The sequence below is a fragment of the Gigantopelta aegis genome, chromosome 3 (genome assembly GCF_016097555.1).
Source record: "Gigantopelta aegis isolate Gae_Host chromosome 3, Gae_host_genome, whole genome shotgun sequence".
NCBI lineage: Eukaryota > Metazoa > Mollusca > Gastropoda > Neomphalida > Peltospiridae > Gigantopelta > Gigantopelta aegis.
Window position 1 is genome coordinate 93,596,210 of NC_054701.1, and position 72,089 is coordinate 93,668,298.

General features: G+C 37.7%; 2 protein-coding genes across 2 annotated transcripts; both read left to right on the forward strand.

Moving 5' to 3' along the window:
• Positions 1–22,104: 22,104 nt before the first annotated feature.
• On the forward strand, positions 22,105–34,542 carry LOC121366944 (globin-like). Its single transcript, XM_041491172.1, has 4 exons — positions 22,105–22,238; positions 29,487–29,594; positions 32,198–32,411; positions 33,193–34,542. The coding sequence occupies exons 2-4, from the start codon at positions 29,518–29,520 to the stop codon at positions 33,304–33,306; spliced, it is 405 nt and encodes a 134-aa protein (XP_041347106.1). The 5' UTR covers positions 22,105–22,238; positions 29,487–29,517; the 3' UTR covers positions 33,307–34,542.
• A 9,545-nt stretch (positions 34,543–44,087) lies between these two features.
• LOC121369370 (globin-like) lies at positions 44,088–55,832 on the forward strand. Its single transcript, XM_041494426.1, has 4 exons — positions 44,088–44,140; positions 53,221–53,328; positions 54,105–54,318; positions 54,990–55,832. Exons 2-4 carry the CDS (start codon positions 53,252–53,254, stop codon positions 55,101–55,103), a joined length of 405 nt encoding a protein of 134 aa, XP_041350360.1. The 5' UTR covers positions 44,088–44,140; positions 53,221–53,251; the 3' UTR covers positions 55,104–55,832.
• The last annotated feature ends 16,257 nt before the right edge of the window (positions 55,833–72,089 follow it).

Below are 72,089 nucleotides of genomic sequence, written 5' to 3' on the forward strand. Positions count from 1 at the left end.
AATTACGTGTTATTCATGTTTACAGGAAATGTGTTAAATCGTCGCACGGCATACCTCAATTTGGTATATCCGCTATTAAACTGCCCTGAAATTAGTGTACACTACTAATCAACGTCAATTACTCCTTCCATTCGAAACAAACATCACCGCGGACAGTTTAGTCATGATGTATGATATTTGATCAAAAAATAATTTCTATTAAAAAACAGTTAAAATGTACTAGAAATGGTGGGGTGGGTAGGATTTTAAAAATTATTATTATCCTGTTTTTAATCCACAACTTACAGAATACAATTAAATAATTCCATCGGCCTCATAGCAAAATGTCGTATGTGCACCTTTTGGCGCGAAATCTCCCTGGTATGGCTGGAATCCATTTTAGACGTATATTGTGAGAACAGTTGTACTTCATATCCAATCAGAAATGGTATTTTTGGCCATGTTACAAAACGCCACATGACAATCACGTGCAAGTAATAATATTACATTTAAAATATCGCTGATACAGCTACGTACATAGTTTTATATAACTGGTGGAGATGGGGTGGAGGTGGTCGGGGTGTGTGTAAAAGTAATTAGGGCACAGTACGATAGTCTTCTAAAGCTAAAGTAAAATAACATTTTTAAACTTAAAAAAGAGAATATTTTACTGTGATGGGGCAACTATATATATATATATATATATATATATATACACACACATACACCTAAGTTTATGAGTAGTAAAGTTTGCTGAAATTAAGTTGTAATGATAGTATGTGGTTCTGTAATTGTGTTTATTTTATATTGATAGTGACTGTTGTGCATTATGTTGATAGTAACTTGTTCTACATCATATTGATAGTAAGTGGTTGTATATTGTATTGATAGTAACTGGTTTTGTATATAGAGCATAATAAACGAGTTACCAGTTATTATGAAATTTATGTCCCGAGTGAAATAATGTTCAGTTGTCACGAGCTTTAGCGAGTGACAAATGAAAATTATTTCACGAGGGACATAAATTTCATAATAACTGGTACCGAGTTTGCTATTCTATTTATTACCTCAGCTACTTTTTCTCTAGAAGCCTTTATTTTCGACGCACATGCACGAAAGGCCAACCTGTATAGAAACGATGTAAACCACTTTGCGCAATTTTCTGAGAATTGTATAACTTTGTAATTTAATCACGTTCATAAATAATTTAAAAAAAACAAAAGTGTTCTTTATTCTGCTACAAAATCTATACGGAATTGCATTAAAATGACATTTTGTTATAAATTTAACACCAAAAATAGAGAGCGGTAAACGCAAACTCTTTAAACTACATGACGTCATTTTGTGTTTTTGCCAAATCGTGATGACGTCATATTTAGTACCGACAAGGTCATTGGTTTGTAAGCGTCAAATTGTCCAATAGTATTGTTCGTTAGACCAATGCAGAATATTTCTCACTGAGAAAATATGAAAAATATTTTCCCTGTTATGAGTGACCGCTGGGGTAATAATGTGTTAATACTAAATGGTTTTGTGTTAGATTGGTTGTGTATTAAATTGATTGTAACTGGTTCTGATATTAATTAGGTTCGTATATCTAGTATATTATACTGATAGTAATAGATTGTGCTATATTGAAATTAACTGGCTATTAATTATATTGATATTAACTGTTCTGCATTATATTGATTGTAACTAGTTCTGATATTAATTAGTTTCGTATATCTAGTATATTATACTGATAGTAATAGATTGTGTTATATTGAAATTAACTGGCTATTTATTATATTGATTGTAACTGTTCTGCATTATATTGATAATAAGTTGTTTTGTATTATATTGATAGTAAGTTGTTTTGTATTATATTGATAGTAACTGTTCTGTATTATATTGATTGTAACTGGTTCTGGTTTATACTGATATGAATTAGTTTCGTATGTCTGGTATAGTATACTGATAGTAATAGATTGTGTTATATTGAAATTAACTGGCTATTTATAATATTGATAGTAACTGTTCTGCATTATATTGATAGTAAGTTGTTTTGTATTATATTGATAGTAACTGTTCTGTATTATATTGATTGTAACTGGTTCTGGTTTATACTGATATTAATTAGTTTCGTATATCTAGTATATTATACTGATAGTAATAGATTGTGTTATATTGATATTAACTGGCTATTTATTATATTGATTGTAACTGTTCTGCATTATATTGATAGTAAGTGGTTTTGTATTATATTGAGAGTAACTGTTCTGTATTATATTGATAGTAAGTGGTTTTGTATTATCTTGATAGTAATTGTTCTGTATTATATTGATAGTAAGTGGTTTTGTATTATGTTGATAGTAACTGTTCTGTATTATATTGATAGTAAGTTGTTTTGTATTATATTGAGAGTAACTGTTCTGTGTTTTATTGATAGTAAGTGGTTTTGTATTATGTTGATAGCAACTGTTCTGTGTTTTATTGATAGTAAGTGGTTTTGTATTATGTTGATAGCAACTGTTCTGTGTTTTATTGATAGTAAGTGGTTTTGTATTATATTGATAGTAACTGTTCTGTGTTTTATTGATAGTAACAGAATTCTTACAGGTCCTATCTCTATTTCACATTACAAAGTCTTCGAGATTTCCCGCTAAATCAGGATTTTAGTAGAGCTTTCGAGGAAAGCGGATATGTGAAAATTGTGAAAAGAATGACAAGAATCTGTTAATAGATGAGACGAGTAGACTGTAGACCTCGCGTAAGAGAGGAATACTTTCAAGCGGCTCAATATCCAATATCCAGTATCTAGACTCCTGGCGGCTAGTAGGACACACAGGCCAATATAATACTACCGCAGTACGCCACAAAACACGAGAAAAACTACACTGGGGTCTATTAAAGGGACATTCCTGAGTTTGCTGCATTGTAAGATGTTTCCTACTAATAAAATATTTATACGATTAAACTTACATATTAAAAACAAATCTTGTTTAGAATATCAGTGTCTGTATATTCAGTATGTTTCTGGTCGTCTTAATATTTGTAAGAAGCCCAAACTGGATTTTGTCTTCAAATAATTTCGTACGTACGAAAAAATAATATTTTAGGAAATAAAATGAAATTTAACTTAGTATAAATATTAGAACGATCAGAAACACATTCAGTACACAGCCACTAATATTTTATGCAGAAAAATATATTTGATATGTAATTACAATCGTTAAAAAGTCTGTTAGTCGATAACATCTTAAAAACTACAGCAAACTCAGGAAAGTCCCTTTAAAGATGACGTGCAGTTTAAATACATCGGGGAATATACGTTTACATATAGATGCAATTAAAACTGTCACACTTCACTGCATCTGCTATTGGATATTTATTTGTCTTTTATTGCTAATAAAGTTACAGTCTTTACTAATTCATGTGGTATACTATACAACATATTATAGTCTCTAATTTATGAAACAATTTGTATTTAATGACAATGGATAATATTTGTTTTAAACAAAGAGATAAGCTATAGCAGTTATAGCTATCGATTTAATAACTCAGAACATTATTTCCGTTAGACTGTCATGAAACAACCAAACAATACTGTATTAGAGTATCAAATAACATATTTTTAAATATCAGATTATTAGTTATAACATAGTGTATATTAAGTTGCCAGCAGTTCTGGACTTGTCATGAAAGTGGATGAGGATTTAATAATTTCTTCCCGCTAGAGCAGATCCTCCTATCTTTTAACGTCTGTTGCAGTCCACCTCCACATTCCAATCTTTGTCTCTGCAATCGCAACACGCACTTGTCTCGTGTAGCCATCCGTGCCACAAACCTGCATTTAGTGTGATCAATACAAACTGAAAAAAACCCCCAAGTATTTCATAACTGAACAAAATATCAATATTTTACAGAAACTATATTAGTTATTTTCGATAATATATGTTTTAATTTATCAATATTTTACAGAAACTATATTAGTTATTTTCGATAATATATGTTTTAATTTATCCCACAATAATCCGTCCACTACCTAGTTACAACTGTTAAACTTTCCCTACAGGCCAGATAATCGATGCCATGTCATATCAATACAATGAGATCAATCCTCTGACAGTGAAAGACAAACACACCAAACGTGTGTGGCTCTTATGCAAATTAATGACCATTACTTACAGGTATTGCGGAGGAAGGCGGAGTTAGGGGGTCTTTAGCCCTACCCCAATAATTCTGAATTTAAAACAATATATATATTTGCATTTAAATTATATGCCATGATGATGTTTAGTTGTAAAATACAGGAAGTTGCATTTCATGACATTGTTTTAAAAATATTTCAGGGGAGCATGCAGTCTCACCCCTCCCCTCCTCTCTCAAGAGTTATCTCAAACACTACCAAGTGAAGTGAACCAGTTAAATATTTAAAATAAAATCTCCTCCATAGTAATACATTGCAAAATGATATTTTTTTCGTATTATTAATGCTATTGTAAGTGTAACAAATTATTTTGATTGGATCGTCCAGCTGTTCACCGAAAGTAATTATGTGATAAGATCTAGCAATCTGGTACACGACTGTGGTGTTTTATATACGTGAAGGGTCCGAGGGAATAACCTATGATGTCCAGACAGATATTCAATATTATAAAGGCCGTGTATGTCAGTCACAATGACACAATAAAATAAAAAATCTAATTATGGTAGGCCATTAACAGTTACTGCTAAATCATGTTTGCTTAGGTATAAATATTTCACGATATAGAGCTTTAAAATTTAATATTTTTTTTAACCAAAAATGTGACATCACAGGTTAATCCCTTGGACCCTGAGTATGTGCACGTATTCAGTCATGACATGAACCACTTAGAAGTTCGGGCGATGTGTCGCGCCCTAGATCTAAGCCAATCACCCCCCACCCCACCCCCCCCACCCCCACCCGCCAATGTTGATTTGCTTCCGCCGTGCCTGACAAGAAAGAAATGTTTTATTTAATGACGCACTCAACACATTTTATTTACGGTTATATGGCGTCAGACATATGGTTAAGGACCACACAGATTTTGAGAGGAAACCCGCTGTCGCCACTACATGGGCTACTCTTCCGATTAGCAGCAAGGGATCTTTTATTTGCGCTTCCCACAGGCAGGATAGCACAAACCATGGCCTTTGTTGAACCAGTTATGGATCACTGGTCGGTGCAAGTGCTTTACACCTACCCATTGAGCCTTGCGGAGCACTCACTCAGGGTTTGGAGTCGGTATCTGGATTAAAAATCCCATGCCTCGACTGGGATCCGAACCCAGTACCTACCAGGCTGTAGACCGATGGCCTGCCACGACGCCACCGAGGCCAGTGCCTGACAAAAAAGTCAACCAAAATGAATAGCAGCTTCGCTCCACTTGGCACTGATTTCGAGTCAAGACAGTTTAATGTGTAAACGTTTTAATGAACACCTATGATTCAGCCGGTTGGAATAATGGAGGAAAACACGAACACACAACTTGGGTTGTGTGACGACATGGCGGTAACCTCTACGCGGTGTTGGTTTCAGTGGAAAACTACCGATTGTGACCTTGTCTCAACTTACCAGCTAGCGTACGTTTTACATCGGGCCACGTGTGTACCTTGGAATGGGCGCGAAAACGTCGACATATCGATCGTTGTTTTTAGTCGGGAGTTCCACAATTTTTTTTAATGAAACAACACAGTGATTCAACACATTTCCAGGCGCAGAACCGAGCGTAGGATGAGAGGGGGTCTGGACCCTCCCCACTCCCTCCCTTCACCCGCTCACGACGAAAAGTAGCCTTTTCTTGTTTGTCCCCTCCACATCGTTTTAAAGTGCATTGCATTGCTAAAATAAAAGGTGCATTTACAATACCTGCAAGTAGACCCCACTTCAAATCATGCTGGATCCTTGCCTGCATTTTGGATTTTCTCACACCATTGGTGCTAGTGTTAATATTTGCTATTGAAACAGGTGTAACCAAATGCATTAACCCACCTCATCTGCCATGGCCTAGTGGTTAAGTCATCGGACCCGAGGTTGGTTGCCATTGGGTTCGCATCCATATACTGGTTCCCATACGGAGTGAGTTTTATCAGTTCATTGGAGAGAAATCAGGCCACTGCACCGACTTCATTCACTAACCCATTGTTCTAGACCCCCATCCCACCCCATCCCACCCCACCCCACCCCACCCCACCCCTTCGGTATGTTCTGCACACGTGGCTGCCTTAATTGGATACACGCTCAAAAATAAAGTTGAAATGAATAACTCACCGAGACAATACACAGTTTTTATATTTTTATCTTTTATCTATGAAGGGAATACCTTTAATAGTCATTCAAGATAAAACGTGACAGTCAATGCTTTACAACTATAGATAATGTTTATAAATACAGCAGTTGTATTTTACAATTATTCTAATCTGTAAATACTCTATTGTTATAATTGTTTGGATTGGTCCAAATAATATTACTTGACTTAAATAACCGACGGTCATTTAAGATTTGAACTTGATAATTTTTTTTTAATGAAATGATATATTTAGTTTTTCATTACCGTAAGTAATGCAAAACTGATGTTCTAGCAGTTATTGAGTTATTTCTAAGTCACGCATACTGCGTGTATAGCGGTTATGTGCTTCGTATTTTCATGACTGTCAACATTCTCACGTTCAATGTTACAATAATATATTATATAGATAATATGGGTTTTAATGGACTGACGGTGATGGTCTTATCTATTCTGCCTAGGTAGAAATAGGGGGAGGGTTGGGGGTGGGGTGGGGTGGATAAGGAGCGAAGCTGTGCCTGACAAATATGCACATTGGACCTTGATTCACTTGTTCACGCAATCTTAATACTTTGATTCGCTTGTCCACTCAGCCTAAATAGTCTTTGATTCGCTTATTCACTTAGCCTGAATAGACTTTGAATCGCTTGTTCACTCAGTCTAGACTTGTATTTGCTTGTCCACTCAGTCCGAGTCTAAACTTGTATTCGATTGTACACTCAGCCTGAATAGACTTTGATTCGCTTGTTAACTCAATCTGGATATTTTGATTAGCTTGTTCATTCATTCCCACTTTTGATTCGCTTGTTCACTCAGCTAGGATAGACTATTTATCCAGGTGGATGTTTTTGGTGGGATGGAGGAAGTGTGTGCACTTAATATATGGCTTACTTACTGTACCAAAGACACATCATTTGTTGTTTGTAGAATTACATATTACTATGTAAATCACTCAACTCCAACACACAGATTGCAGACTGGTATTATTGTTGATGTTACGCATCTAGATTCATATTTAGTTTTGACGAAACCTGCTAGCCGAGCGGTGTTTATAGTATGTTTACAAAAGTAAATCCCAGGGGAGAGTGTAAGTCGGCGTAACGATTGTTTGATGTAATAACCAGTCTAAGACAGAAAACATCCTACATACAGATCTCGGTGGATCGTTCCGAAAACAGCGCCACCTGCAATATCCGGTATGGTATTCGGTTTAGAAAATAATTCACAGTTTATGATCACAAAAACAAGACATCATAGAACATTCTGCTTACTGTGGGATTTCCAAAACCATTTCTGATTGATTCCGCTGATTTAATACACGCAGGTAAACCAATGAGCGAATATCTTAGAATTATTGAAAATACAGATACAGTATCATTTCTGATTTATAAAGAGTTTATTTCCTATATTTTATCGTGAATTTTTAAGCAATGATTGAATCTTGTTAAAACTACATTCCCTGGAATATTTTTATTATTTAAGCATACAGAACAGAAAATCCAATTACGTTTGGTGCATATATGACGCCGCACTCCGCATTGGTTATCCAGGTCAAAAACAAAGCCAATATTTTGAAAGTGGGACACTTTTGACGGGCTCGTACCGATCTCGGTTTTCATTGGCTTATCACAAGTATAGAATTCCCCAACAAGAGATCACGTGAGATTTCGCAATTTTTGAACACATTTAACTGTCTTGATTGAGGGGTCGTCTCATATCTCCAAAACATTTATATCCATATAGGTATGGTACAACGTCTTTCCAGGGGTCGGTGAGTGGGAGATTTGCCTTGAAATTTTGACAGTGGCCAGCTGTTGGCATTCGCGTTACATGTAAGGGGGTGTTACTAATTACATAACGCTCTAAGGGTAGAGGAAGAGGGTACTGTGTTCGATTTACGTAACATTTTTCAAAACTATATGCTATTTTTATTCATTACTTAGACCTAAAAAGGTGTTTTTTGGAAATGCGCAGTCAGTCTAGGATCGATCCCCATCGGCGGGTATACAAAAAGACCATGGTATGTGATATCCTGTCTGTGGGATGGTACATATAAACGATCCCTTGCTAAAAAAAAATGTAGCGGGTTTCCAAGGCTCATGTGCAGGGATTTCAGCGGGGTTGGGGATATAGACTGTGTTGAGCGAAGTTTATATGGGGCCAAAAATACATTTCAATTTTTTTTAAGCTTGGGCAAGTAAAGGTTTCGACCTCCAATACCCTCCCCTGCACATGCACCCGATTCCTCTCTAAGATTATATGTCAAAATTACCAAATGTTAGACATCCAACAACAGATGGAAGGAAGGATAGGATATGTTTTATTTAACGACGCACTCAACACATTATATTTACGGTTGTATGGGGTCGGATGATTATTAAATCAATATGCTTTATCTTTGATGTCGTTAAACAACCACCCCCCAACTTTACCCTTTCCAAACGAAATAATATTTATTTGAATTTGTCGATTTTAACAAGTAAAATTAAGACGTGAAAACGTTCATTGTCTACTTTAGTATATTTTATTTTAAAAATATATACATGATTAATGTGTTACTAGTATACAAACTAAACTTTGAAAGTTCTACTAACGCTTTGTAAAATAAAACTTCTGAAATAGGAAGGTACGACTGTCGATAATACGTTGTCAAGATCAAACCGGTTTTAACTACAGCGCAATATTTCTCTTTTAATTTTTTGAGACGAACCCTACAATTTGAAATCGGCAAACGCACGTGTTAACTGAAACTGACAACAGGCTGTCGTTTGTGCTTTGCCGAGCTATGGCGGCACAGGCGACGAATCAAGCGTATACGTTTGACTATCTCCGTTCATAGCCAACACACACGAGTTTTTTAAAAGTGCATTTGAGTTTGTATTTCACATTTGTACATGATGTTATAATATGGTAACCAGATAATGTAACTTTAAAGCTAAAAGAAAATCATACACAGTCACCATGTAGCAATAACTACTAAACCACTATATGATATTCTAATAATCATGGATAACATTTCACGTTAGGCTAAACAACAACCAATAACCACTGTGCCACATTATGATGAACAATACCCAGAAATCACATCCTCATTGTCACATTTATAATAATAATTATAAGCAAATACACCTCGTCACGTTACCACATGTTAAATGGAACTCATAATCACGTTATCAATATGCCACGTTACGTTATGGATCAGGCCCATAACCACGTGACAAATCTATGACATTTTATTAGAGAGCAATTTAATCACTCTTTGGTAATAGAGACAGTTCTGACTGTGCAATAAAATAGATTTATTGAACATGTGTGTGATGTAAAATCTCGCACGCTTGGTTCACGTGTCCAATCAAATGACGTCATGTTTCTAGCCTTTCAGCTAACTTTCCAGACGAAGTAGGTAGTGTAATTTAATTAAACTTTTGTGTTAATCAAAATATGCTTGGGTGGTATGTTATAAGTAAAGAACCACACACTAGTTGTTTTTCATGTTATTTATTGATCTTGTTTATAGTATAGCTACGCGGTTTCGTGGTATAATATTCTTGCGCACCACAAACGAGTGCAATAAACATGGGGAACTAACTGGCATGTAGTTATGTGTAGGTGTTAAACGATAGCTTACTCATAACCCAATATGTTACATTATGTACAATAATCACGTGATCAATGTCACTTTAAACAAATCAAACACTCCACGCACACACACACACACACACACACACACACACGCACGCACGCACACAAAACAAACACCCCCCCACCACAAAAACAACATCACAAAAAACACAAAAAAACAACAACCAACAAACACAGATTAAAAACAAAACACCACAGGACAAATTAACCACGTGTCACTATGTTACGTAGTCGATGATTAAACAATCAATGTGCTCTAGTGGTGTCGTTAAAAAAAAAAAAAAAAAAAAAAAAAAAAAAAATATATATATATATATATATATATATATATATATATATATATATATATATATATATATATATATATATACTATGTTACGGATCTTTGACAAAACTAACAACCACACAACCAGTTTGACATTTAATATTGACGATCAATATGACAAAAAAAACTATTGTAACATTATATTCAGAGAACTCCTTATCCATAAGACCAGACCGTGCCACGCCTGTAAAACAATAGTTTTGTTGCCTGGTATTTGAGGCTCGTCTCCATGCAATGTGTTATTTAACACGTACGATCATCAAGAATTAACTGTAGATTACGTAACTCACACGCTGCCGTTAGTCATAATTAATGTGTGTCACGTGGTATTCACTCGTGCAACTGGCACTTAATATTAGTCATAGTTTATGCACTTTTGGACTTTAATGTTTCAATATCCACGACGACACCCTGAAAATAAAACTAATAACATGCAGCCATACACAATATATTTGTTATTTGACAGTGAAAACAATTTTAAAAAATATTAAAAATATCTTTAACAAATTACAAACACAAAAACAAAAGAAAACAACAAAATAAGACATTTTTTACAAAAGTGGCCAAATCCCCCCCCCCCAAATAAATCCTCCGAATTTTTTTTTTAAATCCCAACCCAAAACAACAAAACAAAAACAACAAGCAAACAATCCCCCAACCCCCCAAAAACAAAACAAAAACAAAAACAAACAAAAAACAAACTAAAACAAAAAAGCACAAAAAACAAAAACAATAAACAAAACCAAACAAACATCCCAGCCCCAAGCATATTCAGTATAATACTACTTTATAATATTTAATGTCGACCTCAAAATCAACAACAACAACGTAATGCGTAAACAAGAGCAAGCCCGCCAAAACAAATGTTAAAGGATTAATTGGTTGTCGCCCACATGCCACCTGACAAGAAGGCACACCAACGACTCGATTTGACAAAACGAAAACAACACAACTATTATGGCTTTTCCAAAAAACATGGTGTCAGAGAGTGTGGGGTGCCTTGGGGGTGGGGGTGGGGGTGGGGGTGGGGGGGTAGGGGTGGAGGGTGGGGTGGGGGTGTGGGTGGGGGGGGGGGGGCGTGGACATGGAAGTAGAAGAGGATTTGTAACAGCCAGGAGTACCAAACCGACTTTGTATATAATACAGACATAAAATGAGATATTCAGCTCCTGCCCAAAATATCTTCCACAAACAAATACTAGAAGCTCCGAACTGCAGACACTGAAACATGACATTGTAAACGTTTATCTATAACAAACATCCATACACACATTCAAACAAGCCCAGTGGTAAAATGCATGCCTGATGCGCGGCCGGTCTAGGATCGATTCCCTTCAGTGACTCCATGGTGTATTTCTCATTCCAGTCGGTGCACCACGAATACTATACCGAAAGCCGTGCTAGGTGCTATCCTGTTTGTTGGATACTGCATATATAAAATCGCTTGCCACTAATGGAAAAATGTAGCGGGTTTCCTCTCTAAGATTATATGTCAAAATTACCAAATGTTTGACATTCATTAGCCGATTATTAATAAATCAATGTCGGTAAACAAAACCAATTTTAACTGTAAATTTAAACATTGTGCAAACCCATCATTCCACGTATTGGAAACTGCGTTTGAGAAACCGTGGTGTGGGATCTGAGAAGGGGAACACATTGACGAACACGTTCTCGTCTCTTTATAGAAACGTTCAGGAACACGTTCCCTGCACCGGAACACGAGTTTCGAATACGCGGATCATGAACAAAAGCTATGGTGTTGTCTCCCTTTTCTAAGTAATACTACTAATTGAATATCGAACATGGCTAAGCTCATGCGCCAGATGGCCGATTGAACGTGATTGGTAGAGAACATAATATCATACAACAATTTATGAACACGAAATCTGACCATTTGTGCAACCTCCTTAAACGCATGCACCAAAACAACATGGGGAAAGAACTGGCATGTAGTTCTGTAGATATGTCTTTGCGCAATGAACTCGACACGATATGAAAATTGTTATTTGCTGCTGCGCGGCGTAAACAGTGGATTCCTAGAGAATAAGCCTTGCTGGGTAAAACTAGAAAGCAAACACAAATCTACGTCTCGTAAGCACCAAAACAGTAAGCAATCACGCAACTGCTTTGGTGTCAAAGTTTTAAAGAATTTTGTGTTCAAATCATTAAATTGAATACTTCTATCGTTCTAGAAAATCATATATGCGATCATTGTGACTTCATCATTGCATTTAAAAAAGAAAAAAGAAAAAAAAAAAAAGGTGAATATATATTTGGCAGTATACCACAATGATAGCATCCCTTTTAATAACAATTATATTGATACCCAAAAGACATTAGCAGGAAAGTTCCACTTCGTTTGTAAAATTTTAGCACCGCCCTTTATTGTCCCAAATCTAGTTCAAAAATCTTCAAACAAAGTGCAGCAATTTCACAATTATGCCCTGGTCGAGCTTTCCTTAAACAGTTTGTTTTGGCGACATTCCCGCGAACTGGCCCTGAATTTAACCTTACACTACGTTAGCCACGGAGTGGGCGGAGCGTAGAACAGCATCCCACTTGAGCGCCAAAAGACCTAACCACGTGACCTAACATGTCAATCACAACGAGAGGAAAACTACTACGTGTACGCCAATGACCTGACAACTTGCCAAAAGTGGCCAGTCTGGGAACGTGGCGGTATCAACTCAATGAAACATTTGTTTGACATGAAAACGAGACGACACACGTGACATTGCTTTATGAATGGGTTTAGATTACCTGCGCTTTATTCTTATCCTGTCGTAGTTTGTAAGTTGCCTGGTTTAATAATGTGTGTATCTAAAAACGTGTTCATATAAAAACAATATGACATTGAGAATTCTACTCTGAATTCTAAATTTAAAACCAGCAAAAAAAAAAAAAAAAAAAAAAAAAAAATCCGGGAAATCCTCCAAAAAAATAAGAAAAAATGCAAAGCAAAAATAAATAAATAAAATGAGTAAACAAAATAAAATAAATAAATACGTAAATAAAATAAATAAATAAATAAAAAATATATAAAAGTATTAAAATAAAACTACTAAATTAATAAATTATATAGATAGATAGATAAACAACACACACACACACACACACACACACACACACACACACACACACACACACACACACACACACACACAAAACCAACAAAAAACCCAAGCAAACAAAACGAATCAAACAACCCCGTTTTTCACGTGTCTACATCTCTATATTTTTATTATTATAAGATTCAATCTTAATATTCTTTAAAAAAAATAATGTTTTAATGTCATTAGGAAATACAAACAATACAAACTGTGAAAGTTGGAAAAGTAATACATTATCCAAAACATACTTTCATAAATTATCACAAATTAGCAAATAAAACAAAACAGAAAAAGAAAAGAAAACCACAACAAACAAAAAAATAACACATTAAAGAACATAACTGTTTGTGCTATATATGATTAGGAAACAGTAGGACCCTGTTTCAAAAAGGAGAGTTGATGATGTTTATCACTAGTTCTAATTAAATTGCAGATATTTGCTAGCCAGATGATACAACGTTTTTGACCACAAATACTGTCACATTTATTACCAATAGTAGGTCTGTTAGCATTAAAGGCATACTGTCACGGATTTAAGGACCTAATTTCTCTAAAAATGGATAATAACTAAAAATTACATTAATTACCAAACCTAGCTATTGCATCACCTTAACTGAACCATGATGGAGTGAAATCCATGTCAACCCTCTCGGCAATTTTAGTTTTTGAATTATGGACCATTGTCATAATTCAATTATTTTTACAAAATATCATTAATAAATGGAGTATGGTGGTTATGAAAGATGGTTGAATAAAGTACATTTAGGGTCAAATCAAATTAGTTTTGTTCAGGTAATACTTTACTAGACCATTAAATAGGTCAGTGGTCTGTGACAATATGCCTTTAACTGCGTCTTTCAAAGCTGGGTTCACTTCGAACTTTGACCCAGTGAGATGCTATTTGCTATGTGCTAATTTTGTATGCATGTCTTATTTTTTACTTTTTAAACACACATTTTTTGTGTGCACTGTATACATCTTTTTGTGATCGTGATGGGTTTTTTAAAAATTATTATTTACCATGTAATTTTTGGCATGATGTCATCAGAGAACTGTTCAAGCACGCCTGTCGTGGACACAATCTCCGACATCACCAGTAAGTTCCATCCAAGATTTTTGAATGCATCTTTTTATATGCCGGGTTTATTTTTGAGGGGGGGGGGGGGGGTATTTTATTTTATTTTAAATAATAACTTAATAACTTTTTTTTTTTTTTTTTTGGGGGGGGGGGGGGTTTGGGGGATGGGTTGAACTGAACATGTCCGCTTGACGTAGAAGAACGAGCACTACCCCCAGGCTGACAGTGACGGGGATTTCGTAGCCCAGTCGAGTATTTATGATGTGTTGATCTTGGTTAACCTCTTGACCTCGTAACAGTCGGCTAAAGGTACGTTTGTCACAAACCGTATGCCTGCATTATGAACCTATAAACTCGCACAGAGACTACTAAACAGCTCTTAGTGTCTTCATCCCCGCACTCCACTGATGTAGCTCATCAGTCAGCAGCTGGAACCAGACACATGACCGCTGGGCCCCGCGGTGCTGGCCACAGGTGTGCAGCAAACATTACTAATAGGACAGGTAGGCGGTCTGTCAAGTCCATATACTCACACACGCCCCCCACCCCCCTTAACCCTCCCTCACCATAAAAAACAACCCTTCATCATTGTACAAACAACATGACTGCCAGTCGTGTTCTCTTTGATAATCCAGTCTCTTAAAGATGTTGATGTTCAACAGGAGTAGATCCTAAACTGTGTGGCATTTGCGGGTTTCTTTTCTAAGTTGTTAGAAAGTGAGGTCCGAATGACAACATTGGGATGTTCAACTAACCCTTAACATCTGTGAGAGCATTGCAGAGGAGATGAGTCTTTTTTCATTGTACAATATGGTGCACCATCAACGGTGCTTCCTTCTGGTTTTCATTTTCTTTTCCTGTGTCAAATTGTTGACTGTTCTTTTTACAACAATATGTGCTTTTTAAAAAGATATATGCATCTTGATGCTATGACTGGACCAATGTCGCATGAATTCAGTAACCGTATACACGTGTATATGGAAACAACAAATGCTTGCTCCAGTACTGCACCCGGGCCGCAGCCGTACTAATGGAAACATATCTTTAAACAATGTTACTATTATTACAACAGTAGATATGACAGTTATAACACAAGTAGTTATTACTATTATTACACCAGTAGTTATTACTGTAATTACGCCAGTAGATATCACAGTTATGACACCAGAAGTTATTACTATTATTACACCCGTAGATATGACAATTATGACACCAATAGTTATTACTATTATTACACCAGTAGCTATTACTATTATTACACTGTTCACACACACCGGGGGTAGACAACACGCCTATTGTAGTGAGTCGGGGGGACGACGCACGAGGCCTGGTGATAAAAAAAAACGTCACTCCATTGTCCGTGAGACGAGGTCAGTCTGGGGGTCACTGGATCCCAGAAATACTGCGATCTGCGGATCTCTTCTCTAGTGTCGCGTTACACATCTCACAGACTAACTCGACGTTCAGGATCATGTTATCTGAAAACACATCATTCCCACGACTCAATTACACACTGTGCATTCTCACAGAATTAATCACATCAAAGGAAAGGGGCGGGGAAGGAGGGGGGGGGGGTTGGCGGAGGAAATTGTTTTGTATACCCACCACCCAGAAAATAAAATTTGATTTATAGCAAGTTTGCAAACAAAAAATTCAACAGATCCAACACAAAAACCAAAAACTCAACAACAACAACAACAACAAAAACAACACAGACAATAAAAAAGAAAACAACAGCAAACAAACAGACGAACAACAAGAAATGCAACAACAACTAATTATACTGCCCCCTCTCCCGCCTGCCCGTGTAATCCGTTTTGAAAGAGTTATCGGTGAATGAAGAGACCACCGCCAAGGATTCCAACTCAAGCACAATCGAGTGTTGTCACCCACGTTCAGTTCCAGTCATCGTCTCAATTGCCTCCGTGTTCATTCATGTTAACTAGATTTCTTGCCTATATCCAAGCACGCTATCTAGGGCACACACCACATCGAGGCCACTGAGGGATCTCTGACCAAGACACAGGTTACTGGCCAAAGCCGCTGATCTGAACTATTTGGGCAGTGTCAGTATTACAGTTTTTTCGGGGGAGGAGGGTTCTTCTTCCCCCCCCCCCCCCCCCCTTTTGTTCGTTTAATCGTGTCTGTCACATTATTTACAGCTATATGATTAAACTCTGAATTTTACCAAATCTAAAGTATTTTTGGTCGTCCTGGTGATTTCAGGAACTCAAAATTCTCAAAGCTGTTAGTGTCATATTTCGCCATTTTTAGGCGAATGTATTTGTAATTAATACCTTCAAATTAATCGATTCAACATATAATCTTTGACTAACTAATATCAAATGTATAATGTGTTGCCACTTGGAGTAAGCAGTGGTTTCCTCGACAATCCTTGCCAAAAATACGTTCAAAATCTTCACAACTTATCCATTTAAATATCGACACCGCTAGAGCACATTGATTTATAAATCATCGGTTATTGGTTGTCAAACATTTTGGTAATTTTGACATATAGTCTTAGAAAGGAAACCCGCTACATTTTCCCATTAATAGCCAGGGATCTTTTATATGCACCATCCCACGACAGGATAACACATACCACGGCCTTTGATATACCAGTCGTGGTGCACTGGCTGAAACGACAAGTATCCCAATGGGCCCACAGACGGGGATCGATCCCATACCGATCAAGCGCACGCTTTACAACTGGGCTACATCCCGCCCTCTGTTTGCTTGATGACAGAACTGTTATTTGCTGTCGCTACATTTGTAAACGACCATTACTATAATTAAAAAATAAAAAGTCATAGTGACGTTTTGAAAGGCTTGTTACTGCTACTATGAAGTACTCTCACGTGCTTTTATTTTATTTTATTTACTTTAAGACCGACATCGAAAGTGTCATCCGAAACGCCTGTAAAGCGGATGAATACACAATGCAGGACCATATAGCACATGGAACCTCCCCATTTACTTCCGGATGTAGTTAAGAACAAAGTGCGCACTCAGTGAGGATCAGTTGTCAGTAAACCGAGCTAAAAGATGCGACAATGACTAACTAAAGGAATACAGAATCTGATGTTCACGAAACTTCTTCTTCTCAAAGTCGATCTCATTATAGAAAAAAAGAAGAAGAGAAAAAGTGTTAATTTTCTCCTGTCATCTCAATGTTCTTTGACTTGTTATTTTAGTTGTCCCCGTTGCTTCTTCTGCGTGACTATTCCATCTGTGATATAGTCATCTTTTAAAACTGTATAGTATTTTTATATAAACTTTAGTTTATTGTTTCAAATAACAGGGTTCGAAATGTTTTTACCACAGGCAGTACTCACCTACGGTCATTTTGAGCCTGCCTATAGGACTTTGAAACCAGTAACATTCGCAAGAAATATACACAAAATTAAAAACAAGACAATAATCCCTTCAAGCGCATGCAATCAGTTTTATAAAGCGGCATCAAACTGCCACAGGTAAAGCCCCTGACATACAGCAATCAGTTTTATCCAGCGGCATCAAACTGCCACAGGTAAAGCCCCTGACATACAGCAATCAGTTTTATCCAGCGGCATCAAACTGCCACAGGTAACGCCCCTGTCATACAGCAATCAGTTTTATCTAGCGGCATCAAACTGCCACAGGTAAAGCCCCTGACATACAGCAGTTAATTTCTTAGCTAGTACAATTCACATTGGTGCCGCTGTGTCTATCAGTTTGTCGGGCATTCCACAACATCAAAATTTGGCCGCGCGCCAGTACATAGCATAGAGCTTGTAAAGACGTTAGAGAAACTAAGAACACGTCAGATGGAGAATTTGTTTTTTATAAGCAAGCAGCTTTAGGTTTCATCCAAAGGTAGCGCCGAGCGTTTAGAACTACCTTTCATCATTCTAATATATAGGTGTAGGGATTCTATAATACCCGTAACTGAATAAAACACGATTGTCCAAATATCTCTCCTAACTGTATATCTATTAGATCTCTCTGTAACGGGCGGTATACCCTAATGTGGCTCGTCTAGATATGATCAGAGATAAGATCTTATATAAAGTATATATTATTATAGCACGTTTAGTTCACTATAAAACACAACAGAAACACAATACACTTTAGAATCTGTATTAACCTACGCTGACAAATGTACTGCCGCAGTAGTTAATTAATAACAACAATAATAACAACCCAGAACTGATCACTTAATTAGTTAATCTCTAGGTGTCTAGTTTACACAATATGCTAATCACTTCACCGTGACACAACACCCACACGTGTGATAATTGAGAAACGCTTCCAGGGGAACTTAATTAATAAAGGAATTACACTCTATTCCTAACTGGTTAATTTTTAATTAACCCTTAACTACTCATTCAGTAACCTTGTAACACAGAATTAATACTGGTACCTATCACAATAAAGAAAATAACCTACAGTTTACCTAGGTCTTCTAGGATGACTGGCTAAGCTTTATATTACCAAATACTCGTATAAATATAGAACAGTAAGACTACGATTTACTTCGTCAGATGACCAAAGACACTGTCTAAATAATATTGGTATAATACAGTATTAAAATATTTAAAGTCACATCAATCACATCAAGGTTATACAACAGAGCAGAAATAATATATTTACCAAAGTCCAAACGGACTAACGTTCCCCCTGGACGCCTTCCTATTTCGTTCTCCTAGTTATCTCTAAAAACTAGCTATTTATTATAAAAATCAGAATATCGCCTGGGGGTACATCGCGGCACCGAATCTTATCATGTGAGTTTCCACCACGACCACGCCGGCATATTTTCTTAGATCGCCCAGACTGAATGACGCCGATCGTCGCCAAATCACGGTTGTAAAAACCGCACTTGCGGAGGTATTACGTAACTACTCGCCACATGGCCTCCGCACCTAGCTGGGTGTGTATTAGAAGTACAGCTCGATGACCGTCGCGCAAAGGTATTACGTAACAAGTTGCACATCTGGCTAAGTGCATTTGGAACTGCACACGGTCCTCTAAAACAATTAATATCGCCACAGGCGAAAAGAAATTAAGAGCATGTTCCGTCACACGCATCGTTAATAAAACGCATCGCTGACTATAGTGTTAACTGATCCCATCTCCTACCAGGACGCTATCTACCACGTAGTGCACGATTAAATCTATGATTACGACGCTGTCTGAAACAGGTATTAGTACAACTGCTTTGAATATGCCTTTGAGTTCTTGAACATTTTAGCCCTAGACTCCACCAACGAGCCAGCAAACACCCCTTTTTTGCTTTTTGGCATGGAAGATTCTTGTGTCTCTGCTGGTTTAAAGTGTGCTTCATGAGCACTAATTGAACAATATTCCTTCTGTGTGATCTTTCTCTGTTGATATGTGTGATGCTTGTTGTTATCAATGTGTTATCACATGGCTTCACACGTTGCTGTACATGGACTATCCTGTCTGTGGGGAAGTGCATACAAGAGGAGGAGGGGTAACGTGAACCCGTCGCGATCTCTTCTGTGTCTCTGGTCGAGCTACTTGTGCTCCCTGCACTTATCGGTTGAGTGTGTGATCCCCTTCCACTCCGTCCCCAAACCTTATCCTGTTTCGGACGAAAGAACGAGCATAGCCACAACTTGCACACAAGACAGGCGTGCGCTATAACTACAATTTACTCTGAACGTGCAAATTAAAATATATCCAAGTCCAACTGTGTGGAAGCAGCGGGTTTTCCTCTGTCGACCAAGTGTCGAAATAACCGAATGTTAAACATCACACTAACCGTTGTTTAAATGTGCTGACGTTTTGTTAAGCAAATAGCAGATACCCGTACAAACTGCCATTCAGGCCCCTCCCGATCGAGGATGAAATCCATCTACTTGTAAAAAACCCCAAAAAACTTCGAGATGTTCCCGATTACATGCACTTATTCCACGATAAGCCAAATCAGATAATGATTGCTAACCCTTAATAGAAAAATTCACAACAATCTACCCTCAGCACGACTAATAAACCAATTTGGGGTTTCTATTCCACCCAGAGCTATAGCAGTCGTATACAGAAAGAGTAGGAGTATGGGCTCCCTTTTTGTGTCGGGGTTTGGCTGAATGAACATCAATCAGTTAATCAACCATTTGACTCGTGCTTACATCCACTGAAGGTTCAAGCTGTCGTGGGCAGATCCTCTAAGATTCCCCAGTGGATGTGCCCAAGAAAGGTATTCAATTAGCATTACTACCAAACAGCTAGAGTATTGGGTTGCAAACGAGTCACTACGCATGTTTTCATGGATTACAACTAATATTGTGACGGGAATGCATGGTAAAACGTCTCCAGGCCAGCTCTGTCATGAACGGGGAACCAGGCTCCAAAACACACTGGTGCTCGGTCTGGGTCTGGGTCTGGCGAGTATGATACCAGTAGAAAACGAAACGCACAGAATGGAATTTGACATTGAAGCACACCGCGTCCGTTCTGGCGCGAACTACAGATCTGGCAGCAGACCACACTGAACATGCTCCATATTCGGACAGTGCCAGATTTACGAGATTTAGCTTCGGTGTGTTTGGGACGTTCTAGCAATAGCGTATGTGGTTTGATCTCTCACTGTTTAGATCAAGTGTTTAAATTTTCCTATGTTAGACCCCTAATAGCCTACGAAATTAGTGGTAATGGCCTATGTTTGACCTCTCAGTCTACACCAAGGGTTGCAACTGTCATGCTAGACACCTACTAACCGTACGGAATACGTACATATAGTAATAGGTCATGTGGGGCGGGATTTATTCCAGACAGTTGAGCGCTCGCCTGAGGTGCTTTCGTCGCAGGATCGAACCACCTCGGAGGATTCATTTAAGTGATTTGGTTTTTTTTCTCATTCCAACCAGTGCACAACAGCTGGTCAAAGGCCGTGGTATGTGTTTTCCTGTCTGTGGGAAAGTGCTTATAATAGAACCCAAATGAAAAATGTAGCGGGTTTCCTCTGATGACTAGGAGTCATACCAGTCATATCAGTGATGTCGTTAAACAAAACAAACTTTAACAGACTATGTGATTTCCTCCCTGCCTGTTAAGACCAAGTGTTTAAACTGCCGTATGTTATACGTTGGAGACCTAATAGCCGTAAGAAGTAAGTACTAATAGTCTCTGACGTGTCCTGCCACGGTGTATTCTGAAGCACACATACCTCGCCAATCGAGTTAGGTTGGACCCGTACGACAGCCAGACCGGCCTCGGTGGCGTCGTGGGTAGGCCATCGGTCAACAGGCTGGTAGGTACTGGGTTCGGATCCCAGTCGAGGCATGGGATTTTTAATCCAGATACCGACTCCAAACCCTGAGTGAGTGCTCCGCAAGGCTCAATGGGTAGGTGTAAACCACTTTCACCGACCAGTGATCCATAACTGGTTCAACAAAGACCATGGTTTGTGCTATCCTGCCTGTGGGAAGCGCAAATGAACGATCCCTTGCTGCTAATCGGAAGAGCTGCACATGAAGTGGCGACAGGGGGTTTCCTCTCAAAATCTGTGTGGTCCTTAACCATATGTCTGACGCCATATAACCGTAAATATAATGTGTTGAGTGCGTCGTTAAATAAAACATTTCTTTCTTTCGTACCATAGCCAATGGGCGTTATCGCGCTGGTTTAATGACTATTTGCGCGAGTTTCAACGTGTAACCTCCCAAAAGTGGAATGTCATTAACAGTGGGTTTTTACAAGTTCTTTACTTGGAACCTTGACCTTGCCTAGCACTATGTTTTCCATGCCTAAGGCGATGGTAAGGGTAGCTACCTTCTGGAAGTGGATAGAACACGTCGTTTGTAAACGTAAGTAAACGCATATTCTAAGTTACTCATTGGAATACTTTATTATTAAAGTTTAGTAAAGATTATTAAAATTTAATTTAATGTTAACAGTTTTTAATACGACTGAAGTGATTTTTTTAGAAATCATAATTTATTTTATATTTAATACGGTACATCTTATACAATGTAGTCGAATTAATATACGAAAAAAAAAGAGGAAAACATAAGACGAAACTATAATCAGTTGTTCGTTTGTGTGTGTCCGTGAATTAGCTTTCATATACGATGACATTAATAGTTGTTCGTTTGTGTGTGTCCGTGAATTAGCTTTCATATACGATGACATTAATAGCATTTTATGATATATTGCACTCGTATTATTAACTGTATTTTGTGAGATATAACGTAACAATAGATTTTTTTATAAAATAATTTTCGGCTATTAACGACGATTAATTAGAGAAAAGTTTCCTATTATCAAGCTAGTGGAGAGCACGTTCACGAACTACATTTTACTTTAGTGTACGTTTTTCGAATACATAATATAGACACACCACGTAACCCTGTCATGAACAAACCAAGAATGTTGTCAGTCCGAGGCAGTGTCTGTTTTAGACACGCCATATCGCACCTTATGATTGCCACTTGTAGCAGTTGGTTGGTCTACTGTGCGCTAATTGTGCACATTTGTCATTTACACGGGCCAATTCGCGCCATATAGCAAGTGATTTATACAAAATAAATAAATAAATAAATAAATATGCCAAGTAGAATAATGGACATTTTCAAACAACTTTGATAGCCCTTTCAGTTTTAAAACGGCGAATGATATAAGATTCAACTAAAAAAAATGCTATAGCATTTAAAAGCTACTGAATATCTACTGTACAGACTACAGCAGTGATTGAACGGGCTACTATCTTCCATCACAGCGTGCAGTCTTTGTTTTTACAGAACGAAACACACTTACTTCTTCGAGTTATGTTTTTCTGTCATTTTAAAGTAACAGACACTAGTCTGTAAACACTACTGTGTATTTTTCACTATCAGAGCCGTTTTAAATCATTCATATTAGACATTACTAGATTTTATTGTTTACAATATTAATTTCCATACATCTGGAAGGTTTCTGGTCAGCCTGGCGTTTCTAATACCACGAAATGCATTATTTATGTTTTTAGAAACGCACGTACCTCTGAGAAGTAACGGTTATGGAGACGAGCTTCAATCTGTTTTTAAAAAGTATTTCCCCGTTTTAACATTACAAAATCTGTTTTTTCACTCTTTTGTAACTGAATCCAAATGTGTTACAGGTTTGCAGATTAACCAAACTTAGTGCCCGTTTTTACGGCCTTAACTAGGATCTGCGACTTTAAGATAAACTTATCGAGTCCAACAACTGAACTGTAACCCTATGGATTGTTCATCCTGGATTAGCCACAAAGGGACCATTCACACACCCCACTCTCTTAACATCTCTTTTTTTCAAAACCAATTATAATCTGGGCCGTTGGAGCTGAAAAATAGAGTCACGACCACCACTTTTGTTGCAAAAGGAATATTAAAAAAGAGGAGAAAAAAAGAGAGAAACCTACAGACTATGGTAGCTGGTCCATTTACCACAGTTTGACACCCAATAGCCGATGTATTTTTCGTGCTGGCGTGTCGTTAAACGTGCATTCATTCATTCATTCATTCACGGTAGCTGGTGATGGACCAGTCGACCATTGTTTTCAGTTTGTTTGAGTTGCTGTTCAATGAAATAAAATGTTTCGACATTAATTATTGCATCATGCACTGTTTTAAAAAACAAACTATGTTTGAAAGTGACATCCTTTTCTGCTATCCATCTCATCAGGTGATTCATATAGAGCGTCCAACTTTATGAAGTTGAATAGTGGAAAATGTATGAAAACGTAATCTTACTTTTTAAACACTACGACGTACTTTTCACCATTAAAGCCGTCTATGATAATTTAAATTAGAAGTCCATACATTTTATAGCTTAAGCTTTTCTTCCAGGGTGAAGTCTACTTGCCTACTTCTTTCACAGTGTTTTCTCTAAATTATGAGTTTTTCTTTTTAAAAAATTCCAACGCGAACTTGACCTCTCGATCGTCTGCTGACTTTCTCTGTGAGAGCGCGCTCCAAATTAAACATTCAGTATTTCTTACGGGCCCAGCTTCAATATTGAGTTTCACTGAACATGTCAGACACCATGTGTCGTGTCGTTACGTTGTTAGTGGAATACAGTCCTGTTGAAGAAATATTTCTTCATTTAAAATAATAACATAAAATACTGAATACTATAAAATACTGAAATACCTTTTGAAATCTTTTGTTTTATTACTAATAGATTGACCTATGATGTATTTAAATAAATCATTTGTTTGATGTTATAGTTTGGTACTAAATGATAACACTTATACAACAACAACATGAAGTGGTGCCCTGACACAAGGGGGGATAACTGAACAGTTTCCTGGTCAAACTATATTGATTATTTTGCTAATAAATATCAAGGGATAGTACTTCATAACAATAACGGTTATATAGCTCTCGATATTATATATTTCACAGAATATATTCTAAGATAGACATTGTATTGAAAAGCATGTAAAACTGAATGGTGGTGTGTAACCTTCAGACAGGGCGGGTATATTGACGAAACACCGCTAAAATATCACGTCTAGTCACGTGCAATTGGAAGATAAGATAAGATAAGATAAAATTTATTGCATTTAAACATTCCACATGGGAACAGAGTGCACAAAATAACATTAGAAAGTTGCAATATCAACAAACAATTAATGACTATATTTTTACATAAATATATACACATACATGTATGTCACTACTACAGTCTATTCATTATATTGGAAAACCAACTTGCAAATAACACCTATGTTGGCTGGGTCCTGATTTTTCATAATAAAAATAAACTGCTCTTTGGGTGTCATATTTAAAAATGAAGGGTTGTAGTTGGAGATAAAATGAAATAACTTTGACCGCTGATACTTATATTTCTTACATTGTACAATGTGATGAAATTCATCTTCAATGATATTGCATTCATCACAGAGACGCTGGTCAAGAGGAGTATATGGTTTTGTATGCCTGCCAGTTTCAATTTTCAAGTTATGGTCACTAAGACGGAGTTTAGAGAAATGTTTTCTATGATCTGGGTTTAAGCAGTGAATTAAATATGGTTGTAAGTATATTTCTTGTTTGAGAGTTTCATATGTTCTCATTTTATTGCCAGTGCTATTTGTCTTTTTTATAATATTTAGACTTTTTTGGAAATGTTTTTGATAAAAATTCTTTAATAACTTTATTAGATAGTTTGGGCTGTTAATAATACTTCTGTTTAGACCTAAGTGGTCGATAAATGAATGTAATTTGTGAAGCCAACCAATATTCTTTCTTTCTAAAGCCATGCTTTCTTTAAAAGCATACTGCAGTAGAATATTTTTAGTTTTTTGCATATGAGAGTGGAAGTTCACCATTCGTTTTACAACATTCATTAAAATAGGATATAAGCCAAGTTCAGCTCTTGAACTCCAGTTGTGGGAATTCTTGGTAGTTTGTAATGTATGTTTACAGAATTTTAAAAGCAGTTTTTCAGGCAGAAATGTGTCTATGTTTTTTAAAGATATATAATTTGCACCCCATACTTCACTACCATATAGGGCAACAGGTTCAACCAGAGTGCTAAACAATTTGCAAGAGATATCGGTTGGCAGATTGTAGTTTAACAGATTTTTCTGAAGGTAGTAGAGACAGCCTAATCCTTTTTTCCATAGAGAATGAACACATTCTTTAAAATTCCCATTTTGAGTAACATCTATTCCCAAATAGGTATATTTGTTTGTAATCGGTACAGGGTTGCCAGATAGATACCATTTAATCTTATTTGTTTTGCTGTTTCCTCCAAAAATAACAATCTTTGTCTTACTTATATTAGTGTTGAGATCATTATCTTTGCAATATTTGGAAAGTTGCCTAAGGAGATTTTGTAAGCCATCTGTATCTTCTGATAACAGAAGTAAGTCATCTGCAAAAAACATGTGGCTAAATGACATTTTGTCAAGTGATACCTTACCTTCAATATCTGCTACATATGTTTCAAAGTCATTAATGAACATATTGAAAAGGGTTGGTGATAGGATGCACCCCTGCCGTAATCCAATGTTTGAATGAAATGGCATTGAACAGCCTTTATTAGTTTGAACACTATAAGTTACATTTGAGTAAAGGGACTTGATTATGTTTAATATATTGCCCGTAATTCCCATTAATGCAATTTTGTTGAATAGTTTGTGTCTATTAACAGAATCAAATGCCAGTTTGAAATCAACAAAACAGCCATAGACCTTTTTCTTTTTACTTCGGTATTTATCAATGAGTGTTTTTAGAGTAAATATATGGTCTGTAGTCCTAAAGCCTTCCTGAAATCCAGCTTGGCACTTGTCACTTTGATTAGTTTCAGTTATGTAACTAACTATTCGTTTATCAATAATCTTACAAAACAGCTTTCCAATACAACTACTGAGGGCGATTCCTCTGTAATTACTTGGGTCAGTTCGGCTTCCCTTCTTATGCAATGGAACAATAATTGAGTGAGCCCATTTTGGTGGGAAATATCCAACTACTAAAATATCATTAAATAATTTAATTATATGATCAATTATTATTGGAAAAAGACATTTGATAAATTCATTACTTATATTATCATCTCCTTGGGCTTTTCCCGATTTTATTTCCTTTATTGTCCTACTCAACAGTTTTGTGTTGTTCAACAGGATTAATTATACATAGTTCTGTTAATTGTCGCACTCAAAATTGTTGTGTTTTTCAACAGTTTGAATGTACATAGTCCACTTAATTTTCCTACTCAACAGTGTTGTGTTTTTCAACAGTTTGAATGCACATAGTCTTCTTCATTGTCCTAATGTCAAACCTCGCAGTGAACAAAGACTGAGGGGAGTGACTAACTGATCCCCTAACTTGGATTACGGAGAACCATTTAAGATATTACCATACTGAGCACTGATATTCAGTCCTGTTAGTAATATTTCTTTAAATAAGATATTCCTGTTAGTAATATTTCTTTAAATAAGATATTACCATACTGAGCACTGATATTCAATACTGTTAGTAATATTTCTTTAAACATTCACACACGTAGGGGAGCTAAACGTATTCTCTTTGAACTAGTCTGAGGGGAGCCAGGGGAGCCAGAGTGATAGCTCCCCGTAAATAATGAGGTCTGGAATGTTATAGAAACTCACGGCAGTGTCATCATTGGCCGTTTAGCGCGTGGCGCAATGTTGATCATACCGCGGGATTTGCAACTGTCTTTTAAAAATACACTGTAGTGAACTGTCAGGATGTGCAAGCATTCTGAACCGATACACTAATCACGAGAGAAGTATTTAACTAATCTCCAGATCAGATCTAAACATTTTAGGTTGTAGATTTCTGAACGAATTTATAGGTGATTGTACACCGAGAAATGAATTTTACATGGCAAGAAGCTAAGTTTTATTCAGAAATGTCATGTTGTTGGACGACCAAACACCTTTAATTACGAGTGTGTAGCCACCTACATACTAGCCATGTACTCCACCAGCGAAAATTGAATTATTCTTATGATCATTTGAAGTGTTTCGAATAATTATACACTACTCTGACGATTTAGCAGAATGTATTTTTTAAAAAGTACTTACAAGAAACGAATAGTACCAAAATGCAGGCCACGCCGAATGGTTACATGCAGACATTATCCTGAATTTTTACAGACAGCCAAGGACACATCAGTTGTATAAAAATTAAAATCAAAGCAATAAACTACGTTTTACAGTGTTTTGTTTCATAGTGGTCTAAGCATGTTTACCAAGAACATACATCAGTTAAGAACTCGAAGAATGTCGAAAACGAGCAAATTAAACTAATGTGGTCCAAGTCAAAATCTTCCCGAACTACTCGACAAATTTACAGTTTATTATTAAAAAAAGAGAGAAAAAAGAGTATAGTTTGTGGACTGTGGTGGTTCAAATGAGTGCATTGACTAAGCATTAATTTGTTAACAGAATGAGCTTCTTGGAAATCTCAAATAACTAAATAATACACAGTCAATTATAATTTAAACCAAGCGGTTTTCTTAAAATACTAAAACACTGAATGTCCGTAGGAGCCGAATACTTTGACTAGGGCTGTATATATTAAACAAGGGTAAATGTGGGGTTTTCACCCCCTCCCTGCCCTCTATTCCCCAGTAGCGTTTCCCCTCTAAGACTATATGTAAAAAAAGTACCAAATGTTTGACATCCAATAGTCGATGTTTAATAAATCAATGTGCTCTGGTGGAGTCGTTAAACAAAACCAACTTTTCTCTGAGCAGCAACAGAACGTCGTGTATGTATGTTTGTGCGCAAGGGTACACTTTTATGGGTGTGCTTTATGTGTGTAGTAAGTTGAATCATAATGCTTACAACCTGCTATGCCTATACAATGGATATACGCACAATTGGTTCCACGCCAAAATCATAACAAGGACGATGTATCCGTGTGTTGCTTTGGATATCACAGGTTTTCAGCCGACATTCGTCAAATCGACACATTTCAACCGAAGTGGAATTTGAGAATTTACTTTCTCATTAATTCGCCAAGAAGCTGAATAAAACAGCTTAGATCGTTTTTATATCTACCGTCCTTTTGTCTGATTAGTTAATTCAAACATGCATGTGGATAAATATTTTCTAACCAAATTCGTCAAATTGCTTATACATCAGGGCTTCCAGCTTATAGCTAATTACGATTTATGTCTATTGGTTAATGGGTGAACAGTTAAGTAGTTATTTTAATGTAACCATGCTGTGTTTCATAAATGAATTCTAACCAATAATTCACTTGTCATGGTGAAGTGTGACTAGTATTCTGTATGTTATAGTGATGCGTCAGTATTTGTATGTCGTGGTAAAGTGAGTGTTATTCTATATGTCATGGTAAATTGTGTATCACTGTGTATGTTATGTCGCAGTGAGTATTCTGTATGTTATGTCGCAGAGTGAGTATTCTGTATGTTATGTCGCAGAGTGAGTATTCTGTATGTTATGGTGCAGTATGAGTATCACTGTGTATGTTATGTCGCAGAGTGAGTATTCTGTATGTTATGTCGCAGAGTGAGTATTCTGTATGTTATGTCGCAGAGTGAGTATCACTGTGTATGTTATGGCGCAGTGTGAGTATTGTTATTTTGTATTTCAGCATACCTTCGGAGAACTCACACCTAGACAAGATGGCTGATGTCAAGAAAATATGGAATGACGTTATCGCCAAAGACCTGCAGGGACATGGCGTCAAGATCCTCGTCAAGTAAGTCATACAGTCCTTACAGCGAAACATTTACCGTCATACAGTTCTTACAGCGAAACGTTTACTGTCATACAGTCCTTACAGCGAAATGTTTACTGTGATACAGTCCTTACAGCGAAACGTTTACTGTCATACAGTCCTATACAGCGACACGTTTACTGTCATACAGTCGTATATAGCGAAACGTTACTGTCATACAGTCCTTACAGCGAAATGTTTACTGTTACTTACTGTCATACTGTGACGTTTACTATCATATAGTAACAGAATGCATCCCACAGCAAAACACACAAGGATCATCCGTAAAGAACGTAAGCAGGAGTGGTTTTTGTGGTTTTATTGTTGTATTATTCTATTATTACCGCCCAACTCGTTTTTTAATCTGTACACACGATGAGACGCAAATAAAGAATGTGTCCGTCTGTCTATCAGAATGTCTTTGATGTTTTTACCCTACCCACATGTAAACCTTTTGTAAGTTTGACCATTACCCCGCCACGCACACACCATCCCCGTCTTGATGTACCGGCAAACACAGTTCTTCCACTTTTACATCAACATTGGGCACAAGTAAGAGCTTAGCGTGTGTACTCTGTTGGCAAACGCCGTCTTCCCCACTAAACTCTTCGTAAGCCATTTGGGGGCTGGACGTAGACCAGTCTAGGATCGATGCCAGTCAGTGGTCCCATTGGCCTATTTCTCGTTCCACCACTGGTATATCAAAAGCCATGGTATGTGCTATCCTATATGTAAGATGCCTTACTACTAATGGAAGGATTTAGCGGGTTTTCTCTTTAAGAGTGATTCAGAATTACCAAATGTTTGACCTCCAATATCCGATAATTAATAAATCAATATGCTCTAGTAGTGTCGTTAAACAAAACACTTTTTAAACTGGTAAGCGATCTGATGTGAACTAATGTTAGTTGATCTCCAAGTTCAAGTTCTTTATTTGCCTTAAGTTAAACAAACTTATCAGCATAAATACATACATATATAATCACGGTATATATACAAATATACAAATACAGGTGGAGAGTGATTTAAGAATTAATGGTAAAATTAACATAGCATACTAGTAATAGTGGTGGGATGTACATATATATATATATGTGCACTATAAACATTATCGTGGTATAGTAATAATTCTAATTCTAAATATATAGGTATATATTGATGTATACCAGATGAAATATGATTAATATACTTGCTAATGAAACGGCAGGTTTGTGGATGTCATATTTTAAGTAAGCTTCAGTAAATCGTCTCTAACTTTATTTGCCAAAACTAAATATTTTCCCAGGTTATTGATGTCTTTATTGTTTTCAGTTGTTAATAGTTCAGTGAGCCTAAATACGCTTGGACGTCTGTGGTAACATTGTTTTATATACTTATTCCTCAAATCATTCAAAGCTGGGCAAATAAGGATAAAATGGTATTCGTCTTCTATATCATTATAGTTACAAATAGTGCATTTTCTTTCGGCCCTGTCAATTTCCTATACCTTCCGGTTTCTATATTTAATTTGTGTGCACTAATTCAGATCTTTGATATTTCTTTTAAGTGATTTAATGGTATGGATTGTCTAAGATATGTTTGTAGCTTGAATTCAAGTAACAAAAGTGATCTTCTGTTGTAAAGAGTCGTTTTCGGACGTGTTAAGTTACTAGCAGATTACTGTGAGCGGTGTCCAGAACTCTCTGCTTACATCTAATGACGGACACACGTCCGGGAACACACCAGAGATCCAGACACTGGTATTCTAAACAGGGACATGTATTAAACGTGTAATTTTAGTTGTTTGAAAAGCTCTGTTAGACACATTTTACAATAGCAGCAAACTCGGGACAGTCTCTTTAAAAAATAAAGCAAAGTTCGGCAATTAACGTTAGCCTATACAGCCCGTTTTACAAACATTTTAAAGAGGTAGTGTCTGGTAAACACGAACAATGTTATTCGTATTTATGACTACGCAGTCAAAATTCAGTATCATAATACATGCATAGTAAAATATTGACTCAAGTATGATATAATGCATATGCATCTGGATGAATAAAGTACTTTTCAGTAAATTTGAAATGTATTTATTTACAGGCAGTGAATTATTTTTAGCATCTGCTGTGTTTAAGAACAATATAAAATGAACTATTTCTTAGGGGGCGGGGCCAGGACGTAGCCCAGTGGTACAGGGCTCGCCTGATGCGTGTTCTGTCTAGGATCGATCCCAGTTGGTGGGCCCATTAGGCTATTTCTTATTCCAGTCAGTGTACCACGACTGGTATATCAAAGGATGTGGTATGTGCTATCCTTTCTGTGGGATGGTGCATATAAAATATCCCTTGCTACTAATGGGGAAAACTGTAGCGGGTTTCTTTTTTAAGGCTGTATGTCAAACACTACCAAATATTTGACATCCAATAGCCAATGGTTAATGAACCAATGTGCTCTGGTGGTGTTGTTAAACAAAACAAAGAACTTTAACTCTAAGACTGTCAGAATTACCAAATGGTTGACATCGAATACGCGATGATTGATAAAACAATATGCTCTATGGTGTCGTTAAACAAAACAAACACCTTTAAGAATTTGCTGAATATTTGCAGGTTCCTGACCGTCTGCCCCGACCAGCAGCCCCTCTTCAAGAAGTTCGCCTCGGTTCCGGTAGGTTCTCTGGCGGAAAACAGCGACGTGGCAAAGCTAGCCGTGACCGTGATGACGAAACTCGGGGAATTCATCAACTCCTCCAACCTCGCCAATGACACCAAGGCCCTGGCCGCGGGTCACAAGACCATGAACATCACTCTCACCAACTTCCAGGTGGGTGAGGTTGCAGGGCCGGATCCATTATTTTGTAAAGGGGGGGGGGGAGGGTACATAAAATTTTAAAGTAAAGATACACAGAGACGTTTTTAGGGCTATTTACTGTTATATATTATAAATGATAAATTGAAAGCCCCACAAACAAACAGCCATTAAAAAGGACAGTTCAAACAGTCATGGGTGAGTGCGACGGGTCCCCTTGTGACCCCTCTAAATCTGACAATGTAACGCATCATGCTAACGCCAGGAATCTACGTATTTAACACGGTGTACGTAACTAGTATGCATGCGTAGGCAAAATCAAATACCCACAGCAACAGTAACACTAATAACAAAACGACCAAACCTAGGAAATGTTTTCCACTAAATATACGTTCACATTCTAATTATTGCAATAGTCTACAAAGATGTCACACAGCATTTATTTTTGTACTTGATGGTTGCTTGTTTTAGATAATTTATTATGACATATCGTGCGCTAATGTTATTGGAAATTATCGTTTCATTACGTACGCATGCACACACGCATATACGCACACACACACACGCACAAACGCACGCACAGACGCTTACACACGCACATACGCACACACACGCACAGACGCACGCACAAACGCACATGTATACACACAGACAAATACTGATACACGCGCACGCACACGCACACACACACACACACATGTACATACAGTTGCACACTAAAGGATATACTCCCCATAAGCTAACATGTACTTTTTTAATGAAGCACCATCTAATGTTGTTGTTGTTGTCGTTTCAGAAAATATTCCCCATCATTGCTCACTACGCGTCCGCGAATGCTGGTGGCGACAAGGCGTCATGGATGACGGCTCTCAACGCCATTGGCAGCGCCATCGACGCCAACCAGAAGTAAAGCGTGCAACTTCATTTAACTTCACAAGCCTGCGCACTAGACATGGTGACGACCTTGACCCCAGGACCACATTGACGTGCCGGAATCATTTTCGGATATCAGTGTCCCTCTCCTAGGGATACCAACGTTGGATTCTATCTTAACCCAAGGGGTGCTGGAAATGGAGGGCTTGACGGCTGGACGGATGGGGGGGGGGATGGCTGGTTGGGTAGTGGGGGGGGGGGATGGGGTATTCCACCACGCCGAAGTTACCGATAGGACCAGTACCCCTCTGCCTATTATTAACCTACTAAATACAAACTTCCTGTGGCATTGGCCAACCTTCAATTAACCTCCTTTCCCCCTCCACCCAGGGCTAATGGTAATATTTAATTTTATTTTTTGCCTTTAGGACTGCCCGTCTAAAAATGGTGTCAAAAAATATGCGGCTTTTTTATATTACATTTTATATTGAATAATTTTCTTTAGAAACATACCAACAAATTTATTATTTTAAAATCCCCCATTTACATTTTTGAGTAAATTTTCAAAATTGCCTCTATAATTTCTTCCCCGGAGCAGACTTCTGGCTATCCAGAGCTCGGCCCCGGCACAGACAGGCTTGAAGCGCTAGTGGCACATGAGCATGTAAATACTGTACCCGAACCCGAACCTGGTGACGACACCAACTACTGTAGTTTTTAAACTGTACAGTTTCGATGGAATTTTACAAAAGAAAAAAACAAAACAAAGAAACAATGACATTAGATTAACAACATCAATGTTCTAAAAATTCTTCATAAAGAGTCGTTCGATTAAATGTCACATATAAATCAAGTTTTTATTTGTAAAACAATAAATGTCAAAAAGTTGTTTGGAAAATATATACCTATTACTAGTCATTTGACATCACTGATTTATTTTTTCAATGACGTCTGTGCCATTTTTGAAATAAATAAAAAAACCTGAAAAAAACACACAAAAAAAACAACACCAGTAAAACATTATAAATTATTTCTATACGGTCTGGCTGTTATTGGCGACATAGTTTACGTTGGATTCTTGAATTTCTAGCCGACCTTCGAAAGGAATGGAGGACGAAACATAACTGGTGCCAAACGATACCGCCGTTCACCACCGACGCCATGATTCAAGGCAAAACTGAAGTGTTCACAAGACGATATAACTTCCCCATTCTAACATGATTTCAATATATTGTTAACTCGTTTGCTTTTTACAATAAACATTTTAAAGAAACTATGCTTTGTTATATTTTAAAAATTATGGTTTTTGCCAAAATATTTCTTGAATTAGTTTCTGGGGTTTTATTTATTTATTTTTTATTATTGTTATTTTTTATTTGTATTTGTTGGTTTGTTTTAGTTTATCATAAAAAAGCATTGCGCTTGATTAGGGTGAGTGATTGGCACGTTATGTCACATTGCGACCATTCCATAACTACTAGTATTTCTTGAAGATACTGAATGCTGGAAATACGAAACTGAAATGTCCTGTCCTAAACCCAACCACTGGCCCTGCTAGAGATTTGGCTTGGGATGGACGTGCCTGAACCTTGAGAGGACATAGGCACGTAAATATAGTTTCAATCTTTAAGTGAAGGATCTTAAATGTGCCACGTTCATGTTTACAACCGTTAAAATGTCCGTGAATACTGAGTTTGGTGCGATTTTTAAGATTTTATCGACTAACGGAGACTTTTTAACGATTGTAATTGCATATCAAATATATGTTTCTACATAAAATATTAGTGGTTGTATATTAAACGTGTCTCTGATCGTTCTTATATATGTACTAGGTTAAATTTCATTTTATTTCCTAAAATATAATTTTTTCGTACGTACGAAATTATTTGAAGACAAAATCCAGTTTGGGCTTCTTACAAATATTAAGACGACCAGAAACACATTGAACATACAGCCACTGATATTCTAAACAAGAAACTATATTTAATATGTAAGTTTAATCATAGAAGTATTTTATTAGTCGGAAACATCTTACAATGCAGCAAACTCAGGAATGTCCCTTTAAAGTTTATTTAGTTTGTCAACATCACTAGAGTAAGCCTACATTGATTTATTTATCATCAGCTGTTGGATGTCAAACATTTGGTACTTATGCCATAGTCTCGCCACACCTTTTTCTATTAGTAGCAAGGGATCTTTTATTTAAAGTTTGTTTTGTTTAACAACACCACAAGAGCACATTAACATATTAATCATCGGCTATTGGATGTTAAACATTTTGGTAATTTTGACATATAGTCTTAGAGAGGAAACCCGCTACATTTTCCCATTAGTAGCAAGGGATCTTTTATATGCACCATCCCACAGACAGAGTAGCACATACCACGACCTTTGATATACCAGTCGTGGTGCACTGGCTGAAACGACGGGGATCGATCCCATACCGATCAAGCGCACGCTTTACCACTGGGCTACATCCCGCCCTCTGTTTGCTTGACGACAGAACTGTTATTTGCTGTCGCTACATTTGTAAACGACCATTACTATAATTAAAACATAAAAAGTCAAAGGGACGTTTTGAAAGGCTTGTTACTGCTACTATGAAGTAATCTCACGAACTTTTATTTTATTTTATTTACTTTAAGACCGACATCGTAAAGTGTCATCCGAAACGCCTGTAAAGCGAATGCACACGGAACCTCCCCACTTACTTCCGGATGTAGTTAAGAACACTCAGTGAGGATCAGTTGTCAGTAAACCGAGCTAAAAGATGCTACGATGACTAACTAAAGGAATACAAATGTTCACGAAACTTCCTCTTCTCAAAGTCGCTCTCATTATAGAAAAAAAAGAGAGAAAAAGTGTTCATTTTCTCCTGTAATCTCAGTGTTCTTTGACTTGTTAGTTTAGTTGTCCTCATTGTTTCTTCTGCGTGACTATTCCATCTGTGATATAGTCATCTTTTAAAACTGTATAGTATTTTCATATAAACTTTAGTTTCTTGTTTCAAATAGCAGGGTTCGAAATGTTTTTAGCACAGGCAGTACTCACCTACGGTAATTTTGAGCCTGCCTATAGGACTTTGAAACCAGTAACATTCGCAAGAAATATACACAAAATTAAAAACAAGACAATAATCCCTTCAAGCGCATGCAATCAGTTTTATCCAGCGGCATCAAACTGCCACAGGTAAAGCCCCTGACATACAGCAATCAGTTTTATCCAGCGGCATCAAACTGCCACAGGTAAAGCCCCTGACATACAGCAATCAGTTTTATCCAGCGGCATCAAACTGCCACAGGTAAAGCCCCTGACATAATGCATTCAGTTTTATCCAGCGGCATCAAACTGCCACAGGTAAAGCCCCTGACATACAGCAATCAGTTTTATCCAGCGGCATCAAACTGCCACAGGTAAAGCCCGTGACATAATGCATTCAGTTTTATCCAGCGGCATCAAACTGCCACAGGTAAAGCCCCTGACATAATGCATTCAGTTTTATCCAGCGGCATCAAACTGCCACAGATAAAGCCCCTGACATACAGCAATTAGTTTCTTAACTAGTACAATTCCCATTGGTGCTGCTATTAAATAGTAAACTTTTATGTAAAATTTATTTTTATTTTAAGTGTCTATCAGTTTGTCGGGCATTCCACAACATCAACATTTTGCCGCGCACCAGTACATAGCATAGAGCTTGTAAAGACGTTAGAGAAACTAAGAACACGTCAGATGGAGATTTTTTTTTTTTATAAGCAAGCAACTTTAAGTTTCATCCAAAGGTACCGCCGAGCGTTTAGAACTACGTTTTATGGTTCTAATATATAGGTGTAGCCCATTGGCCTATTAACCACTCGTAACAAGATATTATATTTCGCTGCGTATCTGCAGCACCGACCACTATTAAGCAATCAAAATAAAGTTAAAAGTTAAAATTTATTTTGTATAACAACACCTTTATGACACATTGATTTATTAATCATCGGCTATTGAATGTCAAACATTTGACAATTTTAACATTGTAATCTTAGAGAGGAAACCTGCTACATTTAGTAACAAGGATCGTTTATATAATATATATATATATATATATATATATATATATATATATATATATATATATATCATCATCATCATCATCATCATCATCATCATCATCATCATCATTCTACAGACAGAATAGCACAAAACAGCTTTTGCGAAAAGGTAGCTAAACTAATGTAAGATTACAAACCTAGAAACAAGACCTGGGATATATGTAAAGAGCGAACGGTTGGCAGGATATGTCCAACTTTCGCGAACACCTGATACCATCACTATTATGACAGTGATTCTTGAGTGCATGTCATCACAGCTGTACTGAGCTCTGTCTGGTGTTAGGTTTGATTTAATAAACTAGTCTGGGAGTGGCAGTCCTCTTTATAGAATTACATGAGGTATGAAATCTCCAGTAAAGGATCTCATCGGGAGTGGCTGTCCTCCTAAAGACGAGGCACTAGATAGATTAATAGAATCGACCACTATTTTTAATGTCCTCGGGAGTGGCTGTCCTAAAGACGAGACACTAGACTATGCATTGTCGTTCATACTAGGTGTTGATAGGACTTGAACTGAAGAGTCCTAAAGCGTTTTGTTATAATGTGGTATATCTTTATGCTCACTGGTCTGATTATTACAGAACCAGTCACTACACTGAAACTTGAAAGGACATTCAAGAACCAAACGGCTAGATGCAATCAGAACTGATTTGCACTACATGTCCATACATTCAGTTCTAAACACTACGTGGTAGTCTTTAGACAGGAACTAGAACCTATGGTATTTAGCGTAGAGTTAGCTAAATACTGCGACCACCAACCAGCCATGTGTTCATTGACACAAACACATGTTATAAAGCCTTATTAGCCATGATCGGAATCTATTTTTATGATAGTGAAGTGTAAATAATCCTTTACCATTTTAGAAGTAGTGCCATTGGTGCCATAATGACACGTTTGTTATTATCATTATTGTCCGTGATTCTTGCGATTGTGACTGTAACGAATTAATATATCATACTGTTCTTCATCGTAAGACGTTTTGTGATTATTTCCAATAATTTGGTACATGGTTCATGTAATCAAGCGCTAAAATCTTGGCCCGTGTTCGTGAAGGTCCTATTAAGGATGTACGTGATCAATCTTTTGCCACATGGCTCCTCAAAGTATAGAATGTATCTACATCATGATAAGAAGTGGTCTGCGGAGGTCTTTATCTCGCAGGGGAAAATGTTTTTAAACGTAACTCACATTAGCCGATTAGTTTGATTAAAACTTGTTTATGGGTTGGCTAGATAGCGAAAACCACATGTAACATCCCCATCAAACCAGCGTGATTTATGTTGCTTAAAAATCTATTTAAGTCCATTGCGCAACTTCAGAATTTGCTTTGTCTGTTTTGGGAAGAGTCTACATCAGTGGCTTGAGGACTGTCCGTGACAGCAGCACCCAGACTTAGACTGACAGAGAAGATCTGGTCCTTGGTCTGACTATACTCAGCAACTCTACGCTTAAACGTTAGCAAACGGTGAGTACCTCTCAATGGCTGTCCAATATCTCTGTTCAAAACTAACGAAAAACTATCAACGTAACTACTAAAGTTACCAAAAAAACCTATTCAAGTTTTCAAGGCTAATTAATGAAGACATTAAAGTTAACTGATACTAAAACCTTTAAAGATACCAAGCTAACAATTGCAGTTAAGTCAAAGCTAACCACTGAAGTTATCAAAGCTAACAATTGAAATTATCAAAACTAACTACTGAAGTTATAAAAGCTAACTATTGAAGTTATCAAAGCTAACTACTGAAGTTATCAAAGCTAAAAATTTCAGATTGCAGTTATAAAAACTAACTATTAAGGTTATTAAAGCTAACTTTTGAAGTTCCAAAAGCTAACGTGTGAAGTTATCAAAGCTAAATACTGAATTTATTAACGCTAACGAATAAAAGCACCAAAGCCAAGTATTTAAGTTACCAAAGCTAACTCCTGAAACTAGTAAAGCTAACTCCTGAAACTAGTAAAGATAACTCCCGAAACTAGTAAAGATAACTCCTGAAACTAGTAAGATAACTCCTGAAACTAGTAAAGCTAACTATTGAAACTAGTAAGCTAACTCCTGAAACTAGTAAAACTAACTCCTGAAACTAGTAAAACTAACTCCTGAAACTAGTAAAGCTAACTGCCGAAACTAGTAAAGCTAACTATTGAAACTAGTAAAGCTAACTCCTGAAACTAGTAAAACTAACTCCTGAAACTAGTAAAACTAACTCCTGAAACTAGTAAAGCTAACTGCCGAAACTAGTAAAGCTAACTATTGAAACTAGTAAAGCTAACTCCTGAAACTAGTAAAGCTAACTCCTGAAACTAGTAAAGCGAACTACTGAAGTTGTGAAAGCTAACACTACTGAAGCTAAAGCTAACTACAGAACCTACTAACTATTGAAGAAACCAAAGCTATTTTGTTGAAGCAACCACCGAAACTATCGACGTTAACTAATTAATCTACCACAGTTATCTGTTTGCGTTTGTCAAAGTTATCAAAGCTAAAGACTAATAGACTTTCAAAGCAAACTGTTAAATATAACGCCGTAGTGGAGATCGGAGCCCTGGTATGGACCCTGGCTTTGGTCTATCAGTTTTGGCAAACTGTCCATGAGACGCATCGTTAATAAAACGCATCGCTGACTATAGTGATCCCATCTCCTACCAGGATGATATCTACCACGTAGTGCACGATTAAATCTGTAATTACGACGGTGTAATGGAGTTTGGTATACTGACAATTCTAAAACAGGCATCAACACAACTGCTTTGAATATGTCTTTGAGTTCTTGAACATTTTAGCCCTAGACTCCACCAACGAGCCAGCAACACCCATTTTTTCTCAGTATGCCCACATGACAACACTTGCCAGTGACTCGGACAGTTCGTATTAGCATGGAAGATTCTTGTGCCTTTGCTGGTTTAAAGTGTGCTTCATGAGCACTAATTGAACAATATTCCTTCTGTGCGATCTTTCTCTGTTGATATGTGTGATGCTTGTTATCAATGTGTTATCACATGGCTTCACACATTGCTGTACATGGACTATCCTGTCTGTGGGGAAGTGCATACAAGAGGAGGAGGGGTAACGTGAACCCGTCGCGATCTCTTCTGTGTCTCTGGTCGAGCTACTTGTGCTCCCTGCACTTATCGGTTGAGTGTGTGATCCCCTTCCACTCCGTCCCCAAACCTTATCCTGTTTCGGACGAAAGAACGAGCATAGCCACAACTTGCACACAAGACAGGCGTGCGCTATAACTACAATTTACTCTGAACGTGCAAATTAAAATATATCCAAGTCCAACTGTGTGGAAGCAGCGGGTTTTCCTCTGTCGACCAAGTGTCGAAATAACCGAATGTTAAACATCACACTAACCGTTGTTTCCTCTGTCGACCAAGTGTCGAAATAACCGAATGTTAAACATCACACTAACCGTTGTTTTCCTCTGTCGACCAAGTGTCGAAATAACCGAATGTTAAACATCACACTAACCGTTGTTTCCTCTGTCGACCAAGTGTCGAAATAACCGAATGTTAAACATCACACTAACCGTTGTTTAAATGTGCTGACGTTTTGTTAAGCAAATAGCAGATACCCGTACAAACTGCCATTCAGGCCCCTCCCGATCGAGGATGAAATCCATCTTCTTCTAAAAAAAAACCCACCCCAAAACCTCGAGATGTTCCCGATTAATTGAAAATTATTCCACGATAAGCCAAATCAGATAATGATTGTTAACCCTTAATAGAAAAATTCACAACAATCTACCCATAGCACGACTCCCGACTGATAAACCAATTTGGGGTTTCTATTCCACCCAGAGCTATAGCAGTCGTATACAGAAAGAGTAGGAGTATGGGCTCCCTTTTTGTGTCGGGGTTTGGCTGAATGAACATCAATCAGTTAATCAACCATTTGACTCGTGCTTACATCCACTGAAGGTTCAAGCTGTCGTGGGCAGATCCTCTAAGATTCCCCAGTGGATGTGCCCAAGAAAGGTATTCAATTAGCATTACTACCAAACAGCAAGAGTATTGGGTTGCAAATGAGTCACTACGCATGTTTCCACTAATATTGTGAAGGGAATGCATGGTAAAACGTCTCCAGGCCAGCTCTGTCAAGAACGGGGAACCAGGCTCCAAAACACACTGGTGCTCGGTCTGGGTCTGGGTCTGGCGAGTATGATACCAGTAGAAAACGAAACGCACAGAATGGAATTTGACATTGAAGCACACCGCGTCCGTTCTGGCGCGAACTATAGATCTGGCAGCAGACCACATTGAACATGCTCCATATTCGGACAGTGCCAGATTTACGAGATTTAGCTTCGGTGTGTTTGGGACGTTCTAGCAATAGCCTATGTGGTTTGATCTCTCACTGTGGGTGTGTGGGTACTTTTTAGCATGTTTTCACCAGGGAACTATTCAAGCACGCCTGCCGTGACTTTGCCAGAGAGTTCTGTCCAAAACAAGAGTCCCACTGTTTTAACCAACTATTTAAATTATCGTGTGTTACTCACCTACTATTCATACGACATAAGTAGTAATAGTCTATGTAGTTTGATATATCACTGTTTAGTCCAAGTGTTTAAATTGTCGTGTGTTACTCACCTAATATTCATACGACATAAGTAGTAATAGTCTATGTAGTTTGATATATCACTGTTTAGTCCAAGTGTTTAAATTGTCGTGTGTTACTCACCTAATATTCATACGACATAAGTAGTAATAGTCTATGTAGTTTGATATATCACTGTTTAGTCCAAGTGTTTAAATTGTCGTGTGTTACTCACCTACTATTCATACGACATAAGTAGTAATAGTCTATGTAGTTTGATATATCACTGTTTAGTCCAAGTGTTTAAATTGTCGTGTGTTACTCACCTACTATTCATACGACATAAGTAGTAATAGTCTATGTAGTTTGATATATCACTGTTTAGTCCAAGTGTTTAAATTGTCGTATGTTAGACAACTAACAGCCGTACCAAATACGTAGTAATAGCATATATGTTTTGATCTATCACGCTTTAGATCAAGTGTTTAAATTATCATGTGTAAGACAACGAATAGCCGTATGAAATAAGTAGTAATAGTCTATGTTGTTTGATCTCTCACTGTTTAGATCAAGTGTTTAAAATATGTTAGACCCCTAATAGCCTACGAAATTAGTGGTAATGGCCCATGTTTAACCTCTCAGTGTACACCAAGGGTTGCAACTGTCATGCTAGACACCTACTAACCGTACGGAATACGTATATATAGTAATAGGCTATGTGAGGAGGGATTTACCCCAGTCAGTTGAGCGCTCGCTTGAGGTGCTTTCGTCGCAGGATCGAACCACCTCGGAGGATTCATTTAAGTGATTTGGGTTTTTTTCTCGTTCCAACCAGTGCACAACAGCTGGTCAAAGGCGGTGGTATGTGTTTTCCTGTCTGTGGGAAAGTGCTTATAATAGCGCCCAAATGAAAAATGTAGCGGGTTTCCTCTGATGACTAGGCGTCATATCAGTGATGTCGTTAAACAAAACAAACTTTAACAGACTATGTGATTTCCTCCCTGCCTGTTAAGACCAAGTGTTTAAACTGCCGTATGTTATACGTTGGAGACCTAATAGCCGTAAGAAGTAAGTACTAATAGTCTCTGACGTTTCCTGCCACGCTGTCTAGACCCCGGCTTTCCGCTATCTCTTAGTTAAAAGTCTGTTGGTGTATTGCGAAGCACACATACCTCGGCTTTCTGTCCTTCGTGTTATATCTATATCCAAATCTAACCGCACCGCATGACTCGCGTCGGTCGTTCCCTGTGCAGAGGGTTCGGAATAATAGCATAGCTTGACACACCACACTTGGACCCTAATAGGAAACAATACGCCTATCTTTGACAACGCTTTTTTATTATTGTTTATGCAATTGTGTCAAGTGAAAACATACTGCTTCTCTTGGAAATGACCTGTATAAAAAGAAGAGCAGCTTTGTATTATTGATTATGTCAGAACGCGATGACAAATCTATTGAAAAGTGCATGTGAGTGTGTGTGTGTGTGTATGTATGTGTGTATGATTGTGTGTGTGATGTGTGTTTGTGTTAGGTGTGTGTGTGTGTGTGTGTGTGTGTGTGTGTGTGTATTGTGTGTGTGTGTGTGTGTGTGTGTGTGTGTGTGTGTGTGTGGTAATGTGGGAAGGGTGCAGGGAGGTAAACGATTGACAGACTATATGCTATGACAATGACAAAACAAATATTCACACACGAGGTTATGTCTTAAAATATGTTGCCTCGTTCGTCTGAAAGCAGCAGATCTGTTACTTCCAAGGGTGTCATTATCTGGGAATCGACACCATTCAAACAATGGTCATTGTATGGCTGACCTCCGTGCCTTTGTGTGCAGGGCTTAGGCAAAAGGGGGCTACGTGCGAAAACAAAATCACATCCCGGCTAACAGTATTATCGTGTGTAAGGGATACCCCCGCTACCCGACATCGACTGGACACTAAGGTTTCCTCTGGTAATTTTCCGCGGGGGAATTTACACATTTTGTGGACAGGAAACAGAAGTGTATGGAGACGAAATTCGGTTTTAGCCAATCGAGTTAGCTTGGACTCGTGTGACAGCCAATGGGCGTTATCGCGCTGGTTTCAACGTGCAACCTCCCAAAAGTGGAATGTCATTAACAGTTTTGCACGTTCATTACTTGGAACCTTGACCTTGCTTAGCACTATTTATGGCATGCCTAAGGCGATGGTAAGGGTAGCTACCTTCTGGAAGTGGATAGAACACGTCGTTTGTAAACGTAAGTAAACGCATATTCTAAATTATTCATTGGAATACTTTATTATTAAAGTTTAGTAAAGATTATTAAAATTTAATTTAATGTTAACAGTTTTAATACGACTGAAGTGAATTTTTAAAAAATCACAACTTATTATATATTTAATACGGTACATCTTATACAATGTAGTCGAATTAATATACGAAAAGAAAAGAGGAAAACATAAGACGAAACTATAATCAGTTGTTCGTTTGTGTGTGTCCGTGAATTAGCTTTCATATACGATGACATTAATAGTTGTTCGTTTGTGTGTGTCCGTGAATTAGCTTTCATATACGATGACATTAATAGCATTTTATGATATATTGCACTCGTATTATTAACTGTATTTTGTGAGATATAACGTAACAATAGATTTTTTTATAAAATAATTTTCGGCTATTAACGACGATTAATTAGAGAAAAGTTTCCTATTATCAAGCTAGTGGAGAGCACGTTCACGAACTACATTTTACTTTAGTGTACGTTTTTCGAATACATAATATAGACACACCACGTAACCCTGTCATGAACAAACCAAGAATGTTGTCAGTCCGAGGCAGTGTCTGTTTTAGACACGCCATATCGCACCTTATGATTGCCACTTGTAGCAGTTGGTTGGTCTACTGTGCGCTAATTGTGCACATTTGTCATTTACACGGGCCAATTCGCGCCATATAGCAAGTGATTTATACAAAAGAAATAAAGAAAGAAAGAAATATGCCAAGTAGAATAATGGACATTTTCAAACAACTTTGATAGACCTTTCAGTTTTAAAACGGCTAATGATATAAGATTCAACTCAAAAGAATGCTATAGCATTTAAAAGCTACTGAATATCTACTGTACAGACTACAGCAGTGATTGAACGGGCTACTATCTTCCATCACAGCGTGCAGTCTTTGTTTTTACAGAACGAAACACACTTACTTCTTCGAGTTATGTTTTTCTGTCATTTTAAAGTACTGTGTATTTTTCACTATCAGAGCGGTTTAAATCATTCATATTAGACATTACTAGATTTTATTGTTTACAATATCCATTTCCATACATCTGGAAGGTTTCTGGTCAGCCTGGCGTTTCTAATACCACGAAATGCATTATTCATGTTTTTAGAAACGCACGTACCTCTGAGAAGTAACGGTTATGGAGACGAGCTTCAATCTGTTTTTAAAGAGTATTTCCCCGTTTTAACGTCACAAACTCTTTTTTTCACTCTTTTGTAACTGAATCCAAATGTGTTACAGGTTTGCAGATTAACCAAACTTAGTGCCCGTTTTTACGGCCTTAACTAGGATCTGCGACTTTAAGATAAACTTATCGAGTCCAACAACTGAACTGTAACCCTATGGATTGTTCATCCTGGATTAGCCACAAAGGGACCATTCACACACCCCACTCTCTTAACATCTCTTTTTTTTCAAAACCAATTATAATCTGAGCTAAAGAATAGAGCCACGACCACCATCTTTGTTTGTATGTTGGTATGATCATGTGGTCACTGACAACTAAATCTTTACTTTTAGAACAGTCTTTAACTGTAGCACTGCATAGCTCTCGGAATCTATGTCAGTTATCTTCCAATATAATTATGTGTTTGTTTTATCTTCTGATCAAAGTTAAAGCTTCGCGCCTTTGGCACTCGCATATTTGGAATAGGTAGCTTGTAAAATAATTTTAAAAGGCTAACTTCGAACAGTTGGGGTGAAGTGCATTTAATGTTGCAAAAGAAATATTAAAAAAAGAGAAGAAGAAAAAAAGGAGAAACCTACAGACTATGGTAGCTGGTCCATTTACCACAGTTTGACACCCAATAGCCGATGTATTTTTCGTGCTGGCGTGTCGTTAAACGTGCATTCATTCATTCATTCATTCACGGTAGCTGGTGATGGACCAGTCGACCATTGTTTTCAGTTTGTTTGAGTTGCTGTTCAATGAAATAAAATGTTTCGACATTAATTATTGCATCATGCACTGTTTTAAAAAACAAACTATGTTTGAAAGTGACATACCTTTCTGCTATCCATCTCATCAGGTGATTCATAAAAAGCGTCCAACTTTATGAAGTTGAATAGTGGAAAATGTATGAAAACTTATCTTAAAATGACAGACACTAGTTTTTAAACACTACGACGTACTTTTCACTATTAAAGCCGTCTATGATAATTTAAATTAGAAGTCTATACATTTTATAATTGAGAATATTATTTTTCGTTCTGTTGTAATATCCCAAAATTTATTTTTCATAATTATAAAATCGCACGTTCATCTGAGAAATAATGGTTAAATCGAGACAAGCTATAGTTATTTTTAGATGGTATTTAAACGGTATTTAAACATCACAAACTTTAGCTGCTCTCTGTTATAACCTTATCCATATGTGTGTTGCAGGTTTGTAGAGTAACCAAACTTAGTATCCCTTTACACGCGTTGAAACTAGGGTCTGTTATAACCTTATCCATATGTGTGTTGCAGGTTTGTAGAGTAACCAAACTTAGTATCCCTTTACACGCGTTGAAACTAGGGTCTGTTATAACCTTATCCATATGTGTGTTGCAGGTTTGTAGAGTAACCAAACTTAGTATTCCTTTACACGCGTTGAAACTAGGGTCTGTTATAACCTTATCCATATGTGTGTTGCAGGTTTGTAGAGTAACCAAACTTACCTTTACACGCGTTGAAACTAGGTCTGTTATAACCTTATCCATATGTGTGTGGCAGGTTTGTAGAGTAACCAAACTTAGTATCCCTTTACACGCGTTGAAACTAGGGTCTGTTATAACCTTATCCATATGTGTGTTGCAGGTTTGTAGAGTAACCAAACTTAGTATCCCTTTACACGCGTTCAAACTAGGGTCTGTTATAACCTTATCCATATGTGTGTTGCAGGTTTGTAGAGTAACCAAACTTAGTATCCCTTTACACGCGTTCAAACTAGGGTCTGCGCCTTTAAAAGTACTATAGCGTGAATAAGCTTCTCGATATCTCCTGCAGTACATACGAACACGCTCATCGATTAGCCGCACTGTTTCATTGTATCACAGGACCCGCGGAGTGTAGTTCAAAGTCGGGGTTGGGAGTGTGTATGTGTGGGGGTGTCATTGTCAGGTCGATAGTGTGGGTAAAAGTACTATAGCGTGAATAAGCTTCTCGATATCTCCTGCAATACATACGAACACGCTCATCGATTAGCCACACTGTTTCATTGTATCACCAGGACCCGCGGAGTGTAGTTCAAAGTCGGGGTTGGGTGTGTGTATGTGTTGGGGTGTCATTGTCAGGTCGATAGTGTGGGTAACAGTACTATAGCGTGAATAAGCTTCTCGATATCTCCTGCAATACATACGAACACGCTCATCGATTAGCCGCACTGTTTCATTGTATCACAGGACCCGCGGAGTGTAGTTCAAAGTCGGGGTTGGGTGTGTGTATGTGTGGGGGTGTCATTGTCAGGTCGACAGTGTGGGTAAAAGTACTATAGCGTGAATAAGCTTCTCGATATCTCCTGCAGTACATACGAACACGCTCATCGATTAGCCGCACTGTTTCATTGTATCACCAGGACCCGCGGAGTGTAGTTCAAAGTCGGGGTTGGGTGTGTGTATGTGTGGGGGTGTCATTGTCAGGTCGATAGTGTGGGTAAAAGTACTATAGCGTGAATAAGCTTCTCGATATCTCCTGCAGTACATACGAACACGCTCATCGATTAGCCGCACTGTTTCATTGTATCACAGGACCCGCGGAATGTAGTTCAAAGTCGGGGTTGGGTGTGTGTATGTGTTGGGGTGTCATTGTCAGGTCGATAGTGTGGGTAAAAGTACTATAGCGTGAATAAGCTTCTCGATATCTCCTGCAGTACATACGAACACGCTCATCGATTAGCCGCACTGTTTCATTGTATCACCAGGACCCGCGGAGTGTAGTTCAAAGTCGGGGTTGGGTGTGTGTATGTGTGGGGGTGTCATTGTCAGGTCGATAGTGTGGGTAAAAGTACTATAGCGTGAATAAGCTTCTCGATATCTCCTGCAGTACATACGAACACGCTCATCGATTAGCCGCACTGTTTCATTGTATCACCAGGACCCGCGGAGTGTAGTTCAAAGTCGGGGTTGGGTGTGTGTATGTGTGGGGGTGTCATTGTCAGGTCGATAACGTGGGTAAAAGTACTATAGCGTGAATAAGCTTCTCGATATCTCCTGCAGTACATACGAACACGCTCATCGATTAGCCGCACTGTTTCATTGTATCACCAGGACCCGCGGAGTGTAGTTCAAAGTCGGGGCTGGGTGTGTGTATTTGTGGGGGTGTCATTGTCAGGTCGATAACGTGGGTAAAAGTACTATAGCGTGAATAAGCTTCTCGATATCTCCTGCAATACATACGAACACGCTCATCGATTAGCCACACTGTTTCATTGTATCACCAGGACCCGCGGAGTGTAGTTCAAAGTCGGGGTTGGGTGTGTGTATGTGTTGGGGTGTCATTGTCAGGTCGATAGTGTGGGTAAAAGTACTATAGCGTGAATAAGCTTCTCGATATCTCCTGCAGTACATACGAACACGCTCATCGATTAGCCGCACTGTTTCATTGTATCACAGGACCCGCGGAGTGTAGTTCAAAGTCGGGGTTGGGTGTGTATATGTGTTGGGGTGTCATTGTCAGGTCGACAGTGTGGGTAAAAGTACTATAGCGTGAATAAGCTTCTCGATATCTCCTGCAATACATACGAACACGCTCATCGATTAGCCGCACTGTTTCATTGTATCACCAGGACCCGCGGAGTGTAGTTCAAAGTCGGGGTTGGGTGTGTGTATGTGTTGGGGTGTCATTGTCAGGTCGATAACGTGGGTAAAAGTACTATAGCGTGAATAAGCTTCTCGATATCTCCTGCAATACATACGAACACGCTCATCGATTAGCCACACTGTTTCATTGTATCACCAGGACCCGCGGAGTGTAGTTCAAAGTCGGGGTTGGGTGTGTGTATGTGTTGGGGTGTCATTGTCAGGTCGATAGTGTGGGTAAAAGTACTATAGCGTGAATAAGCTTCTCGATATCTCCTGCAGTACATACGAACACGCTCATCGATTAGCCGCACTGTTTCATTGTATCACAGGACCCGCGGAGTGTAGTTCAAAGTCGGGGTTGGGTGTGTGTATGTGTTGGGGTGTCATTGTCAGGTCGACAGTGTGGGTAAAAGTACTATAGCGTGAATAAGCTTCTCGATATCTCCTGCAATACATACGAACACGCTCATCGATTAGCCGCACTGTTTCATTGTATCACCAGGACCCGCGGAGTGTAGTTCAAAGTCGGGGTTGGGTGTGTGTATGTGTTGGGGTGTCATTGTCAGGTCGACAGTGTGGGTAAAAGTACTATAGCGTGAATAAGCTTCTCGATATCTCCTGCAATACATACGAACACGCTCATCGATTAGCCGCACTGTTTCATTGTATCACCAAGACCCGCGGCTTGTAGATCAAAGTCGGGGTTGGGTGTGTGTATGTGTGGGGGTGTCATTGTCAGGTCGATAGTGTGGGTGAATTTAAATACATATTTATGAGGGCTTGATTCATTTAGGGGATATTCGGACGTATGCTAGACCAAGAAAATATTTAATTTCAGGTGTGAGCTTACTTTCAGGTGAAAATGTGGAGGGTGAGGGGTGGAGGGGTCGCAGCCTCTGTGCCTCACCCTGTCCACAGCCCTTAAGCTTGTCTTCCAGGGTGAAGTGTACTTCCCTACTTCTTTCACAGTGTTTTCTCGAAATTACGAGATTTTTGTTTTTTAATTCCAACGCGAAGTCGATCGTCTGCTGACTTTCTCTGTGAGAGCGCGGTGAAAATTAAACACTCAATATCTCTGCAGCCGGGGCACTTTAAAAAGAAATATTAATACACGTGTATTGTGTGAAATAGTCTATTGAAGAAGTAAATAAGTGTGTTTTATTGTGGTGAAGATGACTACAGACTGCTGTAGAAGATGGAGGGGCAAACGATAATGGTATTTATGATCTTCCCAAGCTCTGTTGACAGAGTGATATTTTCTTGGCGGACCTCGCCGCGCTAATTTACACAAAGGCACAGTGTAACGTCTTTCCGCACACAGGTTTTTCTCGCGTGAATTTCCGGAATGCAGTTTTCAGTTATGCCCGTTACGGGCCCAGTTTCAATATTGAGTTTCACTGAACATGTCAGACACCATGTGTCGTGTCGTTACGTTGTTAGTGGAATACAGTCCTGTTGAAGAAATAGTTCTTCATTTAAAATAATAACATAAAATACTGAATACTATAAAATACTGAAATACCTTTTGAAATCTTTTGTTTTATTACTAATAGATTGACCTATGATGTATTTAAATAAGCCATTTGTTTGATGTTATAGTTTGGTACTAAATGATAACACTTACACAACAGCAACATGAGGTGGTGCCCTGACACAAGGGGGGATAACTGAACAGTTTCCTGGTCAAACTATATTGATTATTTTGCTAATAATGATCAAGGGATAGTGCTTCATAACAATAACGCTTATATAGCTCTCAATATTATATTTTTCACAGAATATATTCTAACATAGACATTGTATTGAAAAAGCATGTAAAACAGAATGGTGGTGTGTAACCTCCAGACATGGCGGGTATATTGACGAGACAGCGCTAAAACATCACGTCTAGTCACGTGCAATTTGAATGTCTTCTCAATAGTGTTGTGTTTTTCAACAGGTTGAATGTACATAGTCCTCTTAATTGTCCTACTCAATAGTGTTGTGTTTTTCAATAGGTTGAATGTACATAGTCCTCTTAATTGTCCTACTCAACAGTGTTGGGTTTTTCAACAGGTTGAATGTACATAGTCTTCTTCGTTGTCCTAATGTCAAAGTTCGCAGTGAACAAAGACTGAGGGGAGTGACTAACTGCTCCCCTAACTTGGATTACGAAGAACCATTTTAAGATATTGCCATACTGAGCACTGGTATTCAATCCTGTTAGTAATATTTCTTTAAACATTCACACACGTAGGGGAGCTAAACGTATTCTCTTTGAACTAGTCTGAGGGGAGCCAGGGGAGCCAGAGTGATAGCTCCCCATAAATGATCAGGTCTGGAATGTTATAGAAACTCACGGCAGTGTCATCATTGGCCGTTTAGCGCGTGGCGCAATGTTGATCATACCGCGGGATTTGCAACTGTCTTTTAAAAATACACTGTAGTGAACTGTCAGGATGTGCAAACATTCCGAACCGATACACTAATCACGAGAGAAGTATTTAACTCATATCCATATCAGATCTAAAAAATTTAGGTTGTAGATTTCTGAACGAATTTGTAGGTAATTGTACACCGAGAAATGAATTTCATATGACAAGAAGCTAAGTTTTATTCAGAAATGTCATGTTGTTAGACGACCAAACACCTTTAATTACGAGTGTGTAGCCACCTACATACTAGCCATGTACTCCACCAGCGAAAATTATCAATTGAATTATTCTTATGATCAGTTGTAGTGTTTCAAATCGTTATACACTACTCTGACGATTTAGCAGAATGTATTTTTAAAAAGTATTTACAAGAAACCAATACAAATGTAGTACCAAAATGCAGGCCACGCCGAATGGTTACATGCAGACAATATCCTGAATTTTTACAGACAGCCAAGGACACATCAGTTGTATAAAAATTAAAATCAAAGCAATAAACTACGTTTTACAGTGTTTTGTTTCATAGTGGTCTAAGCATGTTTACCAAGAACATACATTAGTTAAGAACTCGAAGAATGTCGAAAACGAGCAAATTAAACTAATGTGGTCCAAGTCAAAATCTTCCCGAACTACTCGACAAATTTACAGTTTATTATTAAAAAAAGAGAGAAAAAAGAGTATAGTTTGTGGACTGTGGTGGTTCAAATGAGTGCATTGACTAAGCATTAATTTGTTAACAGAATGAGCTTCTTGGAAATCTCAAATAACTAAATAATACACAGTCAATTATAATTTAAACCAAGCGGTTTTCTTAAAATACTAAAACACTGAATGTCCGTAGGAGCCGAATACTTTGACTAGGGCTGTATATATTAAACAAGGGTAAATGTGGGATTTTCACCCCCTCCCTGCCCTCTATTCCCCAGTAGCGTTTCCCCTCTAAGACTATATATAAAAAAAAGTACCAAATGTTTGACATCCAATAGTCGATGTTTAATAAATCAATGTGCTCTGGTGGAGTCGTTAAACACAACAAACTTTTTTCTGAGCAGCAACAGAACGTCGTGTATGTATGTTTGTGCGCAAGGGTACACTTTTATGGGTGTGCTTTATGTGTGTAATAAGTTGAATCATAATGCTTACAACCTGCTATGCCTATACAATGGATATACGCACAATTGGTTCCACGCCAAAATCATAACAAGGACGATGTATCCGTGTGTTGGTTTGGATATCACAGGTTTTCAGCTGACATTCGTCAAATCGACACATTTCAACTGAACAGGAATTTGCGAATTTACTTTTTCATTAATTCGTCAAGAAGCTGAATAAAACAGCTTAGATCGTGTTTATATCTACCGTCCTTTTGTCTGATTAGTTAATTCATACATGCATGTGGATAAATATTTTCTTACCAAATTCGTCAAATTGTTTATACATCAGGGCTTCCAGGTTATAGCTAATTATAATTTATGTCTATTGGTTAATGGATGAACAGTTAAGTAGTTATTTTAATGTAACCATGCTGTGTTTCATAAATGAATTCTACCCAATAATTCACTTGTCATGGTGAAGTGTGACTAGTATTCTGTATGTTATAGTGATGTGTGAGTATTCTGTATGTCATGGTAAAGTGAGTGTTATTCTATATGTCATAGTAAATTGTGTATCACTATGTATGTTATGTCGCATACTGAATATTCTGTACGTTATGTTGCAGTGAGTATTCTGTATGTTATGGCGCAGTATGAGTATCACTGTGTATGTTATGTCGCAGAGTGAGTATTCTGAATGTTATGGCGCAGTGTGTTTCACTGTGTATGTTATGGCGCAGTGTGAGTATTGTTATTTTGTATTTCAGCATACCTTCGGAGAACTCACACCTAGACAAGATGGCTGATGTCAAGAAAATATGGAATGACGTTATCGCCAAGGACCTGCAGGGACATGGCATCAAGATCTTCGTCAAGTAAGTCATACAGTCCTTACAGCGAAACGTTTACTGCCATACAGTCCTTACAGCGAAACATTTACGGTCATACAGTCCTTACAGCGAAACGTTTACTGTTATACAGTCCTTACAGCGAAACGTTTACTGTCATACAGTCCTTACAGCGACATGTTTACTCTCATACAGTCCTATACAGTGGAATGTTTACTGTCATACAGTCCTTACAGCGACATGTTTACTGTCATACAGTCCTTACAGCGACATGTTTACTCTCATACAGTCCTATACAGTGGAATGTTTACTGTCATACAGTCCTTACAGCGACATGTTTACTGTCATACAGTCCTATACAGCGAAACGTTTACTCTCATACAGTCCTATACAGTGGAATGTTTACTGCGATACAATCCTTACAACGAAACGTTTACTGTCATACAGTCCTTACAGCCAAATGTTTACTGTTACTTACTGTCATACTGTGACGTTTACTTTCATATAGTAACAGAATGCTTCCCACAGGAAAACACACAAGGGTCATCCGTAAAGAACGTAAGCAGAAGTGGTTTGTGTTGTTTTATTGTTGTATTATTCTATTATTACCGACCAACTCGTTTTTTTTAATCTGTACACACGATGAGACGTAAATAAAGAATGTGTCCGTCTGTCTGTCAGAATATTGTTGATGTTTTTACCCTACCCCCATGTAAACCTTTTGTAAGTTTGACACACCACCTATGCTCTATGGTGTCGTTAAACAAAACAAACACCTTTTAAAATTTGTTGAATATTTGCAGGTTCTTGACCGCCTGCCCCGACCAGCAGCCCATCTTCAAGAAGTTCGCCTCGGTTCCGGTAGGTTCTCTGGCGGGAAACAGTGACGTGGCAAAGCAAGCCATGAACGTGATGTCGAAACTCGGGGAATTCATCAACTCCTCCAACCTCGCCAATGACACCAAGGCCCTGGCCGCGGGTCACAAGACCATGAACATCACTCTCACCAACTTCCAGGTGGGTGAGGTTGCAGGGCCGGATCCATGGTTTTGTAAAGGGGGGGGGGGTACATAAAATTTTAAAGTAAAGATACACAGAGACGTTTTTAGGGCAATTTACTGTTATATATTATAAATGATGAATTGAAAACCCCACAACCAAACAGCCATTAAAAAGGGCAGTTCAAACAGTCATGGGTGAGTGCGACGGGTCCCCTTGTGACCCCTCTAAATCTGACAATGTAACGGGTCATGCTAACGCCAGGAATCTACGTATTTAACACGGTGTACGTAACTAGTATACATGCGTAGGCAAAATCAAATACCCACAGCAACAGTAACACTAATAACAAAACGACCAAACCTAGGAAATGTTTTGCACTAAATGTACGTTCACATTCTAATTATTGCAATAGTCTACAAAGATGTCACACAGCATTTACTTGATAGTTGCTTGTTTTAGATAATTTATTATGACATATCGTGCACTAATGTTATTGGAAATTATCGTTTCATTACGTACGCATGTACACATACAGATACTGATGCACGCACGCGCGGGCGCGCGCGCACACACACACACACACACACACATACATACAGTTGCACACTAAAGGATATACTCCCCATAAGCTAACGTATTTTTTTTTAACGAAGCACCATCTGATGTTGTTGTTGTTGTCGTTTCAGAAAATGTTCCCCATCATTGCTGACTACGCGTCCGCGAATGCTGGTGGCGACAAGGCGTCGTGGATGACGGCTCTCAACGCCATCGGCAACGCCATCGACGCCAACCAGAAGTAGAGCGTGCAACTTCATTTAACTTCACAAGCCTGCCAACTAGACATGGTGACGACCTTGACCTCAGGACCACATTCACGTGCCGGTGGTGACGACACCAACTACTGTAGTTTTTAAATTGTGCAGTTTCGATGGAATTTTACAAAAGAAAAAAACAAAACAAAGAAACAATGACATTAGATTAACAACATCAATGTTCTAAACATTCTTCATAAAGAGTCATTCGATTAAATGTGACTGTTAGTAATGAAAACCTATGACGATCGTAAATGTGTTTTTTGTTTTTGATTTATTTTTTTGTGTATTTTTCTTTATAAAAATATAAATCAAGTTTTTATTTGTAAAACAATAAATGTCAAAAAGTTGTTTGAAAAATATATACCTATTACTAGTCAGTTGACATCACTGATTTATTTTTTCAATGACGTCTGTACAATTTTTGAAACAATAATTTAAAAAAAAGAAAAGAAAAGAAAAGAAAAACAACAGTAAAAAATTCTAAAATTATTTCTATACGGTCTGGCTGTTATTGGCGACATAGTTTACGTTGGATTCTTGAATTTCTAGCCGACCTTCGAAAGGAGTGGAGGACGAAACATAACTGGTGCCAAACGATACCGCCGTTCACCACCGACACCGACGTGTTCACAAGACGATATAACTTCCCCATTCTAACATGATTTCAATATATTGTTAACTCGTTTGCTTTTTACAATAAACATTTTAAAGAAACTATGCTTTGTTATATTTTAAAAATTATGGTTTTTGCCAAAATATTTCTTGAATTAGTTTCTGGGGTTTTATTTATTTATTTTTTATTATTGTTATTTTTTATTTGTATTTGTTTGTTTGTTTTAGTTTATCATAAAAAAAGCATTGCGCTTAATTAGGGTGAGTGATTGGCACGTTATGTCACATTGCGACCATTCCATAACTACTAGTATTTCTTGAAGATACTGAATGCTGGAAATACGAAACTGAAATGTCCTGTCCTAAACCCAACCACTGGCCCTGCTAGAGATTTGGCTTGGGATGGACGTGCCTGAACCTTGAGAGGACATAGGCACGTAAATATAGTTTCAATCTTTAAGTGAAGGGTCTTAAATGTGCCACGTTCATGTTTACAACCGTTAAAATGTCCGTGAATACTGCGACGAATTAGAAAGGTTTAACTTGCCACAAGAAGTTGTTGTTTCAAGTACAGAATAAGTAGTGTTTACCATGAGCAACATTCTCTTTTATAGATTTATTGTCACCCCCCCTCACTGCCCCAACCCCTCCCCAACAACATAAGACCCCCCCCCCCCCCCCCCACACACACACACAACTAATGCAAACTGAGCTTTAAAATGGCAACAAATTTTAGGATTTCGTTTCTTCTTGCTGGTTTCTCCGCTGGTCTCTAATCCAAAAAGCGTGTCATGTATATCGGTATGTCACTGGTATGCTTTGATGACCGTCTTTCCGGAAAACTATTTCTCCACCTGTCCCACTCTAAATAAGAGTTTCACGGGTCAGCAATGGAAGTTTGTTAAAGTAATGGTAGTTTTGTTTAACGACACAACTAGACCATATTGAATGATTAATCATCGGCCATTGGATGTCAAACATTTGGTAATTTTGACATAGTCTTAGAGAGGAAACCCGCTACATTTTTTTTCCATTAGTATCATGGGATCTTTTATATACACCATCCCACAGATAGGATAGCACATACCACGGCTTTTGATTTACCAGTCGTGGTGCACTGGCTGGAACCGGCAAACTACATTTCATGTGTGCGATGGACCAGTATCCCACCAAACAGTATGTACCAAAGGCAGTGGTATGTGCTATCCTGTCTGGGGGATACATATAAAAGATCCTTGCTGTTGAATACGAGGCCTATATGACGACTGAGGGTTTCTTTTTAATACTCTAGACCAAGCGATTATAAGTCTAGTTTTTCAATGTTTTTAAATGTCGGTGAACAAACATTTCAGTTCCAATTAGGACTGACTTGAACAACGAAAAGATAAAGTGTTTTAGAAAAAACTAAATGTTCTGTTTTTACAGCAATAGTCAACCATAGTTAAGAATGTCGTCTGCTTGCGGAGTTTCAAATTATATTTTCTCAGTTCCTTTTTTAATATATACTACATACACTATCATATATATATATATATATATATATATATATATATATATATATATATATATATATATATATATATATATGATAGTATATGTAGTATATATTAAAAAATGAATATATATATATATGATAGTGTATATAGTATATATTAAAAAATGAATATATATATATATGATATTGTACGTAGTACATATTAAAAAATTAATATATTATATATATATGATAGTGTATGTAGTATATATTAAAAAATGAATATATATATATATATATGATAGTGTATGTAGTATATATTAAAATATATACAAAATGAATTTCCAACTACTAGATATATTAACATAATAGTCAAATTTAGAGTAAAATAGAAAGTTAAAGTTTGTTTTGTTTAACGACACCAATAGAGCACATTAATGTATTAATAATCATCGGCTATTGGATGTCATACATGTGTTAATTTGACAGTTTGAGAGAGGAGTGTCGCTACATTTTCCCAATAGTAGCAAGGTATTTTTTATATGCACCATCCAATAGATAGCATAGCACATACCACGGCCTTTGATATACCAGTCGTGATGCACTGGCTAGAACGAGAAATAACCAAATGGGCTCACCGACGGGCATCGATTCTAGACCTAAACTAATAATGAAAATATAATATAAAGCTGGCTTTGCTGTTTTACTTATATTGTGATCAATGGTTTTACAAATTGCATATAAATATAGAACATTTCAAAATAGTCTTCTTTTTTTTCTTTTTCGTCATACCAGACTAGCATTATTGACCAAAACCACTAAAAATTTGAGTCAGTAGGTGGTGCAATCTGCTTATATCAACGCTGTTTTATACTTTTCCAGTCATTAATAAATAAATATAATTTTGATTCCGTCAGATATCATTATATTACAGTTAAAGAGACATTCCTGAGTTTGCTACATTGTAAAATGTTTCCGACTAATAAAATATTTCTACGATAAACTTACATATTAAATATATTTTCTTGTTTAGAATATCATTATCTGTATATTCAATGTGTTTTTGGTCGTCTTAATATTTGTAAGAAGCCCAAACTGGATTTTGTCTTCAAATAATTTTGTACGTACGAAAAAATATATTTTAGGAAATAAAATGAAATGTGACCTAGTACAAATATTAGAACGATCAGAAACACATTTAATATGCAGCCACTAATATATTATGCAGAAAAAATATATTAGACATGTAATTACAATTGTTCAAAAGTCTCTGTTAGTCAACAACAACTTAAAAATTACAGCAAACTCAGGAATGTTGCTTGATTAAACCTGTAAACTTTTAAACACTTGTTTCGTCACCATCTAGGAATAACTGGTATGTTCTGTGCTGTCTGTGTAAAGCATGGTGACTGGCCTCAGATTACAGTTATCTTCCCATTTGGTTGTCCAAAATCCGGAAGTTTCACCGCGCAAGTAGTCTGCTGTTTGACTGTGATTATTTCATGGCAGACAGCTATGAAGTGGCAACTGTTTGACTGAAGTGACAGGGGATAGCATGTAGTTTGTAAACATGTGTAACTTGTTGACATTGAAGACTTGTTTGTGGTAATTCCGGCCCATGCAAAAGTAGTGCTTTTTGTGTAAAATGGGTGTACTCCGGCCTGGTTTAGAGGGTGTGTCTGTTTAAACCAATATGCTGGGAGAAAGAGCTGGACAACAGGGGTTGTCCTTTTCAGGGTATGTGTCCCCCATGCAGGCAAAGGTACATACAAAACTTCACGGGCCTGCTGATATTAATACAAATGTTATAGCCACTAAGGCTATATAGAAACATATAGCGAAATTAATTGTGGTCTGAGGCCTGGACTGTTGAAACCAAGGCGTTAGTTTCGTAACTTCTTTTTCTCTAAGGGAAATAACTCGATATTTCCGGAAATGATCAAATATAGTGGGCGGGGCATTTTTAGAAGTGATGTATCTGATAGAAAGTGCTATTACTTTTTACTTTATAACTGATGGTGACGTAATGGCGTGCGTACCAATCAACTTACTTACCTTACATTACAAACGATACAGTCACTCAGAAACAGAATAAAAAAAGACAGACGTACATACAGGCAGTTAAAGTTTATTTAGTTTGACAACATCACTAGAGTAGGCCTACATTGATTTATTTAGTTTGACAACATCACTAGAGTAGGCCTACATTGATTTATTTATCATCAGCTATTGGATGTAAACCATTTTGTACTTATGCCATAGTCTCGCCACACCTTTTTCTATTAGTAGCAAGGGATCTTTTATTTAAAGTTTAGTGTCAGAATGACCATATGTTTGACGTCCAATAGCCGATGATAAGATAAAAAAATCAATGTGCTCTAGTGGCGTCGTTAAATAAAACAAACTTTACTTTTTATTTAAAGTTTGTTTTGTTTAACAACACCACTAGAGCACATTGACATATTAATTATCGGCTATTGGATGTCAAACATTTTGGTAATTTTGGCATATAGTCTTAGAGAGGAAACCCGCTACATTTTTCCATTAGTAGCAAGGGATCTTATTTATGTACGATCCCACGGGCAGGATAGCACATATCACGACCTTTGATACACCAGTCGTGGTGCACTGGCTAAAACGAGATATAGCCCAAGGCCCAACAACGGGGATCGATCCCAGACCGACCGCGCATCAGACGAGCTCTTTATCACTGGGCTACGTCGAAAATGAACACGTTTTGTTTATTTATGGCCATCATCAGGTACCCTATGGGTGGCGATAGCTTGTACAAGTATTGTATTGTGAATTGAAAAACTCTTTACAGTCTGACGACTTGATAACCTTGTATCTTCTGTATGTCACACAAGACGAGTTAGTAACATCAAGAACCACCAGTGTACGCATTCGTCCATCCGTCCGTTTGTCAACCCATCTGTGCGTCCATTCATTTATCCATTTATCCACCAACCAACTGGCGGGACGTGGTCCAGTGGTAAAGTGCTCGCTTAATGTGCGTCGGTGGGCCTAGTGGGCTATTTCTTGTTCCAACCAGTGCTCCAGAATTGGTATAACAAAGGCCGTAGTATGTACTATCCTGTCTATGGGATGTTGCATATTAAAGATCCCTTACAGCTAATCGGGAAGAAGAACCCTCTGCGTGGCGGCAGTAGGTTTCCTCTCTGATTTGCTGCGTATTCCTTAATTATATAACCTTAATAAAATTAAAATGTGCTGTGCTCCTTTAAATGAAAGATTCCTTCCTTCCCTCAATGCATCCAACTATCTGTGCGTTAATACATTTCGTCATTCCACTGTAGCCCGAGTACTCTGCCGTTTGAGAGCTAGACGGACATTTGGACGGTTATAATCACTTTCTCAGCCAGATATAACTCTATAGCGAAAACGCGGAATTGCTGAACAAATACGCAGTGTAAATTATGACATACTATTATTTTAATCATTTTTGAATTCGCTAATAACAAACATTTGACATATTAATCACTGCAGGGAGAAAACCGTAACATTATTGTTGTCGGTTTTTCCCCTGTAGTGTGTGTGTATTAGTGGTTATTATTTAAATGGAATTTAATGTCAAATATAGGGCTATTGTTATATTAGAACGATAATCTTTGCCTACTTGGTGGTAGGCAGCCTTTCTGTGTTCAGGCTATACAATTATCTCAGGCTGAGAGAGCGATCATAACTTGTTAATCGTCCAAATGTCCACCTAACTCTTGAATGGCAGGGAACTTGGGCTAAATCCATTGATGAATCCATCGATGTTAATGTGAAAACAAAAGAATGATTTCACATTTGATTCAGTGACGATATATTTGCGGAAATGTGCATATAAAAGATCCTTTAAGTAATGAAACAATATAATCAATGTGCTCTAGAGGCGTCGTTAAAGTACTACTAATGAAACAATATAATCAATGTGCTCTAGAGGCGTCGTTAAAGTACTACTAATGAAACAATATAATCAATGTGCTCTAGAGGCGTCGTTAAAGTACTACTAATGAAACAATATAATCAATGTGCTCTAGAGGCGTCGTTAAAGTACTACTAATGAAACAATATAATCAATGTGCTCTAAACAAAACACACTTTTTAACTTTGGCTCGGGATTTAAATAGTGTGAAAAATCTACGGCCCATCATTTAAATAATTTCTACAGGATAGCCGCAAAGGATATTATATATGCACATACCACGGCATGGTTTCATTGAGAAGAATGTTTACCAAATGCCATAAGGTGACCGTTTGTTTGACGTCTGTGATTTTGAAAAGGTCACCTATAAACTACGTCTAATATTTAACACCTGGTTTTAATCTTAATCTATTTGGCTGAAACTGTAATGACTTATCCTGTCATTACAATACAGGTGCGGATTTAGGCTAGTCAGACGAGTGTGCGGGGAGGGTGGTGGGAGGTTGACCCCACAAAGCCACCCACCCCTTGCACACGTGCGTGACTAGTCTAATTCTATTTTCAATGACGACCGCTTCCAGTTTTGTCCCCCGCTAATAGTTACAACCAGTATTCCAGTGAGTACACAAACTATAACCCATGTTATATTCCCGGCTACTCGTTCGCAAAATCCTGCATCCACTCTTGCAGGTTACAGCCCTGGGGACAGGGGACAGTCACCTCCCCTCTTAAAAAGATACGAACAAGTGTCCCTTTTCGTTTAAATGTCCCTTTTTGTGTTGCTTTTGTGTAACTATGAATGGACTGGTTCTTTTTCACAACACCCTAGTTACTTAGGTTAGGTATAACTCTGCATAAGTTATTATTTTAATAATTTTGAAACACTGAATAAAAATATCTTTATAAATGAACAATTGTTTTTTTTTATAACGTCATAGTTTCTTTGAACTAGGTATAACCCTGTATTGTTACTTTAATCATTTTAAAACATTAAAAAAACCTAAACAGAATATCGATGTCTTTATTTATGAATGAACTCCCTTCTTTTTTTATAGCACTCTAGTTACTTTGGGCTAGCTTTTTTCTCTGCACAAGTTGTTATTTTAAAAAATTAAAAGAAAATAAACAGACTATCGACGTTTGCATCTCACTCGTATGGAAGGTTAATTATACCGCAGACAACAGGAAGACATCGGTGTAACGACCATGGAAGCAGATTTATGTTGACGGCGGATGCCTTGTTTACTTTCCATCAACAAGCTGCCAAATCTGCGCCGAACCACATCCGAATGGTGCGGATTTAACCAATCAAATAGCGGTTACTGTGCTGGGTAAGTTCAGAGGCATTATCTTGACTCTGACGTCACAATCATTGTACACTTCCACGTGGTAGAATACGAATGGCAACAAGTTCAATAAGCAATGCGTAATTTCTGCTTTTTGTATGTTTGTAAGTTTAATCGTGATATTTGTTTAATTAAGTGTATGACAAATACTCTCGGTAAAGATATATAATTCTTAATACCACAAATTTTACCATCTTATACTTTTAAGGGTTTTTCTTTTAATACTTGGTCTTGATAAAATGAAGGGAAAGCCAAACCCACCATACTGACTACTTCTACCAATAGGCAGTAAGGGGTCGTTTATACGTGTTTTCCATATGTATATCTTTAATATACCAGTCGTGGAGCACTGGCTAGGACAAAAAAATCAACTATAAAAAAAGACAATAAAAAAAACACACACACACAAATACCCCGATAAAAAACCCAATAAAAAAACAAACAACTGCTTACAAACCCCACCCCTCCAAAACCGCCAACAACAACAACAACAAACAACACCCCCTCTCCTACCCCCCCCAACCCCGCCCCCCCCAAAAAAAAAAAACCCACAAAAAAAACCCCCAACAACAACAACAACAACAACAACAACGACAACAAAAAAACGATGTCACCCCAAAACAACTAAAAAAACAACAACAAAAAACAAAAAGCCCGGACTGGTTAGCCGAACACTATTGACCGTACAACCTCTAAAATATGAGCCGAGCGCTCTACCACTGTACCACATGCACGTCTCGCCACATGTCATGTCTGAAAGCCAGTCTAGATCACCTTTAATTGCTACTACCTTTTGTGCTGGAAGCGGGACAACCTTGACAAAGTACTAGATATAGTTTCAACGTCCCCTCAACATACGTGCACTCATTATAATTTATAGCCAAGTTAGCAAGGACTAACCCCACGGCATATTTGGAATCAAATTAGAAACATGTTTGTAGGGCAGGATCCATTGTCAGAACGACCTCACGTTTTGAAAAGACTAGGTTTGTCCCAAAACAATGCAGGTTAAGCGATGTCAGTGAAGAATGGAAGTGTGGAATACAAGAATACTTCCACTACCTATGTGAGTTAAGGATGTAGTGAGCTGTCGAACACATTTGTCATGCCACACGGGAAAACATGATGACAGAGTTACCATGATTTGACATTCAGTAGCAGATGGTGAATTAAGCAATCAGCTCTAGTGGTGTTGTTGAGACGAAGGAAGGAAGGAAGAAAATGGTTTATTTAACGACGCACTCAACACATGTTATTTACGGTTATATGGCGTCGGACATATGGTTAAGCACCACACAGATATTGAGGGAGGAAACCCGCTGTCTCCACTTCATGGGCTAGTCTTTTCGATTAGCAGCACGGGATCTTTTATATGCACCATCCCATAGACAGAATAGCACATACCACGGTCTTTGATAGACCAGTGGTGGTGCACTGGCTGGAGCGAGAATTGTTGGGACGAGGTATATTTCAGTTGGTAGAGCGTTCGCCTGAGGTGCTTGCGTCGTAGGATCGAATCACTTCAGCGGAACCATACTCCGATTCGTTTTTCCCGTCCCAACCTGTGCACCAAGACTGGTATATCAAAGTTGGTGGTATGTAATATCCTGTCTGTGGGAAAGTGTTTATAAAAGATCCCTATCTGGTAATGGAAAAATACAGCGGCTTTCCTCTAACACTACGAGTAAAAAACCTACCAAATGTTTGACATCCGATAACCAATAATTAATAAATCTAGTGGTGTCGTTAAACAAATCTTTTGTTTAGAGGTATTGTTAAACAAGTCTACTAGTACTTACTAATTGGGTTATTTCATATATAATGAGATCCAGAGCGGTGAATTTCATACTGTGAAGATAATACAAATCCAACCAGAACATGCAATGTAACATTACGATAGCTTAAGATCCCTGGTTGAATGATGTACGTCAAACTATGGTACTGTTGGCTGAAACATACCTGTATACAGTCTCTGCATTATTTGGTCTTTAGACCAGTCATTTCTATACACATAACGGGTTTCCAAGTACTATCGTAAGAAACACTAAACAATGGCTTCATCTGAGCGGTTGAAAGAAAGAAAGAAAGAAATGTTTTAATTAACGACGCACTCAACACATTTTATTTACGGTTATATGGCGTCAGACATATGGTTAAGGACCACACAGATTCTAAGAGGAAACCCGCTGTCGCTACTACATGGGCTACTCTTCCGATTAGCAGCAAGGGATCTTTTATTTGCGCTTCCCACAGGCAGGATAGCACAAACCATGGCCTTTGTTGAACCAGTTATGGATCACTGGTCGGTGCAAGTGGTTTACACCTACCCACTGAGCCTTGCGGAGCACTCACTCAGGGTTTGGAGTCGGTATCTGGATTAAAAATCCCATGCCTCGACTGGGATCCGAACCCAGTACCTACCAGCCTGTAGACCGATGGCCTGCCACGACGCCACCGAGGCCGGTAAAGAGCGATTGAAATGCGCCGTAAGTTAATAGATACTGGCATTTTTGCGAGTATTTGTTTTGGGTAAGATCTGCATCCTGTTAAGTCATCACGTGCTCGGCAATTACAATTCTCGAGTTCATCATTGGTGTAAACAGTTACCCGTTCACAGAGAAAATCATAAAATGCAAACATTATGGACAACTTTGTAGATAAGATAAGATAAAAAAAAAGATAAAATGTTTTGCATTTAAACATGGGAACAGAGTGCACAAAATAACATCAAATGGTTGCAATACCAACAAACAATTAATGACTATAATTTTATATACATATACATGTATATCACTACTACAATCAATTCATTATATTGGAAAACCAACTTGCAAATGCTGGCTGGGTCCTGACGTTTCATAACACAAATAAATTACTGTTTGGGTGTCATATTTAAAAATGAATATTTCGTGCAAGAAGCTAAACTTTAATAAGAAATACCTAACAGACGAACTGACGCCTCAGGCCATGTTAAACAATTTCAGTCCATTTGGTATGGGGGAGGTGGGGGGCACGGGGGGCATTGTGTTCTCTTGGGGAATTAGATCCTACGACCGATTACACCCGAGGAGAGCTATCTCAGCTACACGCTAGTCCATAATTACAATGGATTCCGAGTTAGTATTCATTCACCAGATTTCCGATAACTCGAATAACCACACGCTCTAACAATATCTTTATTTAGGCTTTTGTTCGTCAAGTAAAGGTCACTGCAGACCTGTCGTCCATTACTGAGTCTAATAGGCAGCAATCGGGTAACGTGCTCCACCACACGTGTTTGTTTCTCATGCAAATCGTTATTATTATTATAACCATGTAATTGTGTTAATACACCAGTGTAAGATATTGTTCATGTCATAACAATCACTCAATATCTAACTAGTGTAATATTGGCGTGACGTGAACGTGACGTAGATCACTTGCTGACCCTACTCATAGACAAATAACGTGTACATGTAGTAGGTCTCGACATCTGCTTACTTCTACGTTGGTTTGTAATAAATAAAATACTAAACTAGCTTGCCCATCATACCATTTTTATGAAACTCGTGAATAGTGTTGGTATCTGACGAGAGAAAGCGAGTCTAATACCAAAACTGTTCACTCAATTAATAAAAATGGTATGACGGGCAAGCTAGTTTAGTATTCTGTATTTATATCACACGTAGGCCGAGATTAGGGTTAAAGTTTACAACATTTAAATATTTTTTCTTCTCAAACACACACACACACACACACACACACACACACATATACACACACACACACGCGCGCGCGCACACACACAACCGAACCAACCACAGAAACGCTATACACACACACACACACACACACACACAACCGAACCACAGACACGCTACACACACACACACACACACACACACACACACACACAACATTCTCTACTTCTCCGTTTAATAATTGTAAATGAAGAGTATTTATTAGCGGCGAAACCAACGCGAGGTAGCGCTGTGTCCTTAACAACCACGCTGGCCACACCTGGCCCCCACATTGGGATTCCGCTGAAAGGGTAGACGTCTTCTCGTAGAAATCAAGTGGAGGAAAAGTACACAGAAGTCGGCATCGAGGACAGGAGTTTTAACCTTCAAAATTTTCCACAATTTCACGTGTAGCATTATAAACGCGCTACCCTCTGCAAGTTAGCGCCATGACCAATTATATCGTTCGCTCTCCCATTGAACACGTAGACCATAATGTTAGAGGTCCTGATAGATAGGTCTGGCTACCGTTTATTGGTGACTCTTCTGTAGGCACATTCTACACTTACAAAACAACAACCACATTCTACATTTACAAAACAACAACAACCAACAACCAATGGTTGACAAGAAGTCGATGAAAATCTTGCTTGCGTTCTGTGATACAGAACAACGTTAACGTTCGCAAACGTTTTGGCTGGTTCCCAAAGTGATCATTCGGTTTTAAAGGGACATTCCTGAGTTTGTTGCAATTTTAAAGATGTAATCGACTAGCAGAGACTTTTTCGCGATTGTAATGACATATCCAATATATTTTTCTGCATTAAATATTAGTGGCTCTATATTAAACATTCTAATATTCGTTCTAATATTTGTACTAGGTTAAATTTCATTTTATTTCCTAAAATATTATTTTTTCGTACGTACGAAATTATTTGAAGACAAAATCCAGTTTGGGCTTCTTACAAATATTAAGACGACCAGAAACACATTGAATATACAGACACTGATATTCTAAAGAAGAAAATATATTTAACATGTAAATTTAATCGTAGAAATATTTTATTAGTCGGAAACATCTTACAATGCAGCAAACTCAGGAATGTCCCTTTAAAATAAAGCGAAAAAGGATTAGCGATCATTCTGTCGGTCTGAACTGAGCGATAGGTATCGTTTACATTTAGTAATACATATTTTACAACACACGGAGCCCTGTACGATAAATAAAAACATCAACGTGACTTTAAAATAAAGAATGGGCAATAAGCTGTCTTTTAATATATACGAGGATCATTCATTCATTCATTCATTCGTTGTTAGCGAGTCGTGTCGTGTAATGAAGACTGTACGGTTTTATTGTGTTCTGTACAAGAAGGCCTCAGATTACAGTTATCTTCCCATTTGGTTGTCCAAAATCCGGAAGTTTGACCGCGCAAGTAGTCTGCTGTTTGACTGTGATTATTTCATGGCAGACAGCTATGAAGTGGCAACTGTTTGACTGAAGTGACAGGGGATAGCATGTAGTTTGTAAATATGTGTAACTTGTTGACATTGAAGACTTGTTTGTGGTAATTCCGGCCCATGCAAAAGTAGTGCTTTTTGTGTAAAATGGGTGTACTCCGGCCTGGTTTAGAGGGTGTGTCTGTTTAAACCAATATGCTGGGAGAAAGAGCTGGACAACAGGGGTTGTCCTTTTCAGGGTATGTGTCCCCCATGCAGGCAAAGGTACATACAAAACTTCACGGGCCTGCTGATATTAATAAAAATGTTATAGCCACTAAGGCTATATAGAAACATTGTGGTCTGAGGCCAGAAGAGCGGAAGACTGTGGACACAAATGTAGCGCCACTGCTACACGAAGGTCCGGTACAGTCAGGAGGGGTCCGTCCCGTCCATCCATCTGTAAGACGTGTTTAGGACTTCAGCAGAGTAGAAGTACATCACAACACACACACACACACACGCACGCACGCACGCACACGCACACACACACACGCGCACACACACACGTTCAGCTGCCTGCTGACTGATGGGCTGGCTCACTGACTGGTTGTCGGGTCGATTCGTAGATGCGTTGGCTGATTGGTTATTTTAAAAACTAAGACACTTGGTTTAAACAGATGCACATGGCGGGAAACGGATGTTGGTCATATACTGATCACAGATGTGTCATACTGATCACAGATGTGTCATACTGATCACATATGCGTCATACTGATCACAAATGCGTCATACTGATTATAGATGCGTCATACAGATCTTAGATTAATCATGCTAATAACACATTCGTCATTTTGATAGCACACTCGCCACGTGCTGATCATACATGCGTTATACTGATCTCTCACATGTCTCATACTGATCACACATACGTCATACTGATCAGATATGCATCATACTTAGCACGCATGCATCATACTGATCGCACACACGTCATACTGAACGCATGCGTCGTAGTGATCACAAATCAAACTGATCACGCATGCGTTACGCCGGTTATACCTGACACGTCACTGATCAGATAGACGTCATTCTGAGCACAGATCATTTATTTTAAAAAATATTCAATGTGACAATTTACTCATAAAACATGTGCGTTTTTTTTTTTTTATCCGGAAGACGGATGGGAAGTAAAAGTATGCACATTCCTGTACAGATCTGTAGATCAGCCCGTACAGCTCTCTCTAACTAGGACAGCGCGGCATCTCGAACCGGCCTTCTCCTATCAGCCTCTCCTGTGTCTTACACATTCCGAGGCGGTGCATCAAGTTTCTCGTGTTTGCCAACTTCCCGGGGCCAGCCGGTCGTGTGTGCATCTGTTGCTGTAAATCGGCTTTCACGCTGACATTAAGATAAACAATCACGATACCGATACCAATACACGTGCAAATAGTTATAGCCTTTCAATTACCAACCTACCTAGGCTGTTGGGTCGTCTCGAGAACCGTATGATCGGCAGTATTTCCATTTAGCGTTTACACATACACTTTGTAATAAATAATAATCTTCCAAGCTAAGATCGACATTTGCATTAATGTCCTTTTAGAATATTTATATAAAGTTTTGAATTTAATATTCAATTAGAACGTCATGGGTAATATTACTATTTAAATTCCAAAATTTCAGCAAGATTTGGGAATATTCTAAAGGTCAGACTAAAATATTTATTACATGCAGACGTTACACGCCGGAAAAAACTGCGGGCACAAAATAACATCCAAATGATTGGGATTATTCTTCAAGATTTAGTACATTCTGCAATAATAATAACCAGCAGTAGACCACGCTTACGAAAATAGCACGAGTTTAGTAGTATAGGTCACTATAGGTCAACCCCGGGTATTGCGTCATCACAGCGTCCATAAACAGCATGGTGTTGCATCATCACTAGCTCGCTGGCAACTCTAGGTTACGCTGCCACTGGCCAGCACATGTTGAGGTACAAACAGAAAACCTACACCGAGAGAGAACTCTTTGTTACGACTCGGTCTCTTGGCAGGACTTCAAAATCAATATCTGACGCTCCATCAGATTTATAGGCGACATGTGGGTGGATATGCAGCGATTGCGGATTTAGCGATGGAATTTCTTCTGTTTTAAAGCATGCATGTTTGAAGCACGCTGGTACATATGGTGCTCTTTAGAGTCTACACATAAACATACTCGGGTTGTGGTGATATAATCCACCGAGACTACATTGAGGTTTCTGCCGTTAACATGTTACAGACCAATAAAGCGTTTTCAACCATTACCACTACCCTTATAATGACTGCTTACTAATGCTTCTTTTTTTTAAAAAGAATATTAATGAGTTTCGGACGGACACAACATTTGTCGTAGTGATAAAATTAAAGTTTGGTTTATTTAAAGACACAACTAGTGGTTCGTTGGTTTATTAATCATCGGCTTTTGGATGTCAAACATTTGATAATTGTTGACTCGCAGTCTTAGAAGAAACCCGCTACATTTATTCCCATTAGTTGCAAAGGATCTTGTATATGCACTTCTGCAAAGAGAGGACAGCACATACCATGGACTTTGATATACCAGTCGGATGCACTGGTTGGAATGGGAAAGGTTATTGGGAGATAAAATCCAGTTTAGTCCACTACAAACTATAGGACAACAGAAAACATATGCATTGTAAAAATACACACAATGATACACTAAAAAGGACACATTAATATGTAAATTTAGTTTTAAGAACACTCTCCTAGTCATAATCAGCTGCAATATGATAGAATGCTCAGAACATTTCCTTTAAGTTGTATATGAATCTAGTTGTAGAAAAGTAAAGTGTACAACATTTCTGTCTCGCCGCCAGATTTTGATCAGAATTCAGGACACTGCCAGTTTCAGTCATAATTCGTCTGTGACCGTATATGAACCGACAGTGATTCTTTTAATAATCATCGGGCTGTAACAGCCGAGAATGCAAAATATCGAACAGCTGACAACACTAATGTATGTATAGTCTGGTTGTGTCAAAAGAAAACCGATGAATTGGCGTGTACTTTTATAAATAATAATTGCTAAACCTCATGTTGAAACATATTATTAAGTTTTAATTCCATACGAACGCGCATAACATTTGAAAAAAATATATAAATGTAAACAGAAATGTTTATTAACAAATTATCATCAAATTGTTTAGATTGAATCTAATTTTCATAAACTAATAGGGATACTGTGAACTGCTGAATCAGCAAAGATAAGCTAATTAATAAATGAATGTTTAACGACACCCCAGCACTAAAACAAAACCCCACTTTCCACGTAAGCAGTTACACCTGAACTGTTTCTAATAGTCGATATGCAAAACCTATTCAGCGATTACCCAGAGATTAACGGCAGAACTGCACGTGCAAATGTTTTAAGCTGGCTGTTCTAGCAGTTGTCGTCATACCTATATCAAAAAGGAGATTTAAACTATTCATTCTGTTAAGAAACTTTTTTATTTACATTGATTTAATTGTTGTTAAATGTTTTATGAGTTGGGATTAAAATTTAATATAATTTTGTATTGGAGTTTTAACATTATTCATTATATAGTTACTTACCAAATTTAGTATTATTCATTATAGAGTTACAATCTAATTTCAGAATTATTCATTATATAGTTACATGCCAATTTTAGCACTATTTATTATAGAGTTACAAGCTAATGTTAGCATTATTTATTATATAGTTACATGCAAATTTTAGCACTATTTATTATAGAGTTACAAGCTAATGTTAGCATTATTCATTATATAGTTACATGCAAATTTTAGCACTATTTATTATAGAGTTGCAGGCCAATTTTAGAATTATTCATTATAGAGTTACAAGCTAATGTTAGCATTATTCATTATAGAGTTACATGCCAATTTTAGCATTATTCATTATAGAGTTACATGCCAATTTTAGCATTATTTATTATAGTTACGAACTAATTTTAGAATTATTCATTATATAGTTACATGCCAATTTTAACATTATTCATTATAGAGTTACTTGCCAAATTAAGCATTATTGATTACAGAGTTAAAAGCCACTTTTAGTATTATTCATTATAGAGGTACATGCCAATTTTAGCATTATTCATTATAGAGTTACATGCCAATTTTAGCATTATTCTTTATAGAGTTACATGCCAATTTTAGCATTATTCATTATAGAGTTACATGACAATTTTAGCATTATTCTTTATAGAGTTACAAGGCATTTTTAGTATTATTCATTATAGAGTTAAATGCCAATTTTAGCATTATTCTTTATAGAGTTACAAGGCATTTTTAGTATTATTCTTTATAGGGTTAAATGACAATTTTAACATTATTCATTACAGAGTTAAATGCCAATTTTAACGTTATTCATTATAGAGTTAAATGCCATTTTAACATTATT

Bases quoted from the DNA above. Each gene is read 5' to 3' on its own strand.
- LOC121366944 (XM_041491172.1), top strand. From the start codon at position 29,518: ATGGCTGATGTCAAGAAAATATGGAATGACGTTATCGCCAAAGACCTG. The intron at 29,595-32,197 runs GTAAGTCATACA...GAATATTTGCAG, and splicing joins GGCGTCAAGATCCTCGTCAA to GTTCCTGACCGTCTGCCCCG. The intron at 32,412-33,192 runs GTGGGTGAGGTT...TTGTCGTTTCAG, and splicing joins TCACTCTCACCAACTTCCAG to AAAATATTCCCCATCATTGC.
- LOC121369370 (XM_041494426.1), top strand. From the start codon at position 53,252: ATGGCTGATGTCAAGAAAATATGGAATGACGTTATCGCCAAGGACCTG. The intron at 53,329-54,104 runs GTAAGTCATACA...GAATATTTGCAG, and splicing joins GGCATCAAGATCTTCGTCAA to GTTCTTGACCGCCTGCCCCG. The intron at 54,319-54,989 runs GTGGGTGAGGTT...TTGTCGTTTCAG, and splicing joins TCACTCTCACCAACTTCCAG to AAAATGTTCCCCATCATTGC.